Here is a 71,204-nt window from a genome sequence, read left to right as displayed (position 1 = left end):
TATTATCATGTGTCGCAAAACAATTTGTAAATGCCCGTTTTTCGTATGACTGTCTCTTCACAGATATGTGTACTTAAGTTGCTACATTGTATTTTTACCAAGGCCTTACCAATGCAACTTCTAGTCCCTAGTTAAGGCAATGTTTGCAATGTGTATGATATACACTCAATACAACATTATACATCATGTTCATTGAAGAGGTGGAATATCATGAAAGCATCTGTATTTTTATTAGTTGCTAAGGCCACACCAATTTGATTTGTTGGTTCTTGGATTTTTTCAGAAAAAACTATGAAGCGACAAGGCGAAAAAAATATTAAAACAGACCTAGGCATCCTATGATAGCCCCAAATGCTATGATAGGAGCCATGAAGTCAACATACCAGGCTTGTTTGTAATTCAAACAATGAATTTCAAACTTTTAATCAAACCACTGCATTGATAGATGGAAAACTGTGACATCTCTGAAAAGAAGGGACTTCCTTCAACTGTTAGGGTCAAAATATTAGCATTTTGGAGTCAATTCAGAGGCTGAAATGTTTTTTTTTTTTTTTTGCAAATCAGAAAAAAATGAAGTGGGCGAATCCGTGAACCAACAGGTTAAATTGGTGTGGCCTACGTTCTATTTGGAATTTTGGGAACTTTATAAAACTATTCTTCAATGGTAAACAATCTAACAAACCAAACTCAGATCTGTTGATGTGTACTTTACTTGTCAATGAGTTACTTTAAACAATGTCTATATATGTTGTGTGGGTGGGAAAGAGCAAGAGGTCAAACCAGTTGTATTTCAACATACCCCCCCCCCCACACACACACATTGAAGAAAATATGCCATTAAAAGTGCATTTGTGTCAGCCTTTCCTTCCTTTGTCCTCATTTTAATGAAGGTAATTACATGTACTTTGTTTTACGGTGATTATAATACATGGTATATTGCTGCGAATAGTCCAACGTTGTATTTTCCATAGGGCCACAGCACATAAACCTTATGGATGACATCCTCCACAGACTTCAAATCGAAAAAAAAAACAAGGTGGGCCGAAAAAACAAGGTTCCTACATTTTAAAATTTTGACTCAATCATTGTACAAATATTTTTGATTCAGTGGGAATATGACATATGCACAGCCGACACCACATATCACTGCATCAAAGTAAGAAACAAAACATTAAATCAGAGCCTTTTTTGTCTCCTCTCTACCATCCACTTTCCGGCATGGCAACAGACACCTTTGCCCATTTTCGGCATGGTAACCACTGTCAGAAGGCAACAAAATTTCTTGTTTTTTTTTTTTTCAAAATTAGACAAAAGACTAATGCGAGCCCTGATGTCACCCATAAAAAGTACTTGCTGTGGCCTATAGATATATACATTTGTAACAGCCACACCTTTCCTTTGCACAATGTCAAGATTAGAACCATCCAGGTATTGTAAAGGAAACGGGAAGTCAGTCAACTTTTTTAACAATGTCCCTCTGTAGAAGGATGGGCTTATCATATCTGATAGGTTTTGTGCCTTAAGGATGTCCGGTTTTATTCATCTTAAGGCCATGTTGATTTGATTATACAGATGACATCCTGTGGGGACGCCAAAACTGATGCGAGCGTGCGAATAAAAAAATTGGCAAAAAAAAGTGGTCATGAAGGTTGTATACTAATATGGCATGGCGAATGATAGACTCTTCTACTTTCTTCACAATATCGTCTTTTCCTTAAGTTTGTACTTTATTTTGGCATTCTATGACATTAGCATTGTTTTCGATTTCCAATACATTTTGATTAATTATAATTAATTTGTTTTGCAATTTATCTGCTCATTTTACAGTTACTTTGTACGATTTACAGTATGGTCGAAAACTTTTTGAAACGTGCGCGCATAGATGTTATAATCAAGTCAACATGTTCTACAATAGAATTTTTGGACCAACTACAACTAGGGATTTCCTGAGACTACCCCTCATGCCTTCTCGGAACTTGAGCCCTTGCCATAGTATTATAATTTCGTGACGTCACTTCCTGTTATTGTGCCCGTCCCTGCATGACGTCACAAGGTGTCAGGACCTTCCCCTGTCTGTCAGAGCAGTGCGCAGGCGCAATGAGTCGGAAAGCTTACTCCTAAGAAAGCTCAGAAGAGCAGTCATCACTTGAACTTCCTCAGCGGTTAGTGCAAGAACGCTGTGACTGAGACTGGCCACCATGACTCATGTACAAGGTGAGTTGATCGAGTTATCTGCTAGCCACTGCCTACGATTGTGCTAATCAGTGTTTGTGTTTGGTGTTTATCTTTTGATAAACTTATCGTCGGGTAAACTCCATACGTGCGAAAATCCACGCGTCGTATCACTATTACAGTCTCCACCAGACTTCTTTTGCAGGCTGAATAAATCGTAGAAATCGACCCAAAATGGTATTAATTGGCAAGAGAAGGTGGCCGGCCATCGACGATCAAATTCGCCAATTAATACCCTTTTTAGGCCGATTTCTAGGATTTATTCAGCCTGCAAAAGAAGTCTGGTGGAGACTATCACTATCAGGCCATAGAACTTTCCAATAAGAATGCTGAGCTTGTTGTATTAGTTAAACTAAGTTCTGTATAATGTCCGGAAAGAAATTACACTGAGAGGACTTTAATATTAACTGCAACTACACAGTCATTCAACACTAGCCTCTACTAAGGCTTCGGGAGGCGGCTGGAAAGAGTAGAAATTGGCCAAAAGATAGATAACATGCCGGGCGCGGACCAACTTCCTTGTCTAGACTAGAGAGTGCGGCGAACTGTACCCTCTAGCGGACCAACTCCCTCAGCATGTTATCTCTCTATTTGGCCAATTTCCACTATTCCCAGCCGCCTCCCGAAGCCTGGTAGAGGCTAATTCAACACATGCATTCTTGTTTTCGACACTGTGCGAAGCTAAATCAAATGTAAAAGACCCCCTGTTGCCCTTTTGGCTTGAGAGTTTGCAAGACTGTGGTTCTTTTATTGTTGAGACGACGCGCGCGAAATCTTGCAGACATGGCGTATTGTTGGCTATTCAGTTTCTTTGAATGGTTTTTGAGAAGGGCACACTGAATACCAAGTACTTCCAAGCTCCTTGGTACCTCCTAGGAGCTTAATTCAAACAGAAAGCTCCTTCCCGATGTCGAGTCCTTTGTACTTCCTTGTCCTCGATGCTTCAACTCGGTCACGAAGTCTTCACACGAAACTTGTCGGAGTCAGCATAACCAAGGAGGTCCTATAACCTCCTTGGAATGACCTTTCACGAGGAAGTTCAATGGAGTTCTAGCCTCCTTCGCAGACTTGTGGGGCGTCCTCGTTATTTTTTTCCGGTGAGCGACGCGGGTTATGCCGCGGAGAGACGGTTTTGCCGCCGTGGGAGTTTGCCAGGCCAGGAAAAGAGGTTTTCGGCGGTCGCAGGAACTCGCGTCGCTCCCAGAAAAAAAATTTAACGCCGCCGCCTCACAAGTCTGCGAATGAGGCTGGGTACTTCCTTGTCTTCGCAGTTTCTTAGTACTGTCGCGTGAGTCTTCAGTCGAATTTTGCCGAAGTCAGCATGACCTTTCATGGGGAAGTTCAGTCAAGTTCAAGATCATGTCGGACGGAAATACCAGATTACCGCCAAGTAAAATGCAGTGACGGCCCGCTAGTGTTTACAACAAACCTGTTATTAAAGGTGCTCGATGCACAACGACAACAATATTCTGGATATGAGGAAATATGTCTGATAGCGACATTTACTGACATCGTTTTGTTATACTTTTGTTTGGTTTGAAATGACCCAAAAACAAGCTATGTGAGGAGTCTCTTTATTTTTGAGTACCACCCATAAAACAGTCAGTTACGTCAGCAACATCGCATTTCGGCCTCACAGATATTACAATGATTCGACTTATGAAAGTAAAAAAAAAAAATTTCCAGGAAATTGACTCAGGTTTACTGCCCTGAAATCGCCTTGGATAAAACGCTGCTTACTAAGAAACCACTGTACTGTACAAAACAAGGAAGTTCCTGATCCTGGTTGGCATGCCTTCAAATCTGTGTCCAAGATCCCACGATACACAGTCTGGTTTCAATCACAGATTCTGAAGTACACTTCTGGAACGCGATAAGATGTTACCGCCGTGCCAGGATAAGTTCACTGCACTGGCTAATGTCATGTTTCCTTGTTGTAGCAATACGTCTTTAGCCTAGCTGGAGTCCAGCCTTGTTAGCTTTAGTCCGCTCCCCGAGATCCGCTACCCTGCCAACAGGTTACTAAGTATTACGGCCCAACTACTCCATCTTGCTATGTGTGTATGTGTGTGTGGGGTGGGGGGGGGGTGAAAGACGTGATGAGACGACTGTCTTCATCCTGTTTATTTTTTATTTATTTGTACAAAAATGTACAATAAGGTATAAACAGGATATTGAAGTAAAGAATTGTATAAAAGGTAAACAATGTACCGGAGGGAGTAAGAAGCATGCAGGGCCTGTACAAGGCCCTCCTCCTTGCAGACTTGACAATTATACTACTAAAATCAAAGAACCCACATATTATAGAAGAAGTGGATAAATTCGTCTCCCATTGTCTCAAAAGAATTCTAGAAGAAGTCAGACCCAGCAAAACTAGCACCATGTATGCTGTAGAATGTAGTGTAATGTTAGACGTAGCCTTTTATACCATTGTATTTTCTTTCTTTCTTCATACATATTGTTTGTAACTGCAATTAGCCCTCCGGCATGTATTTGCAATACACTTTCAATAATAATAATAATGATTGAAAATGAATTAACGGAAAACAAAAATATAGCAGTAATACATATAAATGAATATTATGAAACTAACATAATGCTTGCAAAAGAAATCAATAGAAACAAAGATATAGCAAAGAAAGTTTAGGAAAAAAATCTCTATATCTTATGTCCTACCAACCTCATGGAATTATTTTCTGTTTCTCTGCCATGTTTCCAGGTCTTACCGTTGTATCGGCCCTGCTGCTGTTGAGTAGCGGCGTCACGACGTTTGATCTCGACGTGGGGGGTCTGTGTGACGTGGAGACCGAGTCCTGTGCGTGCGGATCCACCGGTCTCAGCTTCGTCATCTCATACAAGGCGTGAGTCACTTCTGTATGGTTTGGTTGATTGATTGTTTGATTGATTGACCGATTGATTGATTGATTGATTGATTCATTGATTGATTGTGAAACAAGTTTGAACAGTAATATAATACCACAACACAAGAAATTGGACTTACCCAAATTTTTGACTGTACAACTCAAGTCTTTTTCAAGGAATGAGCAATCCACCGCTTCCGTGACGTCACGCAGATAACACACGTGACTCCGTGAGCAGTGGATCATAGGTTGCGGAAAGTCTGTGGCGCCCCCCGTCTCTGTTGAGGGATAGTTGTAATGCCCTGATTTTATCTATTTGCACATATGTAATAAAAGCAAAGTTTCCAAATCAAAATACAACGAAAAAGAAGTAAACATGCGTTTTACTGGGGAAGTCTCATGAAGATCCTTTAAAATCCCAAGAACAATAGGCAAGTCCACGGAGGTCCAATTAATCCACATGTTCAGTGTTTTCAGACCCTTTTTAGCTGGTATTACTAGTGTACTAAATAAAAATAATGCCCTGAAATTACATTTGACGTCTTCAATGGTACTGTATCTGTAGGCTTTGAACAAATACCGAGGCGCGTATTCAATATCTACCCGCAGGTGTGCAGCTTTCTACCGCTGGAAGCCGTACTGCCGGCCGTGCGGTGACGTGAATCACGATGAGATCTGTCCGCAGTACCGGTACTGTGCCGAATGTCGTGACGTCAGGTACGGGGAGTCTGACGGCTGCGCCAGGTGTCCGAACAACAAGTACGGCAAGTTCTGCACACTAGGTCAGTACTACAAATGTTTATAACTGCCTATGAAAAAACATTCAATTTTGATCTATTTTTACCTTCGCTAAGATCATGTTTTCGGTGGCGTTCCTATGTGTGTCTGTATGTCAACACGATAACTTGAGCAGCTTGGATGGATTGGGTTGATATTTAATTTTGGTACAATGTAGGTGGGTAGGTTTTGGCGAGACCTCAAACTTACTTAGATTTTGGGCCCCTTAGCGGCTTGTTATGGTACTGCAGCGGAACTTCCGTTTTTGATTCATATCTCGTGATCTGGACATGCTAGGATCAGGAATTTTGTATGGTAGATAGCTCTTGTGCTAGGGAAGAAGTGACGTGACTAGCGGCTTATTCTGGAACTGCATGTGGTGATGCTGAAATTAGCAATTTGAGGGAAATGCCCGTCTCTGTGTCTTGTACTTTTTATGTTTTTTAAATAAAAAGAAACGTTTTCAGATTGGTGTATATGTATGTAGGAAGATTTGCTTTTGCTTTTAGTTATTTTCTTTCTCATTTTGAATATCTCCTAACAAATATATCTTTGTACATGCTACATACATTTCGTTTTGGCAAAGAGATACCAATAAGCCAACTTAATTAACTCAAGTTTTGTAACGAATACTTTTAAGTTTATGATTCAGTTTAAATACAATTGCTCTTATCTGTGATTTCTACCTTTACCCTCCAGATTGTAACTGCCGGAACGGAGGTGTTTGTAAGCCGGACGGAAGCTGCGAATGTTCCGCGGCGTTTCACGGTCGATACTGCCAGCACGAAGTCGGTCAGTTCTCTGTTCTTTGAACTTATCAGTACAATAATACACGCTTGTAATGTTTTTTTATCAGGCCAATTAGGCCATGTTGATTTGATTATGTGGATGTTGTCCTTTGAGAACCCTAAAATTGATGCGAGCGTGCGAATAAAAAGTTTGGCCAAAAAATAAAGTTGCCTTCATCATTATGAAATCTACGTGGTCATGAAGGTTGAACAAATGACTAAACACATAGAGTATGGTATAGCGAATAATAGAATCTTCATCTTCATTTCTTCACATTTTCTTCTTTTCCTTTGGAATTGATTTTGGCCTTCTACGACATTGGTATTTTTTTTTCAATTACTTTTTTTTCAATATACGGCATATCTTTGCTCATTTTGCTGCTGCTTTGTACGATTTACAGTATGGTCAAAACCTTTTCTTGAAACGGTCATCTATATAATAAATTCAACATGGTCTTAATGACACTGTACATTTTGGAACCTGGATGACACAGCAAAGGTCTGTGAGTTTGAGCAGTTACAATCACTGTTTTGTACTTAGTACTTATAAAGTAAAAACAAATGCCAACAAGACTGGCAATGGTGGTTGCTGTTAGGGTTATTGTTTGCATGGTACTGCCATGATTTCATTATTTTGAGGAAGCCTTGGTACGATAGATACAGTGCACTCCTCCCCTGAGTGTATAGTGAACGAGCCCCGGGGTCACAGAAAGTAGGGCATTTGGGGCAGACAGGTTTTCCCAAGGGTTTCCAGGAATGTGTCAGCAAACAGAGCCGTGAGACATTCCTGTGCACATTCCATGCCTGTGGATAAAATCCTGTACAATTCCTAGAATTCTTGCAAACTGCACATAATACTGTATCATTAGGCTCCTCCCTGAGACGTCGCCAAAAATATTTTTATACTTCTTTCAGCGCCAGAAGTTGTCTGTCGTGATCGGGGGACTCCGTCAAATGGTCAGTTGAGATCAAGGCCCTCGGACAGCTACACGGAGGGGTCAACTGTCCGGTTTGAGTGTAACGGCGGTTACGTCCTGCGCGGTTCCAGCACGTCCCGGTGTGAGGCGTCAGGGAGTTGGAGCCACCCGCTCCCGTCATGTGGTAAGACACAGGGAGATAATTTTGTTTTACTAATAAGTCACAACAAGTAAATTTTATGAGGGCCTGCAAGGGGGGGGGGGTAGTGATTACGAATTACGCAAAATTTTCGCCGCCTATTACGAATTACGTTAAAGTTTCAGAGCTGATTACGACTTTACGATTTGCGGCTAATGTCCAATTACGAATTACGTTGATTTTTGCGGAGGCTGCCTACGAATTACGAAGTCTAAAACGGCCTGATTACGCCTTACGAAAAAGGGCTTGCAGGCCCTATTTTATGGATGACATCCTCCAAAGATTCCAAATTTAATGCTATAGGCGAAAAAAACAAGATTAAGATTCCTACATATTCAAATTTTGAGATAATGAAATTGGTAACAATTTGATGTGAAAAAAGATGATATCATAACCAACAGGTCTTATATTCCTGTATTCAACAGTATTACCTGTCCTTCTAAACAAGACCTTGTCGTACCATCATGTGTATACAGCTACACTGGATATTCATATAGAATATATAGAATACCTATAGATAGAACACCTTGGACTGTCAATACTTGCCATCAAAGTCGAACAATCGTGTCTCAAATTAACCTGAAACATTGATGGGCAAGCTAGCTTTTCTTTTAGGGTGCCTAGTGGGCAACCTGCGAAAAGTACTTCGAACCCTGGAACTTTGCGATCAAAGTTAGCGTGCAACCAAAATATGTTTTAGTTTTCAATTTTAAGACAAAAGGTGTGATTTGTGAACGTAAGGTTCTATCTTTCCTATTGATTTGTTCTACAGTGAAGGTTTGCCGGGACCCGGGCGCGCCTACCAACGGTGCAGTGGTCCGAACCGGGTATCGACAACAACAACGACAACAACCACCCGCGTCTCACCACAACATCGGCAGTCAGCTCACATTTAGGTGCAATGACGGGTATCGTCTGATAGGGGGCGCTCAGATCATCTGTCTGTACGATGGGCAGTGGAACGACGTCCTTCCGACCTGTGGTAAGTTTCGGCTGTGAATATTCTTTAAAGAAATGCTTAATAATGCCATGCATTACAACTCTTTGTGTATTTTTTTTCTGTATACCTGTACCTGTGCAGGCAGCATAACCGCCACTCGGCGTAACACACCAACTTCGCAGGCACGCGGTGCGGCGGCAGATGGCTACATTACGCCGAAAGACCTGTTACACCTAACCTTTGAACATCTAACTCTAAATATTGTTTAAAGCTATCTAACAATGATGCCTCTACCGTACTTGGTAGCAATGCATATGAGTTACCTCTACGATAGTTGTTGGAAAAATGAGTTTTTGAACACTTTGAATATTGGTTGAGAACTTTGATACTTGAAGGTGTTCTTCTGAGCTCGTACTAGTACTAGTAGTTGGCACGTCCACCAGTTTATAAGTCATTTTGTACATCATGCATAGTCTGGGCTTTTTTCGCCTGTCTTTTGATTCGGTGTGGTATTTTTCCGTACTTTGCTTCACTCGTTTTGTTGAGGGTTGAGTTCTTAATCTAAGTAATATGCAACGTCATAGTTAACATGTAATAAATATGCATGTATAAAAGAATTGAATACGTGTTTAATGCCTCTGTAGTCAATCTACATGGTCTTCTTCACAATCATGCTAAATGTTTGAATCGCATCTTTCTCCTCTTATGTAGTACGCGTTTGTTCTTTGCCGGCCATACCACCAAATGCAGTCATTCGAGCACCCCGAGGACGAGACCAGGTAGACGAGGGCGAAGACGTGACGTATGCATGCAACCCTGGGTACGAGCTGACATCCGGGTCTCTGACAAGAAGATGTCAGAGTGACGGAGGATGGAGCTTAGAGTCCCCAGTTTGCAGTATGTCTTTGTCATTTCTTATTTTATCTGAGAAACATGTAACAATACACCCAGGTTTGCTTCACTTTAATAAATAAATCATATGAACATAAAGTCATGTGAAAGACTATCATGGAAGTTCATCTGTGTTGGTCGTAATCATAGTTAGATGCTAAACTTTATTTTAAATAAAAGGATTCACAATGATCAAATTTTCAACCACCACTCTCACCTTCATCAGGATAATTAATGACCAACCACTTCACAACGTGATCTCGCGAGAGTCACGGTTACAGACACGTGACCTTATTCACACGACGTTTCGAGTACGTGGTGTCAGCAATTGGTTAAACATGCCAGGGAGTTTATATCGTCCACCGTCTCTCTTTGAAGTGAACGTTGGATTGTCCTGATATATTTCGCATCCTTTATACCTCTTAAAACGTAGTCCTGTCCAGTTTCCAGTTTTCTGACAATCTAACTCATGTGAAAGACGTTCAGCACCAAGGACGCTGCACACCATTTTTCAGACGACTTTTTTCTGTTCTTGTGTTTTTTTTTTATTTACAATTCAACTTGGATATTACAAGACATGGTGGTGAGGTACTCTAGCTATAGCTAATTTTAAACTCACCACCAAACATACAAATATACAATAACAAAACACATGACAAAAACAACAGGGAACGGCAAATGGGTGGAAATGGATCAATAACTGGTAAGGAAGGACATGTTTTGTAGGCTATGTAAGAGTTAATCTAATACAAACCGTTTAGTATCCGTAACCGTAAGTTTGGGGGATTGTCAAAATGTTACAGTTTGTATCTGGGTGTAAATCGGGTTCTTGTGTTGAACAGAGATCTCTTGCGGCCGGCCCGAAGACGCCCCCCGTGCCGACATGGTCGTGTCCGGGACGGTGGAGGGGGATTCTGTGACGTACAGCTGCCACCCTGGGTACGAGAGGACGCGGGGTAACCTGGAGCGGTGGTGTGTGTCAGACGGGCGGTGGAGTGGAGAACCTCCCAGATGTAGTAAGTAACAGCCAATGATATATAGGTTAACATGTAATCTTAATTTTCAAATAACTTTGTTAGCATTAGCATTGTTTTATGTCTTGGGGTGGTGGGACTACGGCGCACAGATATGTCATTTGTGTATTTAAATGTTAATTGCATTTTGTTGTGTGACGCTGTTAATATAAGTTATAAACTTGAGTGCAGCGCCACACTGTCCTTGTTATGTTTTAACGTCTTGATGAATTAAAAAAAACACTGTAAGTCTATGAAAGGGTGCTAAATAAATTAGCGATGGACAACAGGAAGGATATAGAAAGGCATCCGATGGAGTTATAGGGCTTGGAAACCCGATTTTTCAAATCCAATATTCTAGTCATTTATCTGCATACTGAGTTGAAACCACATTGCCCCAATTATATTGACCCTCGTGGAGCAGAAATTCCCCAGATTCTGATGGAAAATGGTTACTGAAAGGGCCCTGGGCTGATTTTAGGGTACCACACAGAAAATAAAGGACTCATTTTGGGGCTTGTTTCTGCAGTTTTACATACCTTAAGTATGAAATGCTGACTCAAATGTGCTAATGTGAAGCAGTATGTGTCAATATCACAAAAATTGCCTTATTTAGAATATTTCCATTTTTTCTGCCCTGAACTTTCAAAGCACAAATCAGGCGAGGAACATTTATAACAGACATCAATACGATTATGTATACATCAAAGACTATTAATACCTTAGGACTACATGTATTAGTGTGATAAGTAATACGCCAAACTGAACAATTATGTTGATCTAGTGACTCATATACACAGACCTGTACTTGTACATGGGTTAATTCATATGTATCCTTTTGTTCGTTTGAGTGTATAGCTGTAGAATACCTTAATACAAGAAGCTTTCATCACATGATGTGATGAAAGCTCCTTGCTTAATACGGAAGATGCTTTTTTTAAACTACGCATCTCTTGACCAGTGAAACAGTGTGATGACCCTGGCATGCCCACGCACGGCTCACGACTCTGGGAAGGAGAGCCCCAGCGGGAGGGCTCTGCCGTCATCTACCGGTGCAACACTGGGTACGAGCTGGTTGGGGACGAGAGGAGGGAATGCCGGCCCTCTGGGAACTGGACTGGAGAACTGCCACACTGCGGTCAGTCCTCGCATTACACTTTACAACAGTTTCAGTATATCCTAGAACAGCTTTTTCAGCAGAAATGGATACTGCTTACACTGCTTGGCCCATTGAATATATAGTTGTTAACGAATCTTGCGGCAATTTTCAATACCTCTGTAACTGTTGAGACTTGATTCCATACTTTGACGTATTCTATACACAGCAATACTTTTCAATGAATGCGTTCTAGCTAGGTAAATCTAGCGTAAATGACGGCCTATAGAAGCGAGTTTTGTGATTGTGTTGTTTGTTACTGTTTGTTAACCAAGCATAGTTTTCTGGTAATACTGCTATCACATACAGTCAGGTCTATTTGTGAGAACAATTCTAAAAGTTGTTCACTAGCAGTCTAGTGTTCAAGGGTCTCCACTGCAGCTTCAACTGAAACAGACGAGTAGCCTTGTTCTGTCTTCGTTGTAGGTAGTTTATGATCTTTTTAGGTGTACTTGGCCAGACTGTAATTTGCAAGCAGGTCCTAGGGTGACAAAAAACAGTATCAAATTGGCCAGGCAGTATCCAGCCGCCAGAGAGGGTCCAATATGCCACCTTGGGTACTGCCTTGCCAATTTGATACTGTCTTTGGCCACCCTAGGATCTGCTTGGAGATTAACCAAACTGGGCTACAATAATCAATGTGAGATAACATACACTCAGGCACTCAATTACCATTTTCCCCCTACAGTGATGGCAACAACCTGTGATGACCCCGGTGACGTAGGTAACGCAGACCGGAACGTGCTCGGCTCGGAGGCGCCGACGTTCCTGACCGGGACGCGGGTGGTCTACACCTGCCGGCCGCCCTACAGGATCGTCGGTAACCCGGAGAGGAGGTGTCTGTCCAACGGGACCTGGACCGGGCATCAGCCCGTCTGCACCAAATGTAAGGCCAACATAATGTTTATGTTTACTTTCGCAGAAGGAAAAAATATTGTTTTTTCCTTCGCAGAGAGAAAACACATGGTTTTTATCTTCGCAGAAGGATATTGTTTTTGCTCAGTTTCTTCTTCTTCCTCCTACTCTTCTTTTTCTCCTAACAAATAAAGTCTATTTGCCTAAACCAGACGTCTGTCACCATGGTAACTGGTGCTGTAGCAGCCAGACACCCTGTGGTGTTGGGTTATATTATGTAGCAGGACAGAGCTGGAGGGGCTGGTCACCATTTAAATGACTATTAATAATGATAAACAAACAGTAATTTGGTACGCTAGATCATTTGAAGGTGAACATTATACGTTTTCTTTGCAAATGTTCCTTTCAGCTTTCTAGTAAAATATTTCTGGTGCAAAAATGTTACATAATGGATTCCCCTTTGATATCTCTTTACATTCTAGTCGCTGTTTGTGAGGACCCCGGCACCCCTTTGAATGCCATACGGAAGGTCCTACCGCCTGCACAGGGTCAGTCTGGTACACCCAGACGGTATGTGCCAATCTTACTCAACTATATTGAACTGTTGGAGGTATTTTTTAACGCAAAGAGGGAGACGAAATACGAACTAGTATATTTTATTACTCGGGTGGCAAATTGTAACTGTTTGGCAAATGAATACTACCTAGCTAATTTGATATTGTCACAGAAAGAAAACCCACAGAAAGAAAAGATCTGCGAAATACGAACCAAACAAACCATAGAAAACACTTGGACGTTGAGCTTCCTTCATGTATGTAGTCAAAGAATTTCAAATAACTTCCATGGTCTCAAACCATAGTCTTTATTTGAGTTCACATAGTATCATGGTGTAACAAATCTAATGTCTTAAATACATGGTGTAACAAATATAAAAACTAAACTTCGTTCTAAATACAAGCTTTAAATTTAGTCCTTGTCCATGATAAGTAAATAGTAAATGATTTTACTTTACTTTGATTTGTATCACATATTTTGTTTATGTAAACCTTTGGTTACTTGTGTTACATATGGCTAACAACCCTTTGTTACTTATGTTAAATTTTGATTTAAGTTTATTTCCTCTGTCATATTAATGATTTTACTGTAACTGTACTGGGCTCCATTGACAATCAATTTATTGCAAATTAAATGGGATACCCAGCTGTCTGAAGATTGAATAAATAAAATAAAAATAATGATACTTCTGGTTCTCTAACAGGAGGGTTAACAGCAGACTTCTGACTTTCTTCGGCCTGCGGCCCCTGAGTCACGTCCCGGCGGCGACCCCGGACGAGCCTTCGGCGGAGGGGTCGGGGGGTGACGATCCCGCGGGTAGGGACCCCGAGCCGCGCAGTCTGCCCCCGGGGTACCACAAGCTCCACACCCGCCTGGTGTACAGCTGCGAGTCGCAGTTCTACAAACTGTCCGGACCTTCTCAGAGGACGTGTCTGAGTCACGGGCAGTGGAGCGGCAGACAACCCACCTGTTTACCAGGTACGGACGGACGGTCCTGCTATTCAAGTAGCTGTGAGAAAACGTACTGCTTAGGCCATGTTGATTTAATTTAATATGTGGATGAATTTTCGTCCGTTTGCCCCCAAAACGTTTCCGGCCACACTGTTAATCTGTAAATTATGAATTTGCCCCCACATTTACATAATCTATGCTAGTCATTTACATAATTGATATTTTCTGACGTTCTCAATTACGCATGTCACAAGTGCACATGTATCATGGAATGCAGCAGATTTACAGACTTTCCTAGTTAATTATGCAAATTAGCTCCTTATTTGCATCACACCGAAGTGACCGAACTCTAGTTTGGTACTGTTCTCTTTTTTTTTCGCCCCTCCGGTTTGACATTGTTCTCTTTCCCCCTAGTTTGGTACTGTTTTCTTCTTTCGTCCCTAGTTTGACATTGTTCTCTCACCCCCTTGTTTGGTACTATTCTCTTCTTTCGTCCCTAGTTTGCGGCAAGAGTCCTGGTGCCAAGACTCCCTTCATCTTTAACGGTAACGTGAGTGCGGAGGGACAGTGGCCGTGGCAGGCAGCCATACTCAGGAACGTGCAGAACTCTACCGGACACATCTTCTTTTACCTGGTCAGTACGCTCTGTCTTTCAGCACTTAACTTTCTTGGGAAAACATTCAAGATTTTACTTCGTCAAAGGGGATGATTGTACGTAACAGAATATTTGGGGAAATGGGAAAAGTCCAAAAGGTGATTTCCTGTTTAGAGTAGTCAGTTAAAACTTTTGTTCCAACACAGGTAAATGTTCTCACCTAGAGCTTTCAACCAGGCACTCTGGTCTTCTTCAATAAACTGACCCACTGAAACCTGTCACGTGACAGACATCGTTTACCACATACTACCACTATATATCTATACTACTACTATATATCACTATACATCGTTTACCACTTAAGAGAGGCCACGTGACAAGTCCCACTAGATCAGTCTGTTGAAGAAGACCAGAGTGACAAAGAGCTGTTCTCACCTAGACAGTCGAAAGCTCTACGTGAGAACAGCTCTTTGTATTTGAACAAAAGTTTCAACTTTAAACATTCAGGACACTGTTTTTCTACCTTAGGTACGTTTGTAAAGTTAAATTAAAGTTTCTTCCCGCATCAAGTGACGCATAGGGCAGCGCCCATCCCCGTTCCAATTGCCCTGGGCCATACGTAGTATAGTACAGCAGGGGGCTAGTTCATTTCTTAAGCATTTGGTATGACTCGGTCGGGGATCAAACTCACGACCTTCCGAATGCAAGGCGAGCACTAGTACTCTACCCACTTGGCCATTTCGCTAGTTACGTACGCCAGTGCCCATGGTATGGTGAATAATAGACTCTTCATTTTCAGTGCTCAAACCAGCTGTTCCTATGGTCCCCTCCTTTCTGACTTCCTCTTTCCTCAGATCTGTGGCGGCGCTGTCCTGAATGACGAGTGGATCATCACGGCTGCGCACTGTGTGACCTTCCCAGACAGCAGTGCGGTTATTAACCTTGAGAACATCAAGGTCAAACTGGGGAAGTTCTACCGGGACGAGGCACTGGACGACGACTATGTGCAGGAGTTTCAGGTATGAATCTTAGCCATGCCCCTTCGTAACTTAGGCCATCTTGATTTCATTATATGGATGACATCCCCTGAGAACCCCAAAACTGATGCGAGCATGCGGATAGAAAAAGTCAAACAAGTCAAAACAAAAAAGGGTTGCCTTTATTATGAAATCTAGGTGGTTATGAAGGCTGGAATTGATTTTGGCAGAGTATAACATAAATATCGTTTTCCAATATTTTTTGTCGCAGTTTACTTTGCTCATTTTGCAGCTGCTTTGTACGATTTAAAGTATAATAGAAAGTTTATTGCAAATTCATGCCCGAAGGCTAATTGCATGAACAGAAGAAACATTTGTATAAAAACAGATAATTAATACACATAGAACTACTGATAACTATTAAGAAACTACTTGTAGAAAACTACTGGGTTTGACTTCTTTTTTGAAGACAGAGGAAGACAAAGGGTCCCACTTTTTCTGTAATTTGTGGGTTTTCGGATGTTAAGAGGAGAGTAGTTTTCTTTTCATTTGTATATGCGTGAAAGTTTGGGTAGAATTTGGAGACGAAGTCAAAGAGTTCATTTCGTTCATTGCTATAGAGGGTACAATTTGATATAAAATGCGTTTCGTCTTCCACCGTATTCAACGTACAATGTTTGCAAATTCGTTCATACACTTGGAGCTTCTTATATCGCCCTCTCTCAATTTCGAGAGGGTGTGCGCTAATTCGTAATTTACTTATTGCAGAGCGAATGTTAAAATCGATTAAATCCAGGTATTTTTCCATAGAATGTGCCGTTTTACATTTTTTGTAGAACCTTAGCTTACCAGAATCAACATTTAACTTGTGGGAAATAGTTTGTACATACATATCAGAAATCCTTAACCTTAACATGGTGCATATAGATTTGATATCACAAGAAGTGTTACATGAATGGAATAAGTAAGAATAGCCGCTAGAATCTATAATGGAAAATGTTTTTTTTTTGGGGGGGGGCGCAATTTTATTCGCGGGCGAATGCCAACCATAAAATCAAATCAACATGGCATTATCACAAAGATGTACGTATACGTGAATGGTACAGATCCTTATTTGTCAGGTGACAAAGTTCTTGTGTATCTCATATGCATAACCTTCATCGACGACAAATAACATATATATTAGTAAACACTCCCGTGGTGTTAAACAAAACCGTTGACACTAACCAGTCTTTTGCTACCTCAGGTTGATGAGATCCATGTCCATCGGCAGTTTGAACCCTTCACGCTGGACAATGACGTGGCGCTAATCCGGCTGTCCAAGAGAGCCACCCTAACGGACAGGGTCCGGCCTGTCTGTCTGCCTACAAGACAGTACGTACATTTATCCTTACTGTGTGGCGTCTAAGTAATTGCGTTGTAAGGACGAACTGGGGTCTTAAAGGCACCCAGTGCAATTTCGGGACGGCAAGACTGGATTTCCTGGTCTTTTAATGTAGTAAGAAGTTGAATCAGTCACTGGTATCTGTGAGGCAAATGTGATGTCGCTGACGGGAAATGCTTGTTTCGTATCATAGACTGGTTCTAGCAATTTATGGGTGGTGCCCCAAAACAAAGAGGCGCCCCATATAGCTTGTTCCTGGGCTGTTTATAATGCTTAAAGTATGAAATGACGACGAAAATGTGCTAAGAAATGACAGTAAACGGCAGTAAGACTGATGTCCTCATTATATTATTTGTCTTTATTAATACCGCCCTCAAATTACGTTGGATGCCTTTAAATAGCGACATATAGATGGGGCAATAGCAGTCTACCTGACATATTGGCAAAGTCCCAGTACAAAAAAGAGAGCCCGTTAAAATGCCTAAACACGCCAAAAATAAGCCGAAGCCTAAACCTCTGCTTGAAGATTACTAACTATACCATCGATGCTGAACAGGACGGCACAGAAACACCTGAGAGCGGGTTCGGAGGGAGTGGCTATCGGCTGGGGTACCACGGAGACCGGGGAGGTGGCGGCCCAGCTGAAGCACGCTCGTGTGCCGGTTATCGACCCCGACACGTGTGAGGCCGCCTATGCCGAGAAGAACATCGGACTGACGGTCACCAGGAACATGTTCTGCGCTGGGTACGAGGAAGGGAAGGTTAGGAACTACACATGTTAAGTGTTTTGTTTTTTTTTAAGAGAGGAAAGGTGGCGGCTTTAATATAAGTTTTAAAAACTTGAGTGTGTCGTTACCATCTCTTTTGATTACGTGTTGGAATAAAAAAAAACAGAGGAAAGGACATCACCTAACATCAGAATAACATAATGGTACGTTTGTAAAATAATATGATTCAGTATGGCAAATGACAACCAAGTATAATACATGAACGATACATAATACAGGTTCATACACACATAATTTGCCCCATTTACATCGATGCCTCCTATGTTTCCTCGATGTTTCAACTTTGTTGCAGAAAGATTTAAAGACCTACGAAAAATTCAAAATTCACTTTTTTTTACTATCTACTGTGGTATATAAGATATTAAGCTAATAACTAATACGGTTTTGGATTACAATGGTGCCTGGGAGAAGGTTTCCAAATACAATTATTATTAAAACCGTTCAAGAGAATGTCTTGACCAGTTTTTGTAGGTACCAAGATTTGATTTTGTTCTAAAAAATATTAAGGTAGGACATTCCCAAAAAGATGACGGTAAGTATCATGAAAGTTCATCTGTGTTGGTATACGTACGTAGTTACATGTTTTGAGTTAAAACTTTTGGTCCAACACAAGAAATTCTCACCTAGAGCTTTCGACCAGTCACTCTGGTCTTCCTCAGTAGACTGACCCAGTGAAGCTTGTCACATGGCTTCTTTGAAGTAAGTTGAAGTAAATCACAATGATTCTTTAAAAAAATAAGGTATAATTTCTGGTAACAAATGTAAGATGATACCCTTTATGATATATCAACATCTTGGACCGTTGTAAATATTATCTGTGTTTTCAGGTGGACGCCTGTGCAGGTGACAGTGGCGGGCCCATTGTGTTCCAGACGGGAGAAGGGGAGGAGAAGAGATGGGTGTTGGAGGGGCTGGTGAGCTGGGGCAGTCCTGAGGGCTGCGGTCTGCCCATGCAGTACGGCGGATACGTCAAACTCGTCAAATTCGTCCGCTGGATTGATAGTTTCATTTGAACACATGTTCGTGCCACTGGTAGTCATGGTTGGAGATCTAGGTAATAAGATACACCATAAACAGCTACTCAAGCAACTGGATATGATTTTGGAAACGGTCAGATGTTTTGGGTAACACCCACTACATTTAGATCTCACTAAAGGAATGTAGTGGAGGCTACCTGAAACGTCTGACCGTTTCAAAAAATCATACCCAGTTGCTTGAGTAGCTGTTTTTTGGGCATAGTTGAGATTATATGGCCCGTTCTCATTCAAATGTGCAAAATGCTGTCGCCACTCTTTACGACTAGATACGAGCCAAATCACGGACCTCATTACTGCTTTCTTCACTTTCCCACTACACTTACTATGTTTCACGAAAAATGTACCACTAGTTTTGGTTGATGACTTGGAAGAAATTGAATTATAGCCGCAAAATTGGAGAGTTCTGTAACCTCCGTTACCGCTCATTTTAGTATTATAAACGGTCGTGAAGTTTAGATAGAGCCACATGTCAGACAAGAAATTGTCGTTTTGACAACATTTTGCAAGTTGTCTGGGTTTCTAAGGGAAGAAAAAAGGAGTGTTCGCTGTCATTTTGTAGCCACCTTTGTTGAACAAAATATTTCACAGTCATGACTGTAACCTCCGTAACCATTGTTTATTACTTTAATTGTTAGTAGTAAACTTCATATGGTAAAGCTAAAAACTGTAGATTAAAGCTAAAAACTGTAGATTAAAGCTAAAAACTGTAGACAATATACTTTTTGGAGAAAAAAAGCCAAGTGAGATGTTATAACCTAGGTCACTGGTATTCTGTACATTTCAATGAGAATGAGCCATGTATGATATAAAGGAAGCACACAAGATGAAAGTCAAAGTCACCACCGTTTATTTGTCGAAAAAAAGTAGCTTCCAGAAAGAAATGCCTTTCTCTTTTTCATAACTCGTCAAAATTCCTTCAATAAATCGCAAAGTGGAATACATTTAGACCATTTTCAAGCTAAATTTAATAACAGTTTTAAAAAGATTTATATAGATCAAGCTGTTTCCACAATCTTTATACTCAATAAAACGTCACCATATCTTACACATGCAAACCTGTTTGCAATCTTATTGTCCATATTTGATATGAAGTTACTGATTTACACTGCAATAATATACACTCAGATCACTTAACCTAATACAGTTTTCGTCACATTTAAGCACTATATATATATAAAGGACTATAAATATAGAGAGTTCTGTCTTTATTCAAAAGTAGTAGATATATTTCCAGTGTTTCCACAAGTAGCTTAATATATGCACGACTTTTACATTAGGCTATCAAAGAAAGATTTGTCATTGCTAGATAATATTTTGAAGCGGACACATATTTGTATTCTTCCGCGAGACTTATTCCACACTAAAGAGACGATATTGTCTTACTTGTTGTATCATATAAGTAAATAATAAAACACCACATTATACTTATTTTGCTAGTGGTAAATATACAGATAAAGGCAGATATAAGTGCATGCATTCATAAATTGGCTGCTTAACTCTTGCTGCTAAAACTTGCTTGCTCTTCGTAGTAATTTTTACATGCAACTTTGAAAAAAAATGCAGTAAAGTCGTTCGTTTTCCACTGTCGACGTCACTGAGACTTTTGATAGACAAGATTTTGAAACACTCACTCACATACACACACATACACACACACACACACACACACACACACACACACACACACACACACACACACACACACACACACAAACACAGAGATAGATAGATGGAGAGAGTAGTCTAAGTCGATGGAGAGATCAACAGAGATATTGAGAGAGAAAGAGAGAGATTGAGAGGCAGAAAAGAGAGACACACACAGAGCAGAGCAGAGAAAGAGAGAATATTAGACTTTACATGGCGGTAGAGTCACCATTTCGCCGAAGCAAGTGATCATAATCCTCCTCTGGTATGTCGTTATTCCCATTGTTGATGACCCCACTGCTTTGGCGGTTGTTGTTGTGGTAATTATTGTTGTTGTTGTTGTTGATCGCTACGGGTCTGTTACCACCCAAATATCCTCTCAGCAGCGCAGCCTCAGTCCTTCGCGTTGACTGGAAAAGAAACAAAACATTCAAATACCACAGCTCTATAACAATTTGACTCAGTAGAACATGTATGGAAGACATGAATGAATGTAAAAGATGTCTACATCGTGTTGATGATTTTCTTTTTTGAACAGGGCAACAAAACGAAAAATATTCTGGATTAGGAAATCTATCTGATATTGAAGTTAACTGCGCTTTATTGGCACATTTTCGTCATCATTTCAAACTTGAAGCGTTTGAAATTATATTGCCAAAAAACAAGTGACGTGAGGCGTCTCTTCATTTTTGGGTACCACCCATAAATAGCTAGAACCAGACTACTATACAAAACAAGCAACCGTTTTCCGTCATTGTATTTTTGACTCGAAGAGATCAGTATTGGATAGGAATGCTCCATACCATTACTATGTTATTACGTAAAATGACTTGGATGCATTTGAAGTTATAGAATTTCAAAGTAAAAAGCTACTTTTCCTACCCGGTTGACTTGATCGAGCTTGGACAGGACACCCCCGACGTTCCCGTCATATGGTTCGGTCCGCGCCACGTAACGTTTCACCAGACGTTGGACAACCAACTGAGGAAAAAATAAAAGACAGCGAATATCAAACAAGCTCGAGCTTCTCGTGAGGGGATGTCTAAATTTTAAACACAATATCAAACCTGAACATTTCATGTAAATATTTTCTATGAGGATATCCGTACACTTTATGTGTTCTGTATACTGTGCAATAAATGACATGAGCCAAGACAGCAATAGGCCATACTGACTTAAATTATGGATGACATACTCTGGCGACACCAAAACTAATTCAAGAGGGCCAATGAAACATCCAGTCAAAAATGCTGCTACACCACAGAAGTACAGTTCCGTGGAGCTTCAGCAGCCTGTGTGCCGTCCTCCGTAGTTACCGCCGACTCCATATTGTCGCTAGCTACCATAGACTACGGAGGATGGCAACCTGGCCAGAGCCTCGATGGAAATGATTTTTTTTTAGAACAGGCAAAAATCATGACATCCATAAAACTAAATCAGTCGTAATTGCAAAAGGCGAGAATACAACGTATAACAGTAACATACCCTGTATCGTGCCTCATGGTCCCTCAGCCGTGGAATCTGTGAAAAAAAAAGGAAAATGTAACGAAAAGTGTAAAATGAATGAAATGTCATGTTGTTGACTGTAAATTGTGAGATATCTCTGTATACCTCGTATAGTAAGATACTACTAAATCTGTGCATGACCTGTCTAGTTTGTTGGAGCATAAATGCACAAAAAAAGGTCTTTCATTTATTCTTTAAAACTAACAAATACACATCCGTGAATAGTTTCATCAGAAGACAAGTAAAGAGACTCTTTTTACACAACCAATGGAATGCGTAGGAAGGTGACAGACACTGAAACGTCGGCTGAATAAGAGACTTGGTTGTGTAAAAAAGTCTCTTTACTTTATACACATATTCAATAATTACACATATCAATCAATTTACATTCAAAATAACATAAAAAGAGTCAACCTGTCCTGTCACTAGCTCGACAGGACAGTTCAGCCTCACCTTGGTGACGGGCACACGGCTGAACTTGGAGCAGCGGAAGGCGGTGACGGCTCGGGTCAGTCCGCGGGGGGTCGGCACCAGGTTGAAGGGGGCGGGCGGGTTCCACTGCTTACCGAAATACCGCAGCATGAACTTGGAGCGGACAAAAATCCAATCCTCTTTCTGAAAGGAAGTAAAATGCATCATTTATCTGATGCGAGCGTGCAAATAATTAAGTTTGGCAAAAAAGTTGCCTTCATTATGAAATCTTCGCGGTCATGAAGGTTGAACAAATGACTAAACACACAGAGTATGGTATGGCGAATAATAGACTCTTCATTTTCATTTCTTTACATTTTCTTCCTTTCCTTTGGAATGGATATTGGCATTCTTTTTTGTTGTTGCAAAATACGGTATATATTTGCTAATTTTGCATCTGCTTTGTATGATTTATATGGTCTTACAAAATGTATAGTATGGTCTTTTTTGAAACAAATGAAAATTCATGCGCTCCTGGATGTGATCCATATATGCAAATGAACATGGCCTAGAAATGTGACAGTAGCAGATCACGTAGTGGGTAGCAGCTCGGTTGTAAGGACAAGTGTGTATATGGCTCAATAAAACAATGCATTGTAAGTGATATTATAGAGACAAACTCTATAAGAAATGTGACAGGAAAACAGATGACGTTGAGAGCAACACCTTGGGTTTGTGGAAGGACCCCGCCAGCACGCCGATTATTCTCAAAGTAGGTGAACGACTCAATTAAAGAAGGGCACAAAATGTAATAAAGAGACTAAAACTCTATGTGACAGAACTGTAAAACAGATGACGTTGTGAGTAACACCTCGGGTTTGTGGAAGGACCCCGCCAGCACGCCGATGACGCTGAGCGCCAGGATCCACTGCAGCACGATGTACAGGAAGTAGATGGACACGCCCGTGCCGTACGTCATCAGGGAGCCGTAGCCAATCACCGTGCCGTTCCGGGTCAAGGTCAGGTCAAGGGGCGTGGCGTCGATGATGAAGAACCCAGAGAAGAACAAGGCACGCATGGAGTTCTCCATGCTTGGAACATAATATACATAGCGACAAATTTAGTATCATCATGGTGAATATGATTAAAAACTAGAAAGGCAGACTCGCGGGAGCAAATTCATCATATTCCAGTCCATATCCGTCATTATTACCAAAGTATAAATGGACTGTCTCTATACCAACCTTTACCAAATGGAATGTTTTCGTGTAGTCCTCAATACCCATAAAATATTCTCAAAACCCCCATACAGTGCTTTTCAGTATAAGGTGTTTTCGAAACCCCCATGTTGTGCCTTTCTATAGTTTTCATTTGTCCTTTGCTTGTTCTATTTATGTGATTTATTCTATGTCGGTGGCGGCATGAAAATAAGTTGAAAACTTGTCTTGTGATTAAATGTTGTAATACAAAAATGACATAACGAAATGTGTTCAAATTTCATCGCGGGACAAAATAGAAAGTGTACACGCCACACTTTCGAGAAGCCACGTGACAAGTCTCACTGGGTCAGTCTATTGAAGAAGACCACAGTGACTGGTCGAAAGATCTATTAAAGTGAGAACAATTCTTTGTGCTGGAACAAAAGTTTTAGCTTTGAACATGGACATGGACATGGACTCTAACTACCAACACCATCATTTAAATATTTGTAGACTTTTTAACATTAACAGCGCCACCTACGTGCCGAACGGATGAGGTGTATTGCAGGGCACGGCCCCCAGGGTGAAGCTGCTGTTGACGTAAGTCTCGTTCACGGTCACGTGATAGTCGGCGCCCTCGGTGCAGGTGATCTCGTGCCCAGTGGTGTAGTACCAGTACAGGTAATACAAGGCCCAGGCGAAGGAGAAAAGAACCAAGAAGTAGAGTAGAGCCAACATCAAGATGTTCCTCACCAAATCCTGAAACATAAAGTTAACTTTTTATTGAAGAAGATATTCGAATGACTGTAGGATAGAGCACTGAAGGTCCGTATCATGAAGAGTCTCGTTTTCGTGCAAGATCACGTACGTTCGCGTAGTGCTCTCGCGAGACCTGTTTTCAAAATGGCCGCGAAGATTGGAATTACGTCTATTAAACCAATGAAAATTAAACCATAAAACCATGGTGTTTACAAGTTTTTTTAGGACGGGGTCGAAAATCTCTCATAAAGAAGGCTCAATTTGTCTCTGTCTTAACTGCGGATGCAAAGTAACCCATTTGCAGTATCATATGCATTTCGCAAAGGAAAACGCCAGCTTTCAGCTGTCAAGGAGGTCATGTAACGAAAAACATCTGCGAACGCTACCAGATGTAGAAGTGATTAATGACTTTCTCACTTTGGGGCAGACAGAACCCAACCATATCCATTACAACCTAACCCAATGCTTTGGGGCCAAGTAGAAACACATACAGACACACAGACACACACACAGACATACCAAAAACAATACCTCCATTTTCATGGAGGTAACAACAGTAAAAACGCACCTTCAGAGCCATGAGGAAGGGTCCAATATGGCGGTTCAGAATACCGAACGGAATCATCCGGATGACGGACAAGATGATACAGGGCCCCATAAGAGCCTCGGCCACCAGAGCGGGGCTGAACGGATCCCAGTGAATCCGGAACCGCTCCCAGCTAGGCAACACGTTATAGTCCAGGAACTGGTACTGAAGGGGCAGAAATAATGTATCAACATTCAGACTATTTAACCAATAGGTTCTCGGATTCGCCCACTTCAGTTTTTTTCTGATTTGCAAAAAATAGGTGGAAAAGGATTAAGGTTCTAAATTAGCCTGTGTTACACTCTCGGCCGGAGGTTAATGACCCCCACCCCAAGACTGGAGGGCGGCAACTTCGGGGCGGCCGCGCCGGCCGCAAAGAGCGCGATCAGTCAGGCTAGGTTCTGAATCAACTCCAAAATGTTAATATTTTGGTCCCAACTGCTGAGGAAATCCTTGGCCATCCTTGTCTTCCCAGCTGTTACAGTTTTTCCAGCTGACAATGTAGTGCTTTGATAATTTCTAGAAATAGTTGTATTTTCTGGCAGTTTGAAGCTCCTTGATACATGTATAGAGTAAGTAACATATTTATTAGAAAATACAAGAATTTTACACTATGTTCCTTGTCGGATTCGGCCTGCCACTTAATTTTGAACACAAAATGCCCCAACACCTTAAAACACACAGAAAGCCAGCTGTTTAACGTCAACTGTATGTTGTACTAGTATTCCGACCCCAGGCGCTATGAAACCTGGGATTTTTTACCCGGGCCCATGGCGCTATGCATCCTGGGAATTGATGAATTTCACACTTCCCATAATGCCTGGTAAAGGTCACGGATATGAAGTATGACCACACCCTCCCCCTTCCTCGATGTAATATTTCCAACAAGTTCTATCGACAAACTGGTCAACTATATTGTTATATAGCATAAAACGCATGCCATAATTGCATTTTTGTTGGAATTAGAGAAAATGACGTACCTTCTATCGTTCTACCTTCAACCGAAGACTCTCCTACTCGCACGGTCGCATCACGTATATCCCTTTCTTACGTCATATCCCATCCATATCCGTGATCTTTACTAGGCATTATGGGAATTCGACGTGTGAAATTCATGAAAAAAAGTTCCACTCACCCGTCCGTACGACAGGCCCCGCAGCCCCACGATCGTGACGAGCAGGAACAACAGGACCATCTCCACCACGCCCCACACGCTGGCCAGGTGCCGCCGCGCGCCGTACCGCCACAGGTTCGTGCACATCTGTATCACCATACCTGCCGAACGACAAGGCAAGGATACGTTCAAATTTGCCAATCTATCAATCGCGAATCAGTGAGCGAAACAATAAGAAAACGAAGGTTGAGGTTCATCGGACACTGCTACAGAAGTGAGGATGAAATCATACACCAGTTATTACTATGGGAGCCCTCACATGGAAAAAGAAGTCGAGGTCGTCCAACAAGAAACTATATTAACCAATGAATGGACGACACCCAGCTCGACAGGAAAAACCTAATGGTAGAAATGAAGGATAGGAGATGGAGAGCAGTCATTGGAACCGAGGGAAGCTCGACCTAGTGAGTGAGTGAGTGATCAATCGTAGTTATACGAGTTTTTTTTTATTTAATCTATCCTTAGAAGCCACAAACGCAATGTCGTTGTTGAACAAGAACAACGAAGAGACTTTCTTTAGGTTACCACGCGAATGAATGAATGAATGAATGAAGACCTTTATTGTACATTTTCCCCCCTGGACCATGATCATGTTATAACGTATATAGTATGTATAATATAAACGTCTATTATTTAGTACTTTCGACTTCCTATTGCTTCTTGGTAATTGTATAAACTTAGCAATCTTAAAATTTTAGTATTCCTCCTTTGTTATATAAATGTTTTAAGACTTTGTACGTTCGAAGTTTTTTTTTGTAGAGTCCATTCCGCGTCACCGAGTGGGTTTTTTCTCCATGTTTCTAATACGTTTGAATCATTTAGAAGAAAAGAATACCCCAGTAACAAAAGTTCTAAATTTTTCAAAAATTTGAAAATGAGAATTTGAATATATTTGAATTCATTTATATATTTCTGAAACATTTTGAAAGTGACTGTACAAAGATCTCTTTATTTAGAATAAATTTGAACTCCCCATGTGTTTCTTTCACTATTCGAAATATTTAGAAATATTTCAAACAAATGACCAAATGGTAGATGTGGGTAATTGCCCCCATAAAAGTAGGTGCTAATCCTACTCTTTTGTATTCTTCTGTATATTTTTAGATTTCACTGCTGGACACTGGTGGCTCTTTTGTTGTAAGGCATCAATGCCTGACACCCAGGCAGTCTACCCTGTACTTCACAGGGATGTGTGAATTACTTCCTTCCCATCCCACTGACCTATTTACAAAATGTTAGAAATAATTCGAAATAGTGGTAAAAAATGGTAGAGTGCTGTTAGAATTATTCAGAAACTATTTGAAATGTCATAATCCACATCAGGAATATTTCAAACGTTTTAGAAAACCAGGGAATTATTTAGAATATTGACAAGATGTTCAAATTATTTCCAAATTATGAAATTTCTTAGACAAACAATTACAAAGAATTCAAAACATTTCTAAATAATGACAATAACAACCCACTCGGTGACGCGGAATTGACTCTATTTTCAACCTTTATTTGTAATCGTTATGGATTTCGGATACAAAGGCAATGACAATAGATTTGGAAGGAACTTGTCTACATTGAAGCATGACGTTAAGAATAGCAAACTTAGTCAACATTTCAAGAAAATGTACATCTATTACCACTGTAATCGTACACACAACTTACCTGCGATCCAAACAAGAAGGATCCATTCTGCAATAGAGGGGGGTGAAGCTCGCGACTGTCGGTTGAGAGTGTCCAACAGCGTGGCTTCACTGCTGTCCACACGGAAGGTGGCCAACATGAGGAGAACTATAAACCACAGTCTCAATCCGATCTCACAGATGTACCTAAAAAGAGATGTAGGATATATTGTAGAACGTTATTGACACATCAAAAGTACAGCGACTTTGCTGAGATCTAGAACTATGATACAGTTGATGATACAGAAACCTGGCTACAAAAGAATTGACCTGCCTACAAGACTATGGATGAATCAACATTCTGAATTATTTGGCGTGCCATATAAGTTTGACTTGACAGTGAAGGCTACTGGCAATAACAAACTAAATTCAGCACCAAGGACAGAGGCTACTCGCCATGACAGTTGAGTTCTGAGGCTGTTGTTTCGTGCTACCTATTGTAATTACGATCTTTGGTGCCAGGACGCAATACTAGCATATTTTTTCTATATCATTATTTTACAAACTTGTTTGTTTAGTACCGGTGCAATAGTTCAATTGGTAGAGTGCTCGCTTTGTAACCGGGAGGTCGTGAGTTCAAACCCCAGCGGGGTCATACCAAAGACTTTAAAAAATGGTACACACTTCTTTCTCTGCTTAGCACTCAGCACATATGAGAAAGAGTGTGGGAAGGTCAAACACACAGCACTACCAGCGGACTAGCCCCCTGCTGTAGTGCCCTGCACAACTGTGTGTCGCCCAAGGGCTACGGAAATGGACATGGGCACCAAAACCCTATGCTCTGCATGGAGCACGGGTAGACCTTTTTTGTTTAGTAGGAGGTGCATTATCTCTAAGTTACCTTGGTTTTGTATCGATTTAATTAGGCCCCACCTGGTAACGGGAGTTGCGATGAACTCTCCGACGTAAGACTTGGCCTCCATGCGGTAGACGATGATGAGGAGCGGGCAGACGGCGGACACCAGCAGCCCGAACAGCAGCTGCACAAGGATCGGCGCCCGGTTCCACCACTTCACCTTCTCCGCCCACATCGAAAGCAGCAGGCCCTGAGACACGTCCTTGTTCACAAACTGTCGGGGACAAGACAGGCGTTAAAGGCATGCAATGTCATTTCAGAGCGACAAAATTGGATATTTAAAGGCAATTTTCTGGTCATCAATTCTTCTAAATGTAGTTGAAGCAATATGGACGACAGCAGGCCCTGGGACACGTCCTTGTTCACAAACTGTCAGGGACAAACACAGGCGTTAAATCTACTTCGAGATTTTGGTATTTGGTTGATGTTATTACATGGATGACATCCTAGGGGAACCCCAAAACTGATTCAAGCGTGCGGATAAAAAAGTTTGGGAAGAAAACTTGCCTTCATTATAAAATGGACGTGCATGGTCATGAAGGTTGAACAAATGACTAAACACACAGAGTATGACGAAAAAAAAAGATTCCTCATTTTCATGTCTTCACATTTTCTTCTTTTGATTTTGGTATTCTACGACATTAGTATCATTTTTCCAATATTTTCTTTGCGAATTAAGCATGTATTTGCTCCTTTTGCAGCTACTTTTGTGCAATTTGTTTGGAAACGGACGAAAATTCATACTCTTTAAGCAGAGGTTTGGGTTTGAGCGTGTTTTTTTTACTTTTATCAGGCTTTCTTTTTTGCACTTGTATCTTTTTTTACGCCAACAAAAAGATACCAGTGCAGAAAACAAAGCCCGGTAAACAGAACCTAAAAAGTTCTGCTTGGAGAGTAGAAAGTTCATGCGCGTGGATGTCCTTCATATAATCAAATGAACACAGCATAGAATAAGTAAAAAATGATAGCTCATTCAAGCCCAAACCACACCCACCCGTATCTGGTTATTGGAGGCGGCCAGCTGCATGGTCTGCATACACAGCCCCTTGGCGCCCTCCCGGTCCTTACTCCAGTCCTCTCCGCTCATCACCGTCACCAGCTCGTCCACGTCCTGCACCTGCCCCAGCAGGTCTGCCGCGAAGTCCCCGCACTGGTCCGCCAGGGCACGGTACTCGTGCGCGTGCTGGGGGTCCAGCTGCATCATCTGGGACAGGCAGAAGGCCGTTCTCATTGTACCATAACGAGATACAATTTCTACTTGACTGTACATTATATGAAGATGAACGCCAAGAGCTATTCGATCGATACTTTACAATTAGACAAGATATGTAAGAAAATGTCAAAGCAGGACACGTTTAAACACTTGATGTCATGCAAGAACGAATGTACAGTAGACAAGCTATATAATTATGTTTCCAGATGTTTTAAAAAGAGAGAAGAAGGGCAACTAACAGTAGATGGTAGGTAGTATATAGTATTGTTGTAATAAATAGTCTCCTAGCACTTAGCATTAGAATATAGCGTTCCAGTACAATACTCATATTTTTTATCCTCTCGACCACATTTGGTCATATTTGTGCATTTAGTACACATGGGCAAGGACATGCAATAAAGATTCATATCATTGAAATGTACGGAAACTGGTAACGAAGATTACAACATCTCACTTTTCTGTTTTTCTCTAAAATGATCTACAGTTTTTGGTTGTTAAATCTTTTCAAATGGCACTGGCCGTATACAATACGGAATTTAGCGTCATGGTATTCCTGATTTGATGTTTTTATCTTATTCTCATATACTACACACACAGAGAAGGTTACCGACAATAACATACCGAATTCAGCACCAAGGACATAGGCTACGCGCCATGACAGTTGAGTTCTGAGGCTGTAGTTTCTTAATATCTATTGTAAATACGATTTTCGTGGTAACCCTGATTTGATATTTTTTTACTCTCACATACTAAACACAGTGAAGGCTACCGATAATAACAAACAGGGGTGGCTACAAATGACAGCGAAAATTTGTTTGGATTGCTATCCACCTTGCACCGGTGCAATAGCTCAATTGGTAGAGTGCTCGCTTTGTAACCGGGAGGTCTTGAGTTCAAACCCCGGCCGGGTCATACCAAAGACTTTAAAAATGGTACACACTTCTTTCTCTGCTTAGTACTCGGCACATATGAGAATGAGTGTGGGAAGGTCAAACACACAGCACTACCAGCGGACTAGCCCCCTGCTGTAGTGCATTGCATTGCACAACTGTGTGTCGCCCAAGGGCTACAGAAATGGATATGGGCACCACACTACGCTCTGCATAAGGGCACGGGAGACCTTTCCTTTCCTTTCTTTTCCTTTCTATCCACCATGGGAAGCACCAGATCATAGCACGGTTACTTACCTCGTTCAGTTCCCCGGTAAGCCCGAAGGCTGTCTGGAAGGGGTCGGCGCTGGTGAGACTGATGTAGTACGGACTGCACAGGGCACGGAGGATGTTCAGCCTCGTGCTCGTCTGGATCAGCACTCTCTGACCAATCAGGGCCTAGATAGGGTTAAAAGCATCCAATGAAATTTCAGGACACCAAACAAAAAATATGAGGAAATCTGATCTGCCTCGTGCTTGTCTGGATCATGACTCCTCTCTGACCAATCAGCGCCTTGATAGAGTTAAAGGCATCCAATGAAATTTCAGGGTGGAAAATAATATGGATGAGGAAATCTGAACAGCCTCGTGCTCGTCTGGATCAGGACTCACTGGCCAATCAGAGCCTAAATAGGATTAAAGGCATCAAATGCAATTTCAGGGCGGAAAAAATATGAATGAGGAAATTTGATCAGCCTCGTGCTTGTCTGGATCAGCACTCTCTGGCCAATCAGCGCCATGATAGAGTTAAAGGCATCCAATGAAATTATAGGGCGGAAAAATATGGATGAGGAAATCTGATCAGCCTCGTGCTTGTCTGGATCAGCACTCTCTGACCAATCAGCGCCATGATAGAGTTAAAGGCATCCAATGAAATTATAGGGCGGAAAAATATGGATGAGGAAATCTGATCAGCCTCGTGCTCGTCTGGATCAGCACTCTCTGACCAATCAGAGCCTATATAGGGTTTTAAGGCATCCAATGAAATTTCAGGGTGGAAAAACAATATTCTGGATATTCTGGATGAGGAAATCTGTCCAATATTGACATATACTGCCGTTCCTGAGCACATGTTTGTCATTGTTTCACATTTGAAGCGTTTGAAATTGCCAAAAATCAAGGTACGTAAACCGTTTGATGTGGCAACGAACGTATACAAGACGGAATTTAGCGTCGTGGTTATCATGAATTGATGTATTATTTACTCCCATATACTACACACACAGTGAAGGCTACCGGCTATAACACACCGAATTCAGCACCAAGGACAGAGGCTACCTTCCATGACAGTAGAGTTGTAAAGGCTATATATACAGTTTCGTGATATCTATTCTAATTATTTGAATTAAAAATACATTAATTATAAATTACTAATAGATTAGTAATAGATTAATAATGAATTAATAATAAATAGAAAATATCGAGCTGGACTTACCGGAGGAGGGGTGATGGTGTAGTGATGGAACAGCAGGAGCCGCATGACCTTGTAGTCATTCCGCTGTGCTGCCAGCACGAGCGGCGTCACTTCCGGCGGGAATGTGCTGTCTTTGGGGGACATCGGAGGTCCCTGCTCGAGAACAAAAGGTGTAAATACACATAATTCCGCAGCAAGTAAATTTAATGGATGACATCCTCCAAGGCAGGCCCAGAAAAAAATAACAAGGCGGGCCCAGAAAAAACATTTCGACATCATAAACTTTGTTAAACAAGAAATGATTCCTACATTGTGCTACGTTTACTGAAAACTATAATTACAGCATCCATTTCTCACTAAAGCAACATTAAAAAATAAGTTTTTAATCATTGTACGAATGGTTTTGATTCAGTGGAAACATCACATATACACATCCAGCATCACATCTAAAAGGAATGAAATACATCACTGCATCTAAGTAAAAGACAAAACAATAAATTGTCTTTTGTCTCCTATCTTCATATCTATCTGTCATCCACGTTCCGGCACGACAACAGACATTTTTGCCCATTTTCGGCATGATTTGACCACTGTCAGAGGGCAACAAAATTTCTTTTTTCTTCATACGGGCGGACGGGGAGAGACACAAGTTATCTGGCACGTATATCCGGCTACTACGGTCATGTGTCTCTGAAGTCACGTTCCAAGAGTAGACGGGTCCATTCCGTGAACAAGGTTGATGGAGTCAACCGAAAATTTGGGGTAAGTCCCAATTCTGTAGTCTAAGTGTTGGAAGTTGAAGCTTAGTCTTTATTTCATAACTTCCTCGTGTGTTTTAGTGTAAGCAAACTTTACTTTTTGCCGTTTGCCACATTGGCATATTCTATCCTAATGATATTTTAGCAACGAAATTATGTATCCATACATTGTGTATAAAATACGTTTTGGGCACATCACGTCAGTTTGACACGTCAATGACACATGACTAAACCCCTCATGAATAAATAATGTCATTGTAACAAAAGGTTACATTCTGCCTAATGAGAAAATAATTTCCATAGGGTCCCTGATCTTATGTCATAGTTCAGACAGGTGGAATTGAGTTTTTGCTCTCCAAGCAGAGGTTTGGGTACAAAAATCTTACATAATGCCCCTTTAAAGGCATCCAATGCAGCATCAGGGCAGCAAAACTGGAAATATTCTGAATAAAGCAATCTTTGTGATATTGACACATACTGCTTCACATTAGCACATTTGAATCAGCATTTCATATTTTGTGCATTTAAAACTGCAGAAACAAGCGCCAAGATGAGTCCTTTATTTTCTGGGCGGTACCCTAAATATCAGCCAAGGACCCTTCTAAGTTCTAGTAACCATTTTCTGTCAGAATTTGGTGAATTTTTTGCTCCATGATCTAATGTACACTGGGATAGTGTGGCTCCAACTCAGTATATGTAGATAAATGACTAGAATATTTATTGGAAATACATCCGCCAATCAGAGCTAGAAGGAGAATTTAGGCCCATTAACACATGTAGTATTTGGACTTCTATATCTAATTGACTCAAGTAGAGCTAGAAGCCCTTGATATATCCAATGTAAGTCTGAGTGAGTTGCATAGTTTTGAAGTTGTACATAGGGGGTAACAACGTAGAGCCTCTGAGAACACTTACAGTGTTGCTGGTGCTCTTGGTGTAGCGGATGAGTCTCTCCACCAGACGACAGTTGCTGCGGTCCACTGCGAACAGAAGCGAGTTGCCCAGGTTGACGTTGAAGTACAACAGTAGTTCTACCACATCTTCGTGCTGGTTACACACCGCAAGCTCTATCGCCGTGCGACCCACCTGCAAAGAAAAACAGACAACGTTAGGCCACTCTGGCTTAAGGTAGTGTATAATGGTGCCTGAGGACTTTGGGGACATCTTAGAAATACTAGTTAGAATTACTTTTGGTCATTGAATTTTTTCATATAAGTACCTTATTGCAAGACAATAATTTATGCAAATTTTTATGACGTCACGATGACGTAATCTGGAGTTATGAGCCACGCCCCCTTTTTAGAAAAATCAATTTTCCTGGCCAGTGCTTTGGTTTTCATTGACCATATTTTGTAGAGAGGCGCACAATAGTGATAGCAAAAAACGTACGTCAGGATTTTTTTCTATCTTTAAATGTTGATATTATGAATGACATCCGCACGCGCATTAATTTTCGACTGATCTGAAAAGAGGACCTCGTCCGAGGCTCTGGTCTGGGTGTCATCCTCCGTAGTCCATGGTAGCTAGCGGAGTACCTACGGAGGATGGTACCCAGGCTACCGAGGTTCCATGGAACCCAAGAACTCAGTACAGTGAAGACTCATAGATGCCGCAAAGGGCCAGCATGTGCCGACTTGTCGTATCTAAAGTATGCAATACCGCAAATTGACGATGCCAGCTTTGTATTCCTGTGGTTTAGCAGCATTTATTTGACTGGGATCTTTTTATTCAGTCCCACACAGTCACACACAAGATCGGTGACACCGGGCAGGATCCGAACCCGGGACATCTTGGGCCTGGGCCGAACACGCTACCACTACGCCACACGACCCCACGTTAGATTCAGTACAAGTGTGTTATTGTCACAATATAGCACTGTAGAAGCAAATGTAAAATGGAAAAAATTGTAACAACTAGGAAGACAAGGTCTTTCCTTAACTGTCGGGGCCAAAATATGAGCATTTTTTACTTGATTCAGAACCTGAACTTCCTGAAATCAGAAAAAAAGTGAGCGAATACGAGAACCAACTAATTAAATTGATGTGGCCTAAATAAATAAAAAAAAGATGCAAACGTTTGTTGGAACTTACATCGTCGCTGGTGTTGATGTCGAACTCGTGCCTGACGGCGTTACGCTCCAACAGGGCCCGGGTCTTCTCCACGTCTCCGTTCTGCACGGCGAACAGGAACTGTCCCTTCGGGTCCTTGATGTCCGTATCCTGGACATTGTCCGGGAGGCTGGTGGACGGTGTTTTTATTATCAATCATTCCATCTTTAATTATGAAGGAAAATATATTGTTTTTGCTCTGTTTCGTCCTCTCCAAACACCAAAGGTCAATGACCTGAACTAGACGGCTGTGACGATGGTAACTGGTGTTGGGTTACACCGTGTTGCAATTTTATAGCAGGATGGATTTAGATTCCTAGATCCTGTCTGACCATATATATATATGAATGTGTTTGAGTGAGAATTAACAGTCTAAGATAAGACCACAAGCGAAGGTAAACATTATGCATTTGCTTTGCAAATGTTACCTTTCTAATTGTTCGTTACCTTCGCCAAGAGGCGTTCGTGTGTGTGTGTGTGTTTGTGTGTGTGAACACGATAACTCATTTGCATAATTTATGAAGAAATTCTAGATTAGCAATTTTTCATTAGACAAGACTTTCATTAGGTGAATAACATGATCAACTGATATAATTCATGCAAATGGGGACCTTCAGATCTTGTTTTCATGATTTAAGAAAATCATTTAAAATTCGTCAACATTCGTCAAGGCCCAAGAGTAATATCATTTGGCGAAGGTATGGGATCGTGGAACTCTAGTTTTAGAATCATATCAGAAACTAATTATTCAGCACCGTGTTCAAAATACACCCTTACTTTCCCTTACTATTCACCGCCAAGTCAAAACAATATTTTACTTCTGAAATCAAAGAACCCAAATATCATAGACGAAGTAGGTAAATTTGTCTTCCATTGCCTCAAGAGACGATGTCAAACACAACAAAACTAGTACATCGTATGTTGTAGAATGTAGTATAACTTTGCACACTACATTGTCTCTCTTATCATTGTATCTCTTATACATGTTGTTCGTATTTGCAATTAGTCCTCGGGCATGTATTTGCAATAAACTAAAGGCATTGTGACGGCATTGTGACAAAGGCATGGTGACGGCACACTCAACAACATATTTTCATGAAAATTAGAACCTCTTAAAAATAAATGTAATAAGATATTCTCTGGAAGATTGTGAATATCAGTAACGGAAGTTCCTACCTGGTGTACGGTTTTAACATGATCTCAGTCGGGTCTGCGTAGTCAGGCTGCGGCAGGTTGTCCAGCGGCATGTTGTTCGGGCTTGCCTCGGGCAGGGCAGCGTACGTTCCCGAAGGGGCACCTGTTGGCGGCCCGGCGCCACCGGTTTGAACTAACGGGAGGAACTGTTGACGATCCAAAGGTGCATCTGTGTCATCATCATTCTTGTCGTCTTCCTCTTTCTCTGACTTCTTGTCGTCTTCTTCTGTCTTCTTGTCACCTTTTTTCTCTCCTTGTTTGTTGTCCTTTTCGTCGTCGGAGTCACCCTGACGATGCAGATCGGGTAGGTTTTCTTCGTTCACCACTCTCACGGGGACGCCCAGGTTCTGTAGGATCTTCGCCCGTTTGTTGTTCGCAGTATCGGGGATGTCGCTGAACGTGGAGTCGATGGACCGGTTGTCAATGTCGTCGTCCTTGGTAGACGCGATGCTCTCCGGGGCCTTCTTCTTGGGTGTGCCCCTTGATGGCTTATGCCCTAATGCTGTTTTCGGTCGAAGTGGCCTCTCGTACCGAGGAGGCTTGGGGTCCGCGTTGGTCTCATCAACGGACTCATAATCCACTGGTGGTAAGTCGTCCGGTTGCGGGATTGGTTGGCTTTGGGTGGGCGCAGGAGCCTGGTACGGCGCGGTGCTGGGGACAGGAGGCGGCCCTTGAATTGACGGTGGGTGCCTACCGGGCCAGCCTTGCGGGTTCTGCGGCGCGGAATCCCGAGCATCCCCGTATATCGACTCCATATCGTCGTTCCCCGGACTCCAGACGAAGCCTTCTTTCGGCCCGAAGCGGAGAGAGCTGGACGTTACAGACCCGCGGCCCAGCGAGTCCTGGTCGGCAGCACGAGGTGGTCGGACCGGGCGCCTGACGTGGCTCCCGCGGAAGCCATCGTCCCAATCCATGGTCCTTTCAGCCTGGGTACCAAACCTTAGGGACGGCTTGGGGGTGATTTTCCTACCCCTGCCTTTACTAAGCACAGGCGATCTATATCCACGGATATATCTCCAACTGGTTTCTCTTTATCCGCTGGCTTCTTCTATCACGCCGATTTTTCTATTGCGTCGATCCGGTGACCGGTAACTGGGGCCCAGTTTAGCGGCCGGTGACGCTCCCAGCGCCGAAGAGATAGCGCTGAGCTCACGACGGTCTGGATACCAGGCTAGGGTCCCTTCCGTAAACACACTGGTACCTTGACTTTCAATACCTATACTAGTATCAGATATTGTATTAGTCTACATTCAGAGGGCATGAATGTAACCGTGGCCACCAGAAAACTGAGCCGTGATGGTACGTCAAACGGCTACGGTCTGCTACCTTCGTATCATGGCACTCATAAAATATTCAAGAGTTTACAAACCTTCACTGGGAGTGGCGTACCTCATCCATTGTTGGTGTCTAGCGGTTTAGAAATGGATATTCAAAGAGACTTAATTATGACTCAATGAAAAGATGACCCCACCCAGGACTTTGTGAGAAACGTGTATACACGAAGGCATTGCCCTCTACGTATAAGGACATAAAAATTGTGACTTCTTTGTCTGTTGTATAGCATCAAAACATTACAAATTATATTTAATATTTTTGCGTCATTTATAATGCACTCTGGCATATACATGTATACCAATCGGTTACGTGCAATGGTAATGCAAAACTAAAAAAAATATCTTCGACGTAATACTATACATAACCTCGACGTAATAATGCTACATAATACTTTTTCTGAATCATTGCATTAATGTGTATAAAATTGTGCTGAAGAACAGTGCACTCTGACACAGTGACATGTCAATAATAATTAAAAACGTCATCAACAAGTGCTAAGGGGCAATGGGTTGATATTTAGATGCTATGACATCCATTATTTGTTTGTTCTAACTTTACAGTTATTGTTGGAGATATATTGTGGTGGCTGCATACATTGTACTATAGTAATTTTGCTACACATAAATATGAATTACGCCTGTATTGTTTCTTTCTGTAGAGTCCAATGCTACATTTATATGCTAGTACTATTGGGAAAATAAGTTATCTGTAGTGTTAGCTGTGGCACCCTTATTTCATTATGGGGAAACCCACTTTTTTCCGAATTCTTTTCAACGTTGACATTACAATTTTGAAATGTTTCTTGTGACTTTTATGCTTCGCTGAGAAAGTACGTTTTGTGTCTGTATTGTTGATCAAGCTAGTAGTGCCTGTAGTTCTGTGACTACCTGCCAGGCGGCGCTTTGGTGCTGACCTTGGTGCTGATTGTGTCATCAGGATCTCTGCCTACCATTCAATGGCTACCTGCCAGGTGGCGCTTTGTTGCTGACCTAGGTACTGATTGTGTCATCAGCATCTGTGCCTGCTATGCAATGGCAACCTGCCAGGTGGCGTTGTGAGACTAGTACTAGCCTTGGTTCTGACTGTGTTATCTACCTGCCTATCTGCCTACCATTCTACACCAACTAACCAGCATTCCTCAACCCGAACAATAGAAAGTTATTAGCATTAACGTATTGGAGAACATATTAGAACAGGAATAGACAATTCAGTGTCAGTCATGCATTCCTTGGTTCTGAAGAATGTCAGTTTTAATTTTCCATTATTTCCATTATGGAAAAGAATTACTAGAGCACCTTGTCACCATGGGTACAATTGTTTTAAGTAACTCCATACTTAAGGGGCAAGAATTGTTCGTTACATTTCATTGCAAAAAAATCCTAATTGAAAAAAATAAAACAAATTGTTTCATTGCATGGACAGGCTTGTACTTGCTAGTTTTTGTATTCATTGGCCACATTAGACTTAACTAGCACACCAGCAACTTAGACCAAACTAATAGCAACAATGTAAACTTGCAATTGTTCATCATGGAATTTTCCTGGCTATTGAAGAAGTTTTGCTCACAAACTATAAAAAGCACAAGAAAGATCCTTTGGTATAATTATTCCTCCCTTTTAAACAGCATGCAATACTACTGAAAGATAAAAACCTTCTGCAATTTTTTGTAATGCTGTATTTTGTGATGACTACATTTTCCACGAAGAACAAGAACATTTTGTATCTTGATTTGATGGTAGAATCTACAGCAACTAGAAAGGTAACATTTGCAAAGCAAATGCATGATGTTTACCTTCGCATATGGTCTGCTCTGTTAATTCTTACTCAAACACATTCGTATATATGGCCAGACAGGAGTCTAAATCCCTCCTACTTTAAGATTGCAACATGATGTAACCCAACACCAGTTACCATGGTGAGAGACGTCAACAAATCAGGTCATTGGCCAGGTCAGAGGTTAGTGTTTGGAGAACAAGAAGAGGAATGAAACTCAGCAAAAACAATGTTTTCCTTTGGTAAACATAACTATTGCTATGTAATGATAGCACAATAGCAAGTAAGTACATCCAAATGCTGTAGAACATTTCACATTTCAGCAGGATGATCCTGTTTATAGTGGAAAATCCACCAGCATTATTATCCAGTCAATAGTACAAATGTTTCCACTATATAATGCAATTTTATAATTGACAGGATCAAAAAATTCTGTTATTGACAGGATCATCCTGACAATAGTGAAAATTTTTTCTGTTATTGATGATAATAGCCATTCCCTATAACAACTATACAACTCCAGGGGTTTGGGGCTTTGACCATAAGGTTGTCCATGGTGCTGAACATGAAGTGCCTGATGTTCACTACTGGATGTTGAGGTCCTTGGCCACCAGGCTGGCCGTGGTGCTGTGCATGAAGGGCCTGTTCTGTTGGAAGGTTTGCAGGGTCTTTTCTCTGGCCTTGTCAAACCCATACAGGTCCCTGTGAGATGTAAATGGATCAAATGTGGTGTTGGTAAGTGTTTTGAACTTGACTAAATGTAAAATTTGAAAGAAATCTCATCTGTATTAGTGGAATCCATAGTTACAAAGTTTAAGCTTTAGTTCAAACACAAAAAGAAAGACTTACCATTAATTTTTGGTCAAACATGTCAACCTTCATCAGATGTGTGTGTGACCAAAACTTAATGGTGAGTCTTTCTTTTTGTATTGGAACTTTAACTTTGTAATGTTAACTATAAATGTGTAATTGTGAGAAAATTATCAGAATCAACCATAAGTATCAAGTGATCAAATATTCTTTCTACATGGTTTTGAGACTATGGATCAAACATAATAAAGGAAGCATAGTTTGCATTTTTTCGCAGGAAAAAAACGTTGATATTTTTGTATAAATATCTATAAACATATCCAATGCAATTTCAGAGCAATGCAATTTTTTACTGTTGCTTAAGACAATTTTAAACATCAGCAAACCAAGCAATGAAATTGGTGTGGCCTTACCTGTAGAGTGGCCGTACAAACTTCATCCTCCCCTGAACAGTAACAAACTTGAGAGCAGGGTCAACAGCACCCTCCCACTCTGCCCTGATACCCAGCCTCAGCCATCTGGGAAAATATATTTATCAAATTGTCAGTCAGACTCAGACACTTTGTTTGGTCATAGAACTCTAAATTTTACCATGTTCATGAATTAGGTACAACATGTAGTTATTATCATTTTTCATTATCATTTTGTCAGAAATGCTTTCAAATTGTCTCTGTGTATTTATGTATGTACAAGTCATGTATATATAAGTATTACAAAGAAGTTTCTTTCCATTTTGAGCACATTCAGATTCTTTAAGCCTGGAATATATCACAAAGATCTGTTGAACAATACCTCACCTGAACTTGATCTCTGAGTTGTTGTTAGCGCTCATGCCATAGACTTGGTCCATCTTTTCAATATGCTGAATCGACAGTGGGGGCTGAAACATGGGACATTACCCAAGATTGGGTGTTACTTTTATAAAGATAAGGTACATGTACCTTAATCCTGAACAGTCAACCTAAAAAAGGTTCACATCATTGCCTTAGAACTTTATGAAAATTTACCACATTTTGTAGAAGGATTAACAAAGACATGTCAGTAACTATTTCCTCTTCAAGATCTCAAACCTGAGACCAGACTTTAATGTTTGAACCACTCACACCGGGAAGGACCCCTACACTTTTCGATAAGTGTGGTGAGATCCTTAACATGCTCAAGGTGTGGCTCTCCTTTAACACTCTCACTGGCTTTAGGTCCTATTCGAAAGGACTAACCGAAGCTAGGTACTCAATCATTTTCACCTGAGTCGAGGAAATAGGTGTTTAAGGCAGGCCTCGAAATTGACTTTTTTTACTATTGTCCCGGAATTGTCCCGAACATAGATTTCAATTGTCCCGAACTGAGGATGGACTGTCCCAGCCTTCTTTTCAGGAAATAAGTTGATGGCAACAATAAGAAATCAACAACATGCAGAATTGTAAAACTTGAAGTCCACTTTATTATTAAATGTAGGGAAATAGATGATAGTATCATGGGCACTGCACCATCTTCGAGGCCCCCCTCCCCGACAATTGGAATCCCTGATTGGTCAAATTTAAATGTTTGAACATATATTTGAGTATTATGGGCTGCTGGCGGCCCGCAGCAGGATGGATGGATCGCGTTCCCAAATCATGTGGATGGTCTCAGAATTTTCCAGTTGCCCGAAATTGTCCCAAAACGTAATTTGAATTGTCCCGAGCTGAAAATTTAGTGTCATTTGACACTGGGACAATGTTAATTTCGAGCCCTGTTAAGGGCCTTTCCCAAGGGCACAACAATGAGACCTGCCAGGGATTAAAACCCAGTTCCACAAAAGTGTGTGGAGGAAATATTTTATTCGCATCATGTGATTGTAAGCCCTGCATCAATTCAGCACTATAAAAGGCTGCAATTGCACAGGTGATGTTTGACCACTTGTGTACCTCCAGCAGCAGTTGTGCCAGAAACTCAGTTTTCTGTCCAGGTGACATGTCCTGCAGGTCCTGGGGAGTGAACTGGTCCAGCTGGTCAGCTGTGGCCTGACTCCAGCGCCGACACAGGGCGGAACACACGTCTGCCAGGGTCGTGTCATAGCTGCAGGAGAAGATGATAAAGCTATATATCAATACATCATGCCCGTAGCCATTTTGCTTTGGGGGGTTCTTCTTACAATCTGAGGACCAACAAGCGCCTTAGGAGCGACTAGCACCAAAAATGTCAGCTTTCTGGGGGTGCCAGGGGGCATGTCCCCCCCAAAAAAATTTGAACATCGTACCTTCTGAAATGGTATTTCCTGCATTTTTGAGACAATATCAAGGAAAAGGTGGGGCCCTTATATACATGTACATTATTTTTTATATGGGCTGTACATATAGTACAATCTATATAGTGCCCTGTACGATTTTGGGGTATTTCTCATGCAACGCATCACACCGCAGTGAAACACAATTGCAACGAATGCGGAAGTAACTATGCCACCGCAGGGAAAAAAAAGGCAAGGGTCTATGACCTGATCAAGACATCAAATTAATATTTTAAAATATTGTATAAAAATGCCAGCAGGACCGGGGTTCATGTGAAGACGACCATTATGTGCACTATTAGTACTACTAACCTGGGCTTGACAGGTGGCATACCAGGTGTGTGTAGCCAGGCATTCCAGTCCACCTGGTCAAACAGGCCTTCAGATACCTGCTTAAACAATGAGTGAAAGTTTGCAAGTATTTACAAAATTATTATTACGAAAGTTTGCAAATATTTGCAAATTTTCAAGGAAATACGTGTTGGATGTGACAAAATAATAGTGTACATTAAAAATTAGCATGACTAATACTACAAATGCTACTTTTACATGTAATTATTATTGTTGTAATTGGGTTTGATTTCTTTTGTGTGCAGTGGAGTATCAAATGCCCCACACTTGCAGGACATAGATTCTGAAGTGTTAAATAAATGCAGTTTTGTGGGTCGGAAAGGTGACTAAAACTAGGAAACATTTTGGTGACTACTGTACAGTACTTCCACTTGCCTCTTTCAGTGCTGTAATGAGGACAATGGCAAATAAAGTGTATTACGTCCTCCACTGTCTTTCTTGAATATTTGACACTTAATGAAGTGACTAGTTTACATAATATTTGACACCTGTAGATATCTTTAAAGAAAGGAAGAAGGTAAAAATTTTTCTGGTATCCAACTTCACCTCTTTCTTGAAGTAGTCCAGAAGAAAGGCTTTCCATTCTTCAGTGTCCAGGCACTTGTACTTAAAGGTCTCAATGTATTTCCTCAGGAACGGTTCAAACTTCTCTGTAAGAAAAAAAATAAAGACAAAAACAGTTCTTTAATATCCAAACATAGCGAATTCATGACCCTAGCATGTCCTGATCACGAGATATCAAAACCTGAAGTCCGCTGCAGTACCATAACAAACTGCCAGGATGAAAGTTCATCATTTTGAGGTCTCATCAAAACCTACCCACCTACCAAATAGCAAGACAATCCATCTAAGCCTTCTCGAATTATATTGTGACAGACAGACAGATGGACACACACACACACACACACACACACGATACCGAAAACATAACCTTCTTGGCAAAGGTAATAAACTCTAGTCATCATCTAATATCACTAAGACACACTCCATTTTTTTTTCTTATTTGCAAAAAAATAAAAAATAAAAAAATTCAGGTTCTGAATCAACTTCAAAATGCTCATATTTTGGCCCCAACAATTGAGTTGTTACTGTAACAGTTTTTCCATCTATCAAATTAGTGGTTTGATCAAAACCAGCATAGGATGCCTAGGCCTGTTTTAATTTTTTTTACCCTGTTGCTTCATATTTTTTTCTGAAAAAATCTAGGAACCAACAAATCAAATTGGCGTGGCCTTATGTAGACACTTCAAAGAGAAGATCCACTCATGAGGTGTTACTAAATAAAGAAGACATGAGATACCTGGTCCTCCCACCAGCTCCTCCAGGTAGTACAGCAGAGTAAAGCCCTTCTCATAGGGTACAGAGGAGAAGGCATCATCAGGATCCACACCCTCCAGTCTGGGCACCAGGTTAGTCAGCGGGTTGGTCTCACCAAACGTTTGTACCTGCAACAAGTTTGGATAGTCATCCATGGATAGTTTCATCAAGTTGGTAAGTAACTAAATAAAGAGATTATCATTGCCAGGTGCCATTAGGCCACACCAATTTAACTTCTTGGTTAACGGATTTTTCTAGACAAATAATGGAGCGGGCGGGCGAAAAAAAATAAAAATAAAAACAGGTCTAGGCATCGTATTATGGCCCAAAATGGTACGATAGGAGCCATGAAGTCAACACACCAGGCTGGTTCAAAATTTAAACAATGAACTTTTGAACTTTTAATGATACCATTGCATTGAAAGATGGAATAACTGTAACAACTAGGATGAAAAGAACTGTTTTCAACTGTTCAGGGCAAAATATGAGCATTTTGCAGTTGATTCTGGATTTTTATTTTTATTTGCAAATCAGAAAAAAATGAAGCGGCGAATCCGTTAACCAAGAAATTAAATTGGTGTGGCCTTATGTCTGAAAATGTAAATTCATAAGCAAGTACACTTTGACAACAGTCAAGGAAGACTCACCGAGTGATACAGGTCTTTCCAGCCTCCTAAAGACAAAGATGATAGAAGAGATTTCTTAAGTTTTCTTAAATAACAACAACTTCTTACAAACTACATAAAATTACAGTCTTATCATAAGAAAACTATATGTATCATGGGTGCACAAAAAAATCTAAAATACTATGGTACCTTAAAAAGTACTATAACGAAGGTTTTATTACTTTTCTGTCATATGCCAAGAATATATGCTGTACATGTATAACGTTACATTAATTTTATATGTCATACATTTAACATCTAACTTACGTAAATCCATGATGTGTTTTCTCAAAATTTTAAAAAGCAATTCTACCGTACCTAAAGCTGCAAACTGCCTAGTCTGCTCCCCGTGCATCCTGCCTGCAATCTTTCTCTCCACAAATACAGTGTGGCCTTCATTCAACCTGAGGGTCAGAGAAAACAAAGTAACGAGTTATACCCAATTTAGAGCTAGGACCTATAATTGGTTCTGAGCCGAACATTCTGACCATTACTTATGCCAGTGACTAGGGGTGGGTACCGGTTCAGCTGGACCGGTTTAAACTGGAACGACATTCGGGAACCGAGTCCATAAAATCGAAATGCAAAAACCGGATCATGGAACCTGATTGTACATTTCTGTAGATTGTACACACATCTTAAGATAATCTGGCCATGGCAGGTAAAGAAAATAACCGTGAATCAAACTAGATTAGCCTAAATCCATGTTTGTCTCTTTCTGTAACTGTGTTCAGCTTCAATATACATGGTACAACTTGAACATAATATATAACAAACTAGTGAGTGACCTGTACCCGTGTTTCGCACTCCAAAATATGATATAGTTCTACTGTACAATAATCAATAATCTGAATTTTCTATACAGGTACCCAGCCCTATCAGTGACAATGCCATGCATGGAAAGAAACTGAGATTGAAATCATAGGTTTATGTGTCCTGTTGCCCACCAGAAGTGCTCCCATGTCCTGTTGGTCACCAGGTTGCCTGTCCAGCTGTGAGAGATCTCATGAGCCACCACCTGTAATATAGACATCAACATCTTAAGACACCAAAATACGACCTCATCTACATGTAATTGTAGGCCGTACAAACTTAGTTTCTCAGTTAATCAAACATGGGAGATTATATTGTCCACCTCTATTATGTTTGATCCTTGTGTAGTCTTTGGGCCACCCCAATTTAATTTGTTGTTTCTCGGATTGCCATGTCCAATTTTTTTCTGATTTGAAAAAAAAAAAATTTTGTTCTCCCCTTCAACTGCAAAATGCTCAATGAAAGACATATTTTGGGCCCAATGGTTGAAGAAAGTCCTTTTCTTCCTAGTTGTTAAAGTTTTTCAATGTAACGTGAATGCAATTTTGTTCCATTAAAAGTTCAAAATCTATTGTTTTAATTATAAACCAGCTGGGTATGTTCACTTCATGGCTAATATTGTTACAGTAACATTTCCGGCCTTGGCCTGTTGTTTTTTTTGCCCTACATGTCGCTTCATATTTGTTCTGAAAAAATCCAAGAAACAAAAAAATTAAATTGGTGTGGCTTTGTGTTGGAATAAAGTTTCACATTGTTCTATTGTTCTACCAACACAGATGAACTTCCATGATAATAGCAGCTGTTTGCTCATAACTTAAAGGTTGAAGTAACAGCATTAAGTAAAGTCAAGCTAGAAACCACAACAGTTAGCATGACTTACATTTGCAAGTGACCTGTCTCCAGCCTGTAAATGGTATGAACAAATTGATCATTGACAAATAAAGCAATGATAAGCATTTGCTGAGACAGAATAACAGATCACAGACAAAGTAGGAAACTTTTTACAATGTGTTTAAATTGCATGAAATTCAATACAAGACATTTGTATACAAGTACTTAGCTATAGCGGTGTAAGTAATGGCCCTTAAACTATTACGCAGATTGGATTACATGTCAGCTCAGCTGTTACTGAAATGCAGTCAAACTTGCCAAAGTTTGCCATTGATTTCAACAGCATGACAGTGTTTTGCCTACTGTAAAAATTGGCACCTGCTTGGGCACATTGGGCAATTGGGCAGTCTGTTGTAAAATTTTGCTGTCTTCTAATGTTCTCTGTCTTGTCTTACCGCAATGCTTTTTGTATAAGAAGACCACTTGTCCAAGAAGACCACCTGGTCCCCTGGGTGGTCATCTTAGGCAAGTTTCACCGTAAGACCACACTGACTTCATTGTATGGATGATATCCACTGAAGACCCCAAAACTAGTGTGCGTGGGAATAAAAAATTCCAACCAAAAAACTGCTTAACCACATGAATACAAAGCTGCGCACTAGTAGATAGTTACTTTTACGACAAGCCGGAACATGCTGGGCTTTTGCAGCATTTATGAGTCTGTACTGTACTGAGTTCTGGAGTTCTGTGGAGCTTCGGCTGTGGAGCTACCAAGCCACCAAAGTCCATGGAGCTACCATGGACTTTTGGTGGATGGCACCCAGGCCAGACTCTCCTCGGAGGAAGTTTTTTTTTTTGGGGGGGGGGGCGAAAATCAATGCGCATGCAGATGTCATCCATAAAATTAAATCAGTGTGGTGTGGCCCAATGGAAAAAAAAAATGTTTGTGAGTTGTACCCACGAGCAGTGTGGGTGTGACGAAGGTGAGACAGGGGTTCTCCATGCCTCCGTACGGGAAGGAGGGAGGCAGCACCAGGAGGTCGTACTGTCCCCACACGTACGGACCCAGCAGATCCTCCGCTGTCTTCAGCATGGTCTCTGTCTGAAATTAATCAACAACAAGAAATATTCAAACATCTAAAAACTTCTACAGCATTATACAGACAGTGCTATCTAGCAATAGACCTACATTATTACGTCACAGTTTGTTTACCTGTTCTAAAGAAAATTCTAGAACAGTCAGTTAAAGAAAAAAGATCATTTCAAGACCCTTTCAAGTTTTCAAAGTCAGGTCACCGTCACCGTGTTTGATTTTTGCTGAATCTAGTTTTGTTGACACAGCATTACATGCCGTGATGGGTGATTTAGTTGTGGCAGTAGATGAAAGTAATAGTAATGCTACACAAACACACACACCTGTACAATCTAAACATCGATTGACCACAAACCGTCCCGGCATTCATTGTGGTAAACAAACTGTGACGTAATAATGTAAAAGGTCCATTATATATTGGCATCAGCATTTCCCTTTTATAAATATACAGGTTTTGGGAATAGATGCACTGGTGCACCCAACCTGAAAATTGGGTGCAAGAGGGAATCTTGCAGATCATGGCCAATTGCAGTTAAGAATGGTATAAATATTGCCATATCCCTTAAGTTTCGGCGGCATCATTTAATGCCAGAAGAGGTGTACTTGCAATTTTTTTAGAAGGCAATTAATTCCCAATGGCATAGAAAAACTGGCGTATGAGTTTCAGTCAATGACTAACCTCTGCAAACTCGTAAGCACTCTTGTCCACCAAGTCCTTCTCTGACCAAACCTTCGTACGGTGATCGATGTCCCTGTTAGAGAGAAAACAGTTAATATACTCTAAGTGTTATTTAAAGAACATTGTTCAAGGGTTATGGTTAGGGTTAGGGTTGTATCGGTATAGCCGGTATGACTGCCCTTTGGTATAACACACCAGCTACAATACATATTTTCCGTTCATAATTAATACAAATGCACAACCAATGCAAATAAATATTTTACCTGCTCTCCAAGGCTCCAGCCACTATAGCAATCAGGTAGGTGGGCATTTGTACCTACAGAAAAATATTAGAGATGCTTCTAAACAGGAAGGTCCATTGTATAAAAATCACATCCTAAAGGCATTGCAAACATAAACCCTGACAGACTGCTAGGTTAGAGTCTTGAAGGCATCCAATGCGATTTCAGGGCAGCAAAACTGGAAATATTCTGAATAAGGCAATCTTTGTGATATTGACACAAACTGCTTCACATTTAGTACATTTAAATCGGTATTTCATACTTTGGGCATTTGAAACTGCAGAAACAAACCCCAAGATGAGTCCTTTATTTTCTGGGTTAAGTACCCTAAAAATCATCCCAAGGCCCTTCCAGTAACCATTTTCCGTCAGAATATTGGGATTTTTTGCTCCAAGGGGGTCAATATACGTTGGGATAGTGTGGTTTCAACTCAGTATGTAGATGAATGTATAGAATATTGATCTTGAAAAATCGGGTTTCCAAGCCCTAAAAACTGCATTGGATGCCTTTAAAACCAAAAGAGTGGTGTTTGTGTCATTTTCTAGATATCTAGATAGCCAATATGAAAGAAAAATAAGCTGTTATCTATTACACAGAATGCCCACCTTTTGATCAAACTTGTACAGAGTTCTGGTTTGGTCTGTTGGATCTGTCTCCTCACCGCACCTCTGTGCAGACATCAGGGCCACCAGGGGTTTGGGCACAGAGACCTGAAATAAAAAGAAACATTAACATTAAGGAGTCTAGTGAAGTACAGGCATTGACTCTAAGTTTATGATTTCATGTTTTAGACTGTAACAATGTACAAGGTTCTGAACAATGCTTTTTAAGTTTCAACTTTATTTTGCAGACTGGTCATTTTCCAGAATGGTTTATTTGCAAATTGACATAAGGCCACACCAATTTAATTTGTTGGTTCTCGGATTCGCCTCTTCATTTTTTTCTGTTTTGCAAAAAAAAAAAAAAAGATTTTGGTTCTGAATCAACTAAAAAATGCTCATATTTTGCCCCCAACAGTTGTGGAAAGTCCCTTTCTTCCTAGTTGTTGCAGTGTTTCCATCTATCAATGCAGTGGTTTGATTAAAAGTTCAAAATTCATTGTTTAAATATTAACACAACCTTTTGTGTTGACTTCATGGCTCCTATCATAGCATTTGGGGCTATAATTATATAGGATGCCTAGACCTGTTTTTATTTTTTTTCGCCCTGTCGCTTCATGTTTTTTCTGACAAAATCCAAGAACCAACAAATTAAATTGGTGTGGCCTAAAACTAAAACAACATTGTAGCCTAATAATACAAAGAATTTTAATTGATTTTTTATGGTTTGTACACCACTCCTTTAGTATATATCTTGTTTTTGTTTTGTTAATGATACTTTCATCTGTATGTGCAGAGAGGAGAGGGTCTCAATAAGTGTGTGTACTTTTTGCCCAATCCTCTAAAAATAAATATGATGAAAAAAAAAGAATAAATCAACAGTGGTCTGCATACTTACCTCTGCTTGATAGGTTATCTTGGTAGAGGGGGTGTCTTGGCATGGAAGCATGCTGCGGGCATGGATGGCCTACAGAACAATCAGTTCTAAGGTTAATGACAAGATAACGAAGAATATATAAATCCTGTTACACTATGTCAGTAAAAATGAATTCCTGTGAACGCCTGAAAAGAAATCTTTACCATTTTCCTCATTTACAACCATTCACGCCATTCGTGTCACATAAAATTGTCCGCAGGCATTTATGAAATTATAAGAACAAGAGGACAGCACCCACCTGACACTGACTGAACAGGTACGGGTGCTGCTGTCCTGCTGTCTGCTGTGGGGACAGCCACTGTAGAGCTGAGGAGGAGGGTGCTGTCTCATAGCTGACTTGCACTTGGCATTTGCTCCCTCTATATAAAAAAAATTAGTACTGCAGCTTCATGTTGGTTTCTAGTAAGGCCATGTTGATTTGATTACATGGATGACATCCTCTACGAACCCCAAAACTGATGTGAGCATGCAAATAAAAAAGACTGGAAAAAAAAGTTACCTTCATTATGAAATCTACATAGTCATGAAGGTTGAACAAATGACTAAACACAAAGAGTATGGTTTGGCGAATTTTCATTTTTTCCAATTTTCCTCTTTTCTTTTGGAATTGATTTTGGCATTCTATGACAAGTATCATTTTCCAATATGTTTTTGTAATTTGTGGCATATATTTGCTCATTTTGCAGCTGCTTTGCATGATTTACAGTATGGTAGAAAAACCTTTAATTCCAAATGAACGAAAATTCATGTGCGATTGCATGCCATCCATTTTCAAATGAAGTCAAATCAACATGGCCTAATAAATATTATAAGGAATTGGATTCAAAGTGCAGTTCAAATTTATGTTGTGAAGTTTACTACTGCCACGAATTTTTCTTCAACAACCAATTCTTCATTAATTTTGGAACAAATACTGATCAGTATCTACAAGTACTATCATGAAAGTTCATCTATGTTGGTAGTTACATGTTTAAAGTTAAAACTTTTGGTCCAACACAAAAAAGTTCTCTCACTGGGTCAGTCTACTGATGAGGAAGACCAGAGTGACTGGTCGAAAGCTCTAGGTGAGAGAACTTTTTTGTGTTGGACCAAAAGTTTTAACTTTAAACAAGTATCTACAAGTATTAGTTCTCACATTGCTTGACAGTTGACTGGAAGGCTGATTTGCAGGGGTGATCCAAACGGCGCCACCTGGTCCTTCAGCTGGTACTGCAGCGGCTGAGCTGTGCTGACATCCTCCACACCATGGATGGTCAGCTCACGTGTATCCAGTACCTTGCAGGAAGAGGGAAAGAAATCATGTTGGACTTGTTGAACTTTTATTTCTCAAACCAAATGTCTAAAAAAGTTCAAAATTCATTGTTTAAATTTTAACCCAGCCTTTTGTGTTGACTTCATGGCTACTATTGTAGCATTTGGGGCTATAATAGGATGCCTAGACCTGGTTTTTTTTTCGCCCTATCGCTTCATATTTTTTCTGAAAAGATCTGAGAACCAACAAATTAAATTGGTGTGGCCCAACAGGGACCATTGCAAACACGCTGTTGTTCAGTACGCCTGTAGGCTGATATGTACAGTCATATGTTCTGACTGCATGTATATTACAATGTATTGAAGATAAATTTCATGTTGTTATGACTGGTTCCACTTATAGAAAAGAAAGAGATACATTGTTACAGACTATTACCACTAAGACAAAGTTCATCCTATCTGGTACACAGTACGATACATGTACATTCCATATATTATTGTCATGTCCAACTACCATAATCTGCTTACTTAGGCCAATTTCTGTACACTTAATTTCATACATGTAAGCGAGACCAAATAATCAATACATGACCATATTGTAACCCATATACTGTATAGATAGTAGTTTGTAGTAAGAAATGTAATAAGTTTAGTTTTGTAGTATTGTTGTATTACCGCTACACATTGTAGCATGTACGATTGTCGAGCAATAAAGCTCATTCATTCATTCAATGTATTGTGCGTGGGGACAGGCACAAAGTCTACACATACGTCACTAGATGGGGTGATCAGTGGGCGTGGCCTCCAACAACGTAACTGGGCAAGTGCAAAACTCAAGGTCGTGAGAGGACGGAGTGGTCATAGCTCGTACTGGTCCGTGACCAGCGTTAGGGACACCATGGCCCGTCTGATACACGTTCTGGCCCTCGCACTTTGCGTGGGAATCTCCGTCATCTTAGGAGATCCCGTACCGGTCTTTCACGACTGTGGTGAGTCATTTGACTGTGTATAAGAAACAAATCCGACAAGCTGTTTGTTTCCTTTTGAATGATTGTACAAGGGTCATCTATTGTTTTACACTCACAGTCCTCGTTTCAGGATATTTGGATACATTTTAGTTGCTATTTCTGTGTACTTAGAAAATACTAGTATAGTGAGGTACATTGTACATGTGTTGTGAGCAACCTTCTGAGTAAAGAATGTACTAGTAAGCAAATGGCGCATGTCTGCATAACAGGACTTTTGTTCCCTTTTCGACTTCCAAAATATTGTCTTCACTTTATTTGCATATCAATCTATAGCTTGTGCTCCTCTTGTCTCTCAGTCACTGACGCAGATACACTGACGAAAGCTAGTGGACACTGACTGAAACTTCTGACCATTTCCAAAATCATATCCAGTTGCTTAGAGTAACTTTTTTTGGCAAATGGCACATGGATAACGGATTAATAATAATATTGATTATACTGATAAAATAACGTTTCAGGTTCCTGAAATACTTAAATGTTTTGCATTTTTGCATGACAATGCCATGAATGATTATGTCGTTTCTCATTGAAAGACATTACACATTACTAGTATCTCTGTACAGGATCCAAAGTGGCCAAAATCGACTCTATCAACATCACACCATGTGCAACTGAGCCATGCCAGCTGGTGAAAGGACAAAACGTCTCCGTGGTTCTGGAGTTCACCACAAGTCAGAGCTTACTTCAGATATTAATGCCTTGCCTTCTTTAATCAATAAAAAGCTAAAAAGTACTAAATACAGGACCAACAGATATAAGAACTCTCCAGTACCATACCTGGTTCGCATATTGAACAATTCCTCCAAATAATGTGTATCGTACTTCTAGGGTGGTTAGTCTGTCCTCTAGTCTTATTTTTTACTAACTAAATGTATATTATTGTGGTAGTATTTCATATATGTCTGTAATTGTTAGTTTTTAATGCTGAAATTGAAACTGTTACTTTTAGGTATTTAATGTATAATGACATGGATTTTATTATTGAATAACTTAGCAATTTTAATGTGTCAATATATGTCAAATACAGAAAGACACAATTTAGCCAATGGCTACAAGGTCTTGTTTTGTTTTCACATAAACCATTTGATTGATTGATTGATTGATTGATTGATTGATTGATTGATTGATTGATTGATTGATTGATTGATTGATTGAAAAAGCCATTTTGTAAGGCCACACCGATGTAATTTCTTGGTTAATGGATTTTTCTAGAAAAAATAATGGAGCGGGCGGGCGAAAAAAAAATAAAAATAAAAAAGGCCTAGGTATTTCTCTTATGGCCCAAAATGGTACGATAGGGCTATAGGGAGCCATGAAGTCAACACACCAGGCTGGTTCAAAATTTAAACAATGAATTTTGAACTTTTAATGATACAACTGCATTGAAAGATGGAACTGTTCAGGGCAAAATATGAGCATTTTGCAGTTGATTCTGATTTTTTTTTGCGAATCAGAAAAAAATGAAGCGGGCGAATCCGTTAACCAAGAAATTAAATTGGCGTGGCCTAAATTTTAAGTAAAACATGTGCATTATTCCTTTTTTTTCAGACAAGCAGATAACGAAGGCTAGTGCGGTTGTGCACGCCATCGTACTCGATGTCAGGGTCCCACATGAGATCCCAAACCCCGATGCATGTAAGGATTCGGGGCTGAAATGTCCCATAGCAGCCGGAGGAACTTACAACTATACCTCCTCCCTCTTGGTGTCAAAGTCATACCCGCCGGTAAGAAATTTGTTTGTGTTAGTATAGGGGTAGTACCAGGTAGGCCAACTTGACAACATTACAAGTTGCAGTGCTCTAGTTGGAGCATATGTTCAGTATCATGATACCTTCAGGACTCAAAATTAAAGGTGATCCAATGGGCACTGACCACTAAAATTTAGGCTGGGACGACTAAAAAGACACTTTGGGACATTTTTGGGACAATAGGAAAATAATCAACATCAGAATGTCAGCCCTTCTTTTGTTTATCAGGCACACTTCCCGGCTTTTGGCTCCAGAAAATTCCCCCCAGATTTCCTGTCTACTGTGCAATTATAGTGCTCCTGGGAGTGAATATCAGCAAAATAAGGATGACTTCAAGTTGAAGTCATACAATATTTAAAAAAAAAACAGATTGGGACAGTTCATCCTCACTTCAGGACAACTGAAATTTATTTTGGGGACAGTGCTGGGACAATAGGAAGAAAAGTTAATTTCAAGGCCTGACCTTGCCCATTGGAAGCCCTGGACACACTGTCAGACAGACACGCACACACACACACACACAAATCCTGTTGCAGACATAAAGCGCCTGCTTGTAATTTGATATCATATAATTTGAGACTTTTCCTCTAACGTTCCTGCCGTCTCTCTCGCTATCTTTCAGATCAAGTTCGTGGTAGAGTGGAAACTACAAGATCAGGACGGAGATGTCATCTGGTGCTTCCAGGTCCCAGCTCAAGTTGAAGGGTAGCTGTCACGTGGGCTATGATACAAAATAAGAACAAGAATTCGGAGATCTCATACCTCCATGAAATATATGAGTCTTTGTAAATGTTTTTTATTTGTCTCATTGACTATGGCAATAAGGTCGTAATTAGCATAATCTAGTTTAATTTATGGCTTTCTAAATTCAAATGACAATAAACTGCAGTTCTGCTGCAGTACCAAGGTCATCCACCAGGAGGCCCATATTTGACCTTGACCTTTGTCTTCCTAAGATTTACCAACATACCAAATATCATCACAATCCATAAAGGCGTTATGAAGTTATGCTGACTGCAAATGTGCGGAAACACAAACACAGACAGACAGACACACAGACACCCCAAAAACAATACCTCCATTTTTCATGGAGGTAATTAATTGTCTGCATATTTATCTCTTGGAAATGGAATAAAAGGGCATGATACCTTTCAGCCTGATGATTCTCTCTCTAGATCTCGTTTGACTATCTAAGGCCACAGAAAGGAACTACAATGTCAAAACAAAGCGTAGACCCCATGCAGACCCTTTTATCGGACTGGACAGATTTTTCCACCTTCTGGACTGGACAGGTTTTTTCGCCAACCCCAATGTAAGCTGGGATAATTGCCAGATGGCTCTTATCAGTCACACACAGCACCTGTACATACATAAGGATGTTACATGCAGGTGTGTGACTTGACTCTTCAGGAATGTTGCCCAGACGTCCAGACAGCAAAAACTGAACTGTAACTTGCCTTGGCTATCCAAGGAGCTTTATAGAACATCCTATCTTACTGTAATTCATTTTATGTTCGCAGTAGCAGAAGTTTGCGGTCTGAGAAAAGCAGACTCCCTCCGAGGTGTTCGCTGAACAGTTAACTGTATGTTCGTGGTGGCATCTGGTACAGAAAAAAGAAAGTCGGCAAATAATTTGTCAATGGTAATAATAAGTTTGTTGTGCAAAAGTGACCGCGAAAACTGTGAAGAAAGGTAACTGAGAAAAAAATTAGGAATTACAGTATTTAAGCAGAAAGAGCCACTGGTATTGCCTGTAACTCTGCGAAAGCAGAACAGTCTTTTATCATTAAAGCTGGTTTGTAGTAACACCTGTTAATGATTAATTTTACACTCTCAATCCAGCAACAAAGGACTGTTTGTGCTTGAGTGTTTGCAAGTACAGGGGCGTTACCACTCTTGTTACTAAGTTACAGTTTGGAAACCTTAAAATTCGTCTGTTTTGCCACGTACACATAAGATATTCAGCTAGCAAAGGCTGCAACTGAGCTTTCACTTTCTTAGAGGCTGTCGGACTGTCCTATTGTCTATTCTACAGTTTCACTTTCACTAGTTTAATTTCAGGCACAACAGCAAATTTTCAATAAAAGTTTTAAAACCATTAATAGGCTCCTTGCTAATACTTGTAATATATTATATACAAGAACACAAGCAAGCACGCAATCAAGTTTTAAAAGACAGTCCCTTTTACATTTTACCTTAAAGATCAACTGTGCATTATAATGATTTAACTTTTCATAGGGAAATGTGTTATTATAGAGATAACGTTATCTACACCATGCACCACTCACCACATGCTCCACTCCCTCTTCCAACACCTCCACATCAAGAGTCGCCGACCCTCTCAGAACCTTCTTGTCGAAGTCTACGACAAGGTGCAGGGCGATGTTGGTGGTTCTAAAAGCCTGTGGGTTGCTTAGGGAGCAGGGATCAGCCATGGCGCGAAGCTCTAGGTAGCTAGGTTCAGCTAAAATTTGTGTCCGACTCCAAACACTGTTACACTGGCCAATGCGGAAGTGGTGGAAACGTGCGTTGCCGCAAAACGGCAAAGTGTCGTTGCACCTGCACCATGCAATGGCGCCGCTTAGCGGCTTCCTTTCAAACTGCAGTGGGTTTTTCTCCTAGCCATGTATGAGGAATTGGAGATAAGTAAATTACGTAAGAGTAAAGAACAGATGATATGTAAGATGGAGGATGTAGTCACTCTTGACAACATCATGATACATTTTGAACGGCTAATATATCCATTTCATGCCTCAATATTGAACATTGCCAATAATCAATTTACAGTGAATGGGAATGGGAAAATGTTTTCAGCACACAATGAAGTTTTCTTTTCTTCCGAATCTATCTTCTTTTGGACAAACTGATATACTTAAATTACGTTAACGTTTTAACACGGAGATTTGAAATACAAAGGCATCCGATTAATGTATTGTTTGTCATATAATCAAAGAAAGTAAAAGCAAAAGCCAGTTCGTTTTAGGAATACATTTGTACCATCGAAGCAAAGTTTTAGAAGACGGCAAGACAGTCTCTACCTTGTGCTACAATCTGTCCTACCGATGCCTTATAGGATAATCAGGTATATCATCTTGACCTTTTGACCCATGACGTAATTGTTCGGTGTCTGGAGCTAAGAGCTGAGCTGCTGCGCTACATCCAGGTTTTTTTACACCGCTATATTTTATCCCACCGGATCCGGAATGGCGTAAAATTGTACCAGTTTGTCGGCTGGGGTTGTGAACGGGACATGTGCCGCCAAAAGTGGGGACTGGATCGCGGTAACGGAAGTGTGAGCAGTCGATTTATTTCACCTTGCCCCCCTCCCCCACATCTTGGCCCCTGATTATTTTTCGTGACGTTGTTTGCTTTTATAAATAAGCGTCGTGCGGTCATCTTACATCGATATTACCGTCCTGTCATCTCCCAAGGATCAGAAGACACTATTATGATGTCGTGATGATAGTTATTCCGTCAGAAATTATGAAAAACTTGACTTGAACGAGGTATAGTTCAAAGGGGCCCCGCCCCCCAAACAACTAGGGCGTGTGTCAAAAAACCCTGACCGGTTCAAAATTTACACCGGAAAGAAACAAAAATACGGAACCGAACAAGACTAAGCACGATGGCAGCCAGTGATTCTGGGGACATCCGTGAGGGCTTCCTGTGCCCGATCTGTATGAAGGACTTACAGACGGTGCAGCAGTTACAGAACCATTTTGAGGAGGCTCACAACACGGAGGCAGATAAACAAGTGTTCCAGCATCTGAAGGGGTTGTTTGGGAGGGCCAAGAGTAAGCTGTTGCGGCACGGGAGGGACCAGGATGGCGTGAGGTCGGACCGGGGGACTGCGGTCGGACGCTCGGACAGCAGCGACCAGGTGGCCGCAATCAGCACGGCGTACTACGTCGGCGGCGTGGATCCGACAATGTGGGAGCCACAAGACTTTGGTAAGAATCAGTAGCGAAACCCGTTTTATTTTAGTTCACGTCCACAAGCGCCGCCATTTCATTTCCCATCATGCAAAGAGGTGTGTGATGGGAAGTAGTGTCGCCATTTTTGCTTGTGTATAGTTTTATTTGTAGCCGCATGTCTTTGGTATGAAACGTCAAATACTGTAAATCACAAATTTTTTTTCCGGTACTTTTATGTTCGCAATTTTATCAGTCATTTCTGTAATTGATAATTACTTACCGTGAACAAATAATTTGCCAATTTTCTTTTTGCTGCACCTGCCGCCACTGTGTACATATATAGTAGTCCCCAAAAACATGTCCTTTTTCTTTAGACTGCAAACTTTTGCTACCGCAAACATAATGTGATTTACAGTATTTCGAATTCGAGTGGACCTTTGGGCAGGGCACTTATGTAATAATTATTGTATTTTATACCTAACAATAGTGCTTAACACATGAATGACAGTGTCATAAACAGGTCATTATGTTGTTGTAATGTTTATTAAATGGTCATAATTACTTTAAGAGGGTCTGCATGGGGGGTAGTGATTACGCAAAATTTTGGCACTGCAAATTACGAATTACGTTAAAGTCTCAGAGCTGATTACGGCTTTACGATTTGTGGCTAATGTCTTATTACGAATTACGTTGATTTTTGCGGATGCTGCCTACGCTTTATGAAAAAGGGCATGCAGGCCCTCCTGTAAGTTTTTAACCAAGTAATCCTAATTTGACCATTTTCGTATATTTCTAGTGAATTATGATTCGTCCAAGTCCCACTAAATGTTTAGACTATATGACTTGCACCAGAATATGCCTTCCATGCACATACATGTAGATACATTTGAATTTAGAAGCCTGGGTATGTGTATTTCTCTTGTACTGACACTTCTACTAAAAGTATTTCTATGCTGTGATGACTGGTGAATAATTTGTGTACACCCTTCCCCTGTATGGATGGTTGGTCTCTACTACTGTCATAACTCTTCTCTATCTATATTCACATCCTGCTCTATCTCTTGTCTGTGCTGCAGAGACATCTACCTTTTCGTATATGTACTGCATCAAAGGTAGCGCTTAAAATACTCACTTTAATATTGGTCAACTCGGTAAAAATACATACTGCTTGTAGTAGTCTGTGCAAACAACACAAGAATGGACTGTGCATTTCCAGGGTTTTGTGGTGTGTGTGTTCCAAAAAGATTGCTATTGCTAGTTTCAAGATTTAAACTTTAAAGATTAAGTATTATAATATAGGCATTATGTAACATGATACAATAATACGAAGTCAGTTGGATCAACCCTACTCCATTGCAAATAAGTGTCATTTGAAGGAAGTGGAGATGCTAAAATATGACACCTTTTGAGTGTGTTTAAAAGCTGGAAACACATCTGTCAGCCATGTTTGTTTACCTTCTGGTAGTTTGTGGTGGCACCACAAACTGAGTGCCCCTCATGTGGGCTGTTTTAGTGCCAGCAATAAATTCCAGAAAGGTGAGATAAAAGTAATTGTACAAATTTGTTGAAACTGTAACTAAGTTGCAATCGCACAATTTTTTTTCAAGAAACATATTTATTTCAATTTTTGGTGCAAAAATGTTACATAATGCTCCTTTAATGGATATAGACAAATGCTTGGTGGAATAGCTTGACTAGCCTGGGTACCATCTGGATTTTCGCTACGTAACGCTTGAAAAAATCATGATTTTTTCGAGCGTTGCGTAGCGAAAATCTGGATGGTACCCAGGCTATAGCTTGACTACTGCCTGTCACATGTTTGAAATTCAATGCTCCTGTCCAAGATGCCCTTGCAGATATTACAATCATATGTATATCCTTGCTTCATTTACATAATTTGCTGGCTTAGGCACCTCTCATGAATATACTAGTATTTGTTGATCCACTGACATTGCCTATAATGGAGAACAGTAATTGGAAAATCTATTGAGGTCATTATATTTCTGTCCTCTGTTTTGAGAGTTTTGGGAGAGTACTAGAAACTTGTCAATTCAATAAGTTGCCAATTAATGTATGTCTTCAGGTAGTTTGCCTCTTGTAAAGCTGTTTGGTAATATATATATATTCAACCTATCATTTTTTGTTTAAGTTTGACCCATTTTTGTTCCTTCAGCACTGGATAGTTAGAGCAACAAATGTAAAGAAAGAAAAGTATCAGTTACTCATTTGAAAATCAAGGCCACACTACAGATTTTCATAATTGAAGACATCAGAGATACTATAGCAAGAATAAAACATACATAGGGATTTATATTTTATAACCTCAAGGTCAGATCACCTTCAAATCTAGTGTTAACCCTACTACGTACTATGATTAAATATGCAGCACTGTACAATGTACAGTATGAGGGCTTGAAATACTGGGTGCATATGCACCTTAGTGTAGGTAAAATTGGAGCTGTGCAGGTATTGGCCTACATGTATGTACATGTACTTGGTTTATATACAAATGTAAGGTGTATGTGGATTCTTATTTGCAGCATTCACTGTTACCAACTATAGAGGAAGCACTATAAAAGAAATAATATCAATAGTTTCTGAACACTTGTTATTATTACTGAGATTCATAAACTTCTCAAAGTCTGTGTGGTGCAGGTAAAATTTGGTGCAGGTAATTTCCAGTGTTACGTGCACTCGCAGAAAAAAAGTTCTTCAAGCCCTGAGTATACATATGAAATGGGCAAAAGTTTTCCTCGACCTCCAAAGGGCTTTGATTGATATTGAAATAATCTCATCAGAAAATTGCATGCTACATTTCCCACCCTTCATTGTGTAATGGATTTGTGTGAGAATCACTTCTGTCCTCCAAATGAGCAACAGAATGGACCAGAATCAGTGTCATTACAACCACTTACCTCTGAAAGGGGGTACAAATTGGCAATCATGGTGACAATCACACGTCCTGATGTGTATTTCCATACCAGTACACGTCTGTCTGTCCCACCTGCTAGGGCATTGGGAAGGTCTGTTCCATGAGATTTAATATTTTTAAGACCCAGTCACACATTCACGAATTCATTACCACTAGCCGAACGCCCCCCAAACATGGTAAGGACCATCGCAAAGTTGCCTGGGTCAGCAAATTCAGCAAAAATAACTATTGCCAGCTGAAAGTTTAAAATTAAACATAAAAGATCTGGGGCGTTGGTTGGGAGAGATTCGGCCATGGTTGGTTGGTGTTCGACTGCAACTCAGCAGACAACTAGCGAACCATTTGGGAGTAAGTCAGCAGTGTTAGGAGAATGTTGGTGGGTTATGTTTGACTCAAATTTAACTCAAATTCATTTCGAATCACATACTAGTAGAAAAGTACTACTATAGTCATGTCCTAAATCTGGTCAGAGTGCTCCTGATTGTCAACTGAACCTGGTCGGCTGGTGTTTGGGAACAAATTGGGGAAGGTTGTGAATGTGTGACTGGGGCTTTACTTTAGTCGTTGAGACTGCTTTGCAGACAACCAAGATATTATACATGTACCTGTATGGTTTTACCCTAAGTTCTCAGAGAAAAGTGAATTAAATGGCAAAGACCTTTGATGACAAATTTTAGTTACACATCAATCCAGCAATCAATTCTAACACCCCATGCACGTTAAAGAACCCACCACACTTATCGAAAAGAGTAGGGGATCTTCCCGTGTGAGTGGTTCAAAATCTTACAGTCCGGTCTTACGCAGCTTGTACATGTACACACATGTACAAAACTGGTTTGTTACGCCTAAAGGCGGTTTACCGGTTATGCGAAACAAACAAACAAACAAACAAGCTGTTAGCCTCCTTTGCAGGCGTGTGAGGTAGTTTTGCCACAGTGAGAGTTTGCCGGGAGAGGTGGTTAGGTGCCATTGGTATGTTATTGAACATGAAAGCACAGTCAGATTTCAGCATATAATATATAATATAAGGAATACACACGTACACCAGATCTGCTCCTACATTTTGAGACAGTCAGAGTAGTGATTCTCAAAGTATAGTTGTCCTGAACCATTGGGGCTATTTTGGTGACAGTATTCATCCTTGAACTGTAATTTAGGATGTAAAAAGTTTGCCACCTTTAATCCATAATTCTGATGGGGCCAATCAGCCAGCCAATATACATGATGTATGTAATGCATACCATTAGCACATCACTTTGTACACTGTTTAGTACAGGTGCAGAGGTAATATGTACAAATGAATAGGACCTTGCACTTTGCTGATCCTTCATTCCCCCAGCCCTCCCATCACTGTAGGGCCACACCAATTTAATTTGTCGTTTCTCGGATTTTTTCTGAAAAATATGAAGCGACAGGGCGAAAAAAAAACAAAAAACAGGCCAAGGCACCCCATGATAGCCGGAAATGTTACAATATGAGCCATGAAGTGAACATACCAGGCTGGTTTATAATTAAAACTTGCACTGTTGCATTGAAAAACTTTAACAACTAGAAAGAAAAGGACTTTCAACCGTTGGGGCCTAAAGTCTTTCATTGAACATTTTGCAGTTGATTTAGAACAAAAAAAGAATTTTTTTTTTGCAAATCTGAAAAAAAATAGACAGGGCAAATCCGAGAAACAACAAATTAAATTAGTATGGCCTAGGGATGCCTGTCGTTAAAAACTCGTCAGTTTGGACGTCTCATTTCCATTTACCATAATGACAGGATGCACTTGTGTTTCATGTAATTGATAGATGTCATTTGGGCAACTCACTAGAGAGTTTTACCAGGGATATAAGGGGTTGGGTGGAGAGGTGTGTTAGTCAGTGTGCCCTGGGTGCTGTGGAGGACAGTCAGGTTGAAGGATCTGTGTGGAAGAGGCAGTGTTGCAGAGAAGGAAGGCTGGCCACTATGAAGTCTGTTGTGTTCTCCAGCTTGTGGCCTCCTCCTGTCAGAGTACTGAAGGTTTCAGATAAGTCAGTTGTTTTACATCTACATTTTCTTCTTGCGTTACAGCCTTGCTTGCATGTTGCAGCTGACAATATTGTAGGAAAGGTGTTAGGCCGTTTGGACATCAAACAGTTGTGTTACGTCTACATTTCCTCTTGTGTTATGTTACAGCCTTGCTTGAAGGTTGCAGTTTAAACGGTATTGTAGGAAAGGTGTTAGGCTGTTTGGACGTCAAACAGTTTTAAAGGAAATCCAAAATTTTTCACTGAGATTGCGAGCACTTCCGCCAGGTCTGATCATGAACCAGGGCTGGCGGAAAAAAATTTCACCAAGGGAAATTTAAAGTGGCTAATTCTCAAGTATTAGGTACAATTTCCAGCTCCTGTAAGTTGACCCAAATCTCAAAAAGCAGCCAGGGATGAAAGTTGATGTTGTTTCCAGGTAGGGTTCTATGATTGCTTCCATGGTCATGTAGGAGTTTTAAGCTTTTGTGTGATACCGAAGGGTGGCTATATCGGCTAATTGTTACCAATAGAGATACAGAAGAGTTGGCCGGTGAACTGTGTGTGCCTGCTGGCTTGTCACTTCCAATACATGCTGTGGTCGCCCCATACCGTCCATGTAGAGAGAGTGACAGGTTGTCGGGCCTCAGACTTGTCTTCCAGTTTAATTAGATATTAAGCTCTGGTAGGATCTTTAGTTACCATAGTCATACTATAAGGGTTCTGAGGATTTGGGGAATGTTTCAACTGTTTTCTATCCTGTGTGTGTGTGTGTATTTGTTTCCTATTTGATTCATTGTGTAATTTTGGTACATACCCTACCTTGAACATGTATGTGGCTCTGAAGTGTGGGCTAGTTTTTAGAATTTTCATATAACATCATTCTGTGTCCTTTTGTCACCTTGACAAAAAGTGTGGTTAAAGATATTTTTACTGCAACATACCCTAGGTATGTACATTTGAGGTGTGCAGGTCAGTGCATACCAAAAGTATATGTTGCAGTAAAAATATCTTAAAGCACAATATTTCTCAAGGTGGTGATATTATGGACCCTGGTGATATCATGGACACGGATGTTAGATCCTTTGCTTGGAGCAAGGAGGTTAAAATCTTGTAGTTCGAGTAGTTCTCATGAAGGTGGTGTTTTTTTTATCATCTACATGGTTCATTGCTATTTAACATTAATGTTAGTGTGTGAGTTAACACAACATATTACTACTTAGAAGCTAGCTATGCATAAAAGAAGTAACAAATGTGTAACTGCATTGCATAGTGATTAATTTTTTATTTACCGAAGAGCACACGCACAGATCAAGAGGCTACATTTCTGAATATTCATCCTTGAACTGTCATTTAAAATTGTAAAAACTTTGCCACATTTAATCCATAATTCTGATGGCAAACCAAAAAAGCTTCATTCTATCTGACCTGCCAGCTCCAGCCAAGCTCTGGGCCTGTCCTGACGGCTGATTGGCTCTCTCTAGATCTACTACATGCTTCTCTCCTGTTTGCTGATTGGCTGGGACTCGCTGCCTGTCAACGTCTCTGTACAGTGAACATGAGGCATGTGTAGAGATTGTGTGACGGGTAGTGAGCCCCCGGCCCTCCTCCTCACCTCATCTGACGCTAAATCTACTCACCTCGCTACTGGTAACACGACAGAACGGACGCCAACGCTCCATAGGGATTCTTCTTAATACTGACTGCCTTTGCTCTGAGCCTGTTATAACAACATTCTAAATTTTCTTCAAAAGCTAATCCACTCATAACTAGAAAGGTAACATTTGCATTTCAGCAAATGCATACTAGTAATGTTTACACATTCACACACGTATGGTGACCTGAGTCTAAATCCCTCCTACTATAAAATTGCAACATTATGTAACCCAACACCAATTACCATGGTGAGAGACAGCCTGGTCATTGACCAGGTCAGAGGTCAGTGTTTAGAACGGAAGAGGAAGAAGAAACAGAGCAAAAACAATAATGTTTTCCTTTGGGTAAAGGTAATGACCGAGTTTTAAACACGGGTAGTACTACTAGACTTGAGTAATATATATTAATTTACATGTACATCAGTTTTCTCTGAGCTTGTTATAACAATCTAAACTTTCAACAAAAGTGTTTTGTTCCTAGGTATACATACGTTGTTTTATTACATGTTGATATAATGTAACAAAATTAAATGTTTGTTTTGCAATTTTGAGGGTTTGAAATGTAAACTAAGTTGTAAGAGACAAAATTTTCATCCAATGTTCAGTACTCATACTGAATTGGTAGGAACCGTAGGATAATCATATAGTAGGTTGTAAAAAAAAATATATATACAGGAATATAAATGTGAAATGCCGCCTTTAAGAATTTATTAGATCTACATTGTACTGTTCCTCACTTCATTTACAATCTCATGACATTAAAAAAAACGCTTTTACTAAAGTAGAAAAGCTTTAAAATTAGGATTTTTTACACGTGAGCACAATTAGTACCTGTTTTTCTCTCTGAAGGCACCAGTCGCAGCCACATGGATAACTTCAAGAAGATCCGTGATGCAAGGATTGACTTCTACGTCATCGAGATGAACAAACTTCTCATCAGACTTGAGAAGGTGGGAAACATAACTGTCATTTGTTATTTGTAGAGTTTAAACTTTGTTCCAACACAAGGAAGGACTTACCATAAATTTTTGGTCGATTTTGTCAACCTTCATCATTAGTCAGGAGTAAATAGAAAATGGCGGGAACACGGTTACACTTGACAAGGTACACATTTTTGATACGGAGTAGCATGCTCATAGCCAGGATTTTCAATGGAGGGTTCTTCCCACAGCTTGAGGGACCAGCGAGCGCCAAAGGCGTGAGGTTCCTAGGGGGGTCTGGGGGCATGCTTCCCCAGGAAAGTTTTTAAAATGGACCTTCTGGAATTGAATTTTCTGCATTTTTTCAAAGAAAAATCAGAGATAACTTTTTCCAATGACAAAGTGAAAGTGAGCAGTTTTCCTACGATTCCAGCCTCGCTGGTGACACGAATCAGTCCATCTTTTAAAGAAAAATCTTGGACCTTTAGATGAAAAGTGGACCAAAGAGTGGACCTTTGAGCCTTGTGGGGGGTTCCTCTGAACCCACCGACCCCCCCCCCCCTGGCTACTGGCATGAGTAAGATTACTTTGTGAGGGGTGTAAAGGATGCAGTTTACATTAACTGTGAACCATGACAGTGGTAGATTCCGTCTTCCCGCCACTTTCGATTCACTCCTGACATAGTGGGATTTCTGTCATTCCTCCTGTGACGAAACCATGCGATTGAAACAAATAATTACATGTTGAAACAGAATGACAGAAAACTGATTACATCAAAATAAATTGCCACTTTTCTGCTGCATGTACATGTGATTCATTTGGAAAACAATGTCAGCTCATTTTCTCACTAATGAATTACTTTTTTTTTCTTTCTCCCTACAGATGTTAGCATTTGATAGGATGAATCCAGATCCAGTCAAGAAAAAAGGTATGAAAGTGGCTTATTAGATTACCAAATGGAACATTTTGTCATCTTCTAATTAGGTGCAAATGAGGCTATTAGACTACCAGTAATGGCCTGCACTGCTGTCAGCCATCATGTTATGCTAATAGATTTTTTTTCTCTCGGTAAAACTCCAAGGAGATTCCAAAAAAAAAATTGTCAATCTAAAAAGGACATAGGAACTTAGTTCCTTGCTGGGAACACAATGTTTCTACGGGCTATGTTGATTTGATTATATGGATAACATCCATGGTCACATGAATTTTTGTATTTTCCAAAAAAATTGTACCAAGCAACTGTAAGATGAGCAAATATATGCCGTAAATTGCAAAAAGGATATTAAAAAACAATACTAATGCCATAGAATGCAAAATTAATTCCAAAGGAAAAGAAGAAAATGCAAACAAATGAAAATGAATACTATACTCTCTGTGTTTAGTCATTTATTCAACCTTTATGACCACATAGATTTCATAATGAACTTTTTTTGCCATTTTTTCTTATTCATTTAGTGCTGCAAACATGTTAATTTTTCTCATACTGTGAATTTTTGCAACCACAAATAATAGTATGAAATATGTGATTCCCCTGCCGCCCCCACCCCCCAGAGTTTGAGATAGGCCTGGTCCCCTGGGCGCCAGACGACGCGGTGCCGTACTGCCCCACCTGTGGGGAGAAGTTTAATCTGTCCCGCCGGCGGCACCACTGCCGGCTGTGTGGGGGCATCATGTGTAACAGGTGCTCCGAGTTCCTCACACCGATATTCACAGGTAAGACTGCATTTGGTTTGGTTTGGTTGGTTAGGATCTCCTAACAGGATGCCGGAAGATAGAGATGTGAAAAGAATCTTTAATTGGAAACCCAAAAAGAAAAGACCAGCCGGCAGGCCAAGAAAAAGATGGTTGGACCAGATCATTGAAATCACAAGACGAGAAGAGCCAGACTTCCGAGTAGTTAAAGAGATAGTTGAAGATAGAACAGAGTGGAAAAGACTGACCAAGAGGCTGACAACTTACAGGCCTAAGGCCTAAAGGCGTCAGGGTGAGAAGTGAGAAGGGTTAGGATCTCCTGGTGATGATGTAAATCACTGTGGGTTCATGTGGTGTAACAGCAGAGCATTCTGCTTTTTTGAAAGTGCCCTTGGAAAAGGCACTTAACACAACTTTCCTCACTTCACTCAGGTGAAAATGAGTATGCCACAATAGCACGTCGGCAGAACGTACTGCGCCTGCGCAGAACTGTGGAATTTCGCATTTTTAGTTGGATTTTTGGTCAACGTTGCATCAGAATTTTCCCTGTTGCAGAGGATATCTTTTCTGACACAACATTTGGAAACTACTGTCAAAATGCTAACCTTCTATGAGCTAATACAACCTTATATGAGACATTCTGCCGAAGAGCTATGTACAATATACTATGGGTCTCGCGCAGGTGCAGTACGTTCTGCCGACGTGCTTGCCACAATGATCTTTATCATGATTGTGGACATTAAAGGAAAACCAAACTAACCATGTTGCTGATATGAGATGGGGGTTCACCAGGACTCCATCTTTCTGATTTGAAGGGAATCACCAACTTCAAGACATTTGTATTTGGGCCATAGCACACCAGGGTATGCCTCAGTCTACTCTTTTTTGAAAGGTGTGGTGGGTTCTTTAACGTGCGTGGCGTGTGGCTCTCCCCAAACACAGGACCTATCTAAAGTCCCTAACGTCCTATCTGAAGTCCCTAACCAGAGAAAGGCACTCATTTCCACCTGAATGAAGCATGGAAAGTCTTGTACAGGGCCGTTCCCAAGGGCACAAGGTCTGTGACATGGCGGGATTCAAGTCCTGGACCTCTTGGTTCTGAGTCAAACACTTTAAACTTAAAGTATGGTCCCTGTTGTGATTGTACACTCTTCCATCTTCACTCTGATCAGCTGTATTCAAAGTCAACTTGTCCTCTGTTGTCCCCCAAAAGCAAAGCTGGTAAACAAGGCAGGTAACCCTGTACAGCACATCCGTGGTGAGGAGAAGGGCCACCGTCGGCAGGGCAGCGCAGGAACACGTGCCATGGAGAGCCTGCGCTCACTGGTGGGCGAGGTGGTGGGGGAGGAGCCGCGGGAGGACGGCATCAGGACCTGTCAGGACTGCATGGCCGTCATGAGACGCAGGGAGAGACAGATCCAGGAGAAAACTACCAAACCTGTCATTGTGCAACTGTACGAGGTTGGTATGGTTTGTAACTCAGTGCTCTAGCTAGTGCTGTGTAATTAAACCCACATTTAGGTTCAGGTCCGGATTCAAGTCCATAGGTTTAGGTTCAGTTCTGGACTTGGAAGTCTGGACCTAAACCCATGACATAATAATATATATATTATGCACAATTGCATGTTGGCAACCTGGCAATGTTGTATGGGCAAAACTGTGGCCACATAACATGGAGGCTGACAATGACAATGCCCAAAGGCAATATTTTCTTCATTTTGCAGCACAGATTATGCAATCTATGGGAGGTTTTAGGTGGGTTGGAAAGAAAAGGGGTATATGACGTATTTTTGTGTAATAAGTCCGATTGAAGGGTGGTGTCAACACTGGGTCAAAGGTATCGGGTACATGTAAACAATGTCGTGATTGGCTCTCATCAGGGTTGAGGGAAGGGTGATGGGCCCGAGGTGAGAGAATTTCTTTGAGTTGCATCCAACACAGATCATGAGAGTTGGAAAGATAGCGTGTATTATTCTATTTAAACTCAGTCTTTTGTTTTCTGGTAGAAACTGCGCATGTTGATGGACAAGGTGGAGGCCATGTGTCCTGAGTACACCAAAATGGCCGAATCTCTCAAGTAAGTCAACAGCAGTTCTAATGTCTTCCAGATTTGTGCACTTTACATTATTGCATGTACATGTAGCTTCTCTACAGAAAACTATGATTAGAAATATTTCTTTCGCTAATTGTTTAAGTGTGCTGAAACATTTGGCAGTGGAATGTCACCATCATAGATCTAGTTAACTTTTTGTCATTTCTGTCTTCAGTGCTGGTGAGACCAGCTACAACCTAGAACATGCCAACAACATTCGCAGTCAGCTGATGAGATGTTACGAGGCCATTGACACCATTGGGTATGTATTCTGTGTTGTTAGACGAGGGCACAGACAACTATTTGAAATGTGTGGATAGGAAATCCTGTATAGGAAGGACGGAAGGAAGGTAAACATTAAAGAAATACATGTCAGCTGTCACATATTACCTACTTGAGTGTTAAGCTATTGAAAACTCACATTGACAGGGTATCTTGACCTCCAAATTGTCCATTTAGTAAAAATATTCTTACTTTTCTAACAGCAAAATGTCATTGTATGAATCATGAAAACAAGAGGATGACCTCTGACCCCCTGTGATTCACAGTATAAAAGGTAAAAAATGTAAATAAAATGACCAATAAACCAATGAAAATGAATACCTTTGTCCATATTCTCTCCATTTTCAAGCATTCACAACATTTGTGTCACTTAGCATTCTGTCTGCAGGCATTTATGATATGGCCTAGGAATAGGGCCTAGGAAATATACAGGTACTGCAAATATGTAGTAATTAACAGTATGCCTTAATCCTACAGGAAAAAGATTGCTACTATGGGGGCGAGCGGAGCTGAACAGCAGCTGAGTCCCCAGGCCATCCGTCTGCAGCAGGGCATCCGCAAACACTGCACCCTCTTCATCCAGGACAACGTCTTCGGCCTCCCGTCCTTACCCAGCGAGGACCAGCTCCGCAAGCTTCAGGAACAGCGCCGGTTAGAGATCGAACAACGCTTAGCCTTGGAACGTCAGGCCGCGTTAGAAGCCGAGGAGCGACGGCGTAACGAGGAGCACAGAAAACGATCTCCGGAAAAAGACAGAAAAGGCGGCGCAACAGCATCAACCGTAGATACAGCAAACCGAGATCGGACAGAAAGTATAGGAAAGGGGTGGACCCCCGCGGTAGATTCCAGTAGCGTAGCGACCACTGAGACGGACCCAATGCTTCAGCAGATGGACATCATCAGAAGTTTTGTAGAACAGGCCAGGGCTGCGGGACGTCTAGACGAGGTAGAAATGTTAGAGGCCAATCTGAGAGAACTCCAGCAGGAGTATTGGAGACAACACAGGAGACAGGCGTATCAGGAGTAGGATAGGACCACAGTCAATCATGCAAACATAATACTATCAGTATCACCCACCTAAGTTAGTCTCTACCAGACTAACTACGCTAGCCATACAAGAGAATATTTGCCGGGGAGTTTGGCCGTCTTAGTTTTTGACTGGCCGCACAGGGAAAGAACTAACATTCTGTGGACTGACTCACCTGGCCAATTTTACTCTCCTTTTTGCGAAATGCTGCGATCCTTAATCCCGTAGAATGGCCTGGTGGAGGCTACACCTAAGTTGTGTTAGGGAGTAAAACCAGAGCTCTAGCCAGCACCCGTTTTTCCATCAATTTCAAAACTGATGAAACTTTGTGATGTGTGACGGAATCTTTTTAAAACCAATCCATCAACCTTGATACTAGATAAAGTTTTTAAAAAAATCTTGGGTAGAAATATAAAAACATACTAAGGACCACCAACAACCGCTCTCAACCACATGATTTGCCTCTCCAAAGGTGGAAAATTTTTTTACTTTTTAAAGGCTTGGAAATCCAAAATTTGCCCCCGGACCCCACTAGATTGTGACACTCCTCCCCCAGGTCCGATCATGAACCTGGGCTGA

The 71,204-nt window shown here is 40.8% G+C and overlaps 5 protein-coding genes across 5 annotated transcripts; 3 read left to right on the top strand and 2 right to left on the bottom strand.

Moving 5' to 3' along the window:
• The first annotated feature begins 2,128 nt into the window (after positions 1–2,128).
• Positions 2,129–18,992, top strand: LOC109472080 (limulus clotting factor C-like). The gene is made up of 17 exons (XM_019771654.1): positions 2,129–2,214; positions 4,952–5,093; positions 5,703–5,875; positions 6,570–6,662; positions 7,574–7,759; positions 8,547–8,756; positions 9,426–9,611; positions 10,448–10,621; positions 11,580–11,756; positions 12,463–12,660; positions 13,112–13,199; positions 13,888–14,162; positions 14,636–14,769; positions 15,585–15,749; positions 16,954–17,081; positions 17,648–17,852; positions 18,707–18,992. Exons 1-17 carry the CDS (start codon positions 2,199–2,201, stop codon positions 18,890–18,892), a joined length of 2,736 nt encoding a protein of 911 aa, XP_019627213.1. The 5' UTR covers positions 2,129–2,198; the 3' UTR covers positions 18,893–18,992.
• Positions 18,993–20,769: 1,777 nt separating this feature from the next.
• On the bottom strand, positions 20,770–37,254 carry LOC109472092 (transient receptor potential-gamma protein-like). Its single transcript, XM_019771663.1, has 14 exons — positions 36,323–37,254; positions 35,129–35,276; positions 33,954–34,124; positions 32,302–32,433; positions 31,125–31,265; positions 29,719–29,928; positions 28,742–28,938; positions 27,852–28,015; positions 26,157–26,296; positions 25,004–25,186; positions 24,218–24,435; positions 23,349–23,568; positions 21,443–21,541; positions 20,770–20,970 (listed from the first exon to the last, which is right to left on the bottom strand). The coding sequence occupies exons 1-14, from the start codon at positions 37,252–37,254 to the stop codon at positions 20,770–20,772; spliced, it is 3,156 nt and encodes a 1,051-aa protein (XP_019627222.1).
• A 2,703-nt stretch (positions 37,255–39,957) lies between these two features.
• LOC109472094 (leukotriene A-4 hydrolase-like) lies at positions 39,958–56,655 on the bottom strand. Its single transcript, XM_019771666.1, has 19 exons — positions 56,406–56,655; positions 51,226–51,365; positions 50,329–50,449; positions 50,052–50,120; positions 49,160–49,264; positions 48,537–48,589; positions 48,274–48,346; positions 47,463–47,603; positions 46,551–46,574; positions 45,805–45,875; positions 45,176–45,261; positions 44,840–44,865; positions 44,176–44,320; positions 43,422–43,525; positions 42,837–42,913; positions 42,166–42,316; positions 41,056–41,138; positions 40,672–40,776; positions 39,958–40,150 (listed from the first exon to the last, which is right to left on the bottom strand). The coding sequence occupies exons 1-19, from the start codon at positions 56,550–56,552 to the stop codon at positions 40,033–40,035; spliced, it is 1,839 nt and encodes a 612-aa protein (XP_019627225.1). The 5' UTR covers positions 56,553–56,655; the 3' UTR covers positions 39,958–40,032.
• On the top strand, positions 52,083–54,921 carry LOC109472093 (epididymal secretory protein E1-like). Its single transcript, XM_019771664.1, has 4 exons — positions 52,083–52,330; positions 52,933–53,040; positions 53,918–54,093; positions 54,740–54,921. The coding sequence occupies exons 1-4, from the start codon at positions 52,240–52,242 to the stop codon at positions 54,824–54,826; spliced, it is 462 nt and encodes a 153-aa protein (XP_019627223.1). The 5' UTR covers positions 52,083–52,239; the 3' UTR covers positions 54,827–54,921.
• A 555-nt stretch (positions 56,656–57,210) lies between the features above and the next one.
• Positions 57,211–70,689, top strand: LOC109472095 (rabenosyn-5-like). Its single transcript, XM_019771667.1, has 8 exons — positions 57,211–58,067; positions 65,462–65,562; positions 66,415–66,460; positions 67,084–67,245; positions 68,438–68,685; positions 69,231–69,301; positions 69,492–69,578; positions 70,076–70,689. The coding sequence occupies exons 1-8, from the start codon at positions 57,743–57,745 to the stop codon at positions 70,623–70,625; spliced, it is 1,590 nt and encodes a 529-aa protein (XP_019627226.1). The 5' UTR covers positions 57,211–57,742; the 3' UTR covers positions 70,626–70,689.
• The last annotated feature ends 515 nt before the right edge of the window (positions 70,690–71,204 follow it).

This window comes from Branchiostoma belcheri, unplaced genomic scaffold (genome assembly GCF_001625305.1).
Source record: "Branchiostoma belcheri isolate BF01 breed outbred unplaced genomic scaffold, Haploidv18h27 scaffold266, whole genome shotgun sequence".
Taxonomy (NCBI): domain Eukaryota; kingdom Metazoa; phylum Chordata; class Leptocardii; order Amphioxiformes; family Branchiostomatidae; genus Branchiostoma; species Branchiostoma belcheri.
This window is presented reverse-complemented; position numbering and strand designations above follow the sequence as displayed.

Coding starts and splice junctions, on each gene's coding strand:
- LOC109472080 (XM_019771654.1), top strand. Junction 14,163..14,635: donor ACAACCCACCTGTTTACCAG/GTACGGACGGAC, acceptor TTTCGTCCCTAG/TTTGCGGCAAGAGTCCTGGT. Junction 14,770..15,584: donor GACACATCTTCTTTTACCTG/GTCAGTACGCTC, acceptor CTCTTTCCTCAG/ATCTGTGGCGGCGCTGTCCT.
- LOC109472092 (XM_019771663.1), bottom strand. CDS start 37,254: ATGGATTGGGACGATGGCTTCCGCGGGAGCCACGTCAGGCGCCCGGTC. Junction 31,266..32,301: donor ACACCATCACCCCTCCTCCG/GTAAGTCCAGCT, acceptor AACCCTATCTAG/GCCCTGATTGGTCAGAGAGT. Junction 28,939..29,718: donor CCTCCAATAACCAGATACGG/GTGGGTGTGGTT, acceptor TGTCCCCGACAG/TTTGTGAACAAGGACGTGTC.
- LOC109472093 (XM_019771664.1), top strand. CDS start 52,240: ATGGCCCGTCTGATACACGTTCTGGCCCTCGCACTTTGCGTGGGAATC. Junction 52,331..52,932: donor ACCGGTCTTTCACGACTGTG/GTGAGTCATTTG, acceptor ATCTCTGTACAG/GATCCAAAGTGGCCAAAATC. Junction 53,041..53,917: donor GGTTCTGGAGTTCACCACAA/GTCAGAGCTTAC, acceptor CTTTTTTTTCAG/ACAAGCAGATAACGAAGGCT.
- LOC109472094 (XM_019771666.1), bottom strand. CDS start 56,552: ATGGCTGATCCCTGCTCCCTAAGCAACCCACAGGCTTTTAGAACCACC. Junction 47,604..48,273: donor GTGCTTACGAGTTTGCAGAG/GTTAGTCATTGA, acceptor GATTAATTTCAG/ACAGAGACCATGCTGAAGAC. Junction 42,317..42,836: donor ATGCCACCTGTCAAGCCCAG/GTTAGTAGTACT, acceptor CTTCTCCTGCAG/CTATGACACGACCCTGGCAG.
- LOC109472095 (XM_019771667.1), top strand. CDS start 57,743: ATGGCAGCCAGTGATTCTGGGGACATCCGTGAGGGCTTCCTGTGCCCG. Junction 58,068..65,461: donor GTGGGAGCCACAAGACTTTG/GTAAGAATCAGT, acceptor TTCTCTCTGAAG/GCACCAGTCGCAGCCACATG. Junction 67,246..68,437: donor CCTCACACCGATATTCACAG/GTAAGACTGCAT, acceptor GTCCCCCAAAAG/CAAAGCTGGTAAACAAGGCA.